A 72,089-nucleotide genomic window follows, 5' to 3' on the forward strand; every position below is an offset into this window, starting at 1 on the left:
ATCGACCAATGGGATCTGATTTTGCTAATTAGGTCTTTGCTTGCTCTATTTAAGTCCAATCTCGAGTCTACTCCATATTTTCTACCTTCCAAACTCTTTGGAACGTACCAGAGCCCTCTGCAAGTCATCTCCCTTGCATCCTTGGTGATTATCTTGACGGATCTTCGTCAAAACTCATGCTTTTACACAAAAAAGGTATGTGATCATCCTCTTCTATGTTTCATCTTTGATTCTTCGTTACTTTTCTTTCCTTTTCTGATTGAGGACAGTAGTAGTGATGTTGTATCTCTGTTGTAACTATCATTATACTCATTCCCTCTCTTTTCCTAAGGATCTAAAGCTTGGTGGATGATCTTCATCAAGATCATCACTCGCTTTTGAAGGAAAACATTTATTCATTCACTTTCCTTATTTAGATCATGTTCTTCAGTCTTAGATCTATTTTTCTTGAAGATCTATGCATGCTTTTCATGATTTCTTTATCACAATCAGTTATCCATCATCCTATTGTTCTTGTCCATGATTTTTACTATGAATTCTTCAAGAACCATGATTGATCTAATTATGGTAACTTTTGTTTCCTAATTTATAACTTGAAGACTTGATATGATGAGTGTTTTGAAGCCCTCTATATACTAGTATACTGCCATTGTAGTTTACCCATTGTTTAGATTATATTCTTAAATTCTGATTTTTGAAGGCCATTGTCTCTATTGGTCGACTCATTGGTTGACTAAGGCAGTAGACCAAATCAATCGACCAATGAGTACAGCAATCTCATATTTGGTCTGTTTTGGATGTTTTGATATCTTTCCTTCTAGGTATCTTTCCTAATATGTTGTATATACTTGTTTAGGACTTTCTTCCCAAGTTTAGTCAAGGTCTTACTTGATTTCCTAAGATTCTTTGTGAGTTATATCAGGTAAGGATGGTTATTTCCTTAACTACATGGATTGCATATCCTAGTTTCTATATTTGAATCTTGTTAGTTTATTTCCTTAATTAGATGTTTACATTGATATATATTACTGATGCAACTATCTTGATTACAGTAGCATTACTTGTTATTACTAAATTGATTCATGTATGATTTACTTACCAAATATATGCAAGTTGGATGTTATTATTGATTTCTTTCCATATAAGAAGTTACCATATATATGATGTTATGGATTTATGGTTGTGAATGATTAAGTATGGTTTGGAAAGGGGAGGTGTCCTTTTGACACTTATGTCCTTGGACAACTACGGGAATATTATGGGATGTTTCCGGAGATGCCCTTTGGACACCTTCCTAAATTGTTGGATGACATATTTAGGACTGTCTAGTAGTGTATGTCTAGGATGTCCCGTTATGTCAGACCGTCATCGGAGGGGTATTGAGACCGAACGACCCGTGGTAGCAATGGGGATTCATGGGCGCTCAAGACCGGTAGCCAACCCGTGAGAGGACAGGAATCACATTGTGGGGGCCATTTATCGGTAGGGTTGCATATATATAGACTTGGGCTCACGGGCGCTCAAGACCGGTAACCAACCCATGAGAGGACGTGAGAGCATCCCGTGTACCATATGTGGATGACCTATAGGGTTGATGAGTCCGTAGTCAGGGACTATGAGGACTCTAGTGTGAAGGATGCCAGAAAGGATCGCCAGGGGCGAGGAATGGACGTATCTGGATCTGACTTGATGTAACCAAGTAGGAGACTTGCATTTGGCTAGGCTTTGACCCTGACATGTGCTAGTACTTAGACCAATGGTGATGTGAGAGAGTGGTGACTTAACGCCCAGCCATGGAATGTCCCGAGGGATGCCGGACCCACTACCAAAAGGCGTTGTGTGATGAGACCTTCCTAAAGAAGTACGGTGCTATGACTTAAAGCATGTCTGCCAATAGAGACCAGCATCCATAGAGTTAGAATCATATTGCATCATGTGTTTCATATCATATAGCATTTTACTTTGCTTTGAAATCCTGCTATTTGTGTTGTTATGGATTAACTGCCTTACTGAGTTTCTTTGAAACTCATTCCTCTTGTGCAATGTATTGTTAGATTTCTTTACAGGTTCTGAGTATCATGACTGCTCGTATGAAGAAGCGCAAGGAGAAGAGGCATATCTCCAAGAAGGTGATTGTGGTTACGACAATTGTCACATCCTCCCAGCCGGTACCCTAACTGGCATACTCGAGAGTGTGATCCACAACCCTAAATATCAAGTTTAGGAACGATCATATCCATTTCGCACAATAACATAATCAAAAGCAAGAACAAATCATAATGTTCAAGTAATTTATAATAAAAGTCAAGAAAGGATCTCAGAAGGATCACTATAGAATATCAGAGTGCGGAATAACAAGATACCAAATCAAAAGACAACTGTAGAGTATAGCGGAAATATACCCTACAAACACATGCGGAAGGTAGATCGAAATCTAAATAAAGCTCTAAGCTAATACAAGTAAAGTAAAAGATAAGTCTAGAAGAAACAAAAAAAATCTAATCCACATCTTCAGTCAGCTCTTCTTGCTCTTCAGTCTTCATCTTCTTCACCTTGTGCTTCCTCATACATACCGTCAAAGAAATCCGAACCTGTAGAGAAGTCTAACAACAGATTGTACAAAAAGGAATGAGTTTCGAAAGAAACTCAGTAAGGCAAGTTAATCCGTAACAACATAAATAACATGGAAGCAAACCATAACAAGATGCAATGCAATATGAGACAAGTAATGTATGTATGCATCTAAACTCTATGTATGTTGGTCTCTATGGCAGACATGCTTTAAGTCATAGCACCGTACTTCTTTGGGTAGGTCACGCATACGGCTCCCGTTGGTAGTGGGTCCGGGCATCCCTCTCTGACAAACCATGGTAGGGGGTTAAGTCAACACACTCTCTCACAACCATTTGGCATAAGTACCGATGCATGTCAGGGAAAAGCCTAGCCCAATGCAAGTCATCAAGTCAGGTCCAGATACTTCCATTCCTCTCCTCTTGGGATCCTTTCCGGTATCCTTTCCACTAGAGTCAGCGTATCCGACTCTCTCAAATACGGACTCATCAACCCTATTGGTTATCCACATATGGTAAACGGGAAGCTCTCATGTCCTCTCACGGATATAACTCACCAGTCTCGAGCGCCCATGAGCCCAAGTCTAACCATATGCAACCCTCCAATAAATGGCCCCCACAATATGATTCCCATCCTCTCACGGATATAACTCACCAGTCTTGAGTGCCCGTGAATCCCCATTGCTGCCACGGGTCGTTCGGTCTCAATACCCTTCCGAATCGAGTATGATATAACAGGGGTACAACCTAACCAAACACTGCTAGACAGCCCTAGGTATGACAACCAATGATTCGGGAAAGCGTCGATGGGCAACCCTGGAAACATCCCATACTATTTCCAATAATGTCCAAGGACAGAAGTGTCAAAAGGACACCTCCCAATCCCAAACCAAACTTAATCAAACACATTCTCAAATCAGTCATGACATACAGAACCAGTAGTTCATCATATAAAAGAGAATGTAAAAGCAAAATCAGATTAAGCAGTAATAAGTAATTCATATAACATGAATAATGAAAAAGATGATATAAAGAAAATTGCTAGCCAATAAAACAAGAAAATATAGATGATCAAGGATAAGGAATTTAGATGATGATAGGTTACAATTTAGTAAAGAAAACACATTGATTGGCTATTAACAGGGTCAATAACATATATCCAAGAAGTTAGGGTTTCACCCTTTGTGGCTCGCAGGAAAAGGTTGAGATCACAGAATGTAAGGGAATTAATGATTGGCCAATTAAAACAAGAAAATCATAGAAGGTCAAATTTAGATTAACATAAATATGACCCATGAGGTTTCCCTCACATGGGAGGTTACAAAAGGTTTCTAGAAAGATCATACAAGGGTTAGGGTTTCAAGGAATTTATTTGGCTAGGGTTAAGATCATGATGATTATCATAGATCTCAAAGAACAAGATGAGATCATGGAATGGATGGTTGCAAGAGTGCATCATCTTCTTCCTGATCTCATCTAAGAACATAATTAAAGAAAGAAAATCAGAGATAGAAGAAAGAGTGAGTATACACATACCTTTGCTGTAGGAGGATGAAGATTTCTTCAAGTCTTGTGAGAGATCACCAAGGAATGCAAGGGAATTGATTAGATTAGGGTTCTAACTCATTCTAGAGGCTTAGGAGGCATAGGAGGCGAAGTAATCCCGAGATTTGGACTTAAATAGAGCAGCGACGACCTAATTAGCAAAAATAGAACTCATTGGTCGATTGGATTGGTCTACTGGTCCAGTCGACCAATGAGTCGACCAATTAGGATAGCAAGGTTCAAACAAGGATTCGGAGGGCTATACAGGGTCAAATTGAGTGAGGTTTTATTCTATGAGTCAATCAAGAAGTCTAGTTTCCAGAAATACTTTCATATCAAGCATGGGAGTTCATTAGGTCCACCAACTAGGCTCACCTTCTTTGATGCGCAAGCAGGATTTGCCAGACATAGTTCAGCAACTTCGGACAGTGATTTGGAAGGTTATATGGGTTCAAATTGAGTGGGGTTTTCTCCTACAAGTCCATCAGGAAGTCTAGTTTCGGGAAATATATTCAGATTGGGCATTCATTAGGTATTTCAACTAATTCACCCCTCTTCGGTGCGCAGATTCAAAACTAACACTGACAATGCTCTCAAGTGAGGGGCATCATCGACAATGTCCATGGGCTTGGGTTCCGACAACAAATCATCAACCAAAAGGGTCTACAAGCAACAAGCTAAGATCAAATCAAGGTCCAACTTTAAGGTGTAACATTTAAACTAACCCTTCTTTACCCAAAACAGATAAGGTGCCCTGGCTAGGTTTGGGCGGGATTTCACATTCTCCCCCCCTTAAAATAATTTCGTCCTCAAAATTGGGAGAGTACTTGGTTTCAAAAAGGCAGGGGTACTTTCCTATTATCTTGGCTTCCTTCTCCCAAAGTCCACGGAAAACAAATAACAATAAGTCTTATGTAAGGAAACAAGGAATAAATCTGACATGCTTTGAAATCAAATCGAAAGTATGATTATGGCTTCATGAAGATTTCACAAGGATCATGGCGAAGATTAATATGAAGATCATAAAACTTTAAGAATGAAAGGAGATTGTAGAAGAGATGGTTGCAAGGATCAATATGTTACAAGGATGCAACATCTACTTCATAATCTCAATCTCAAAGAATAAATCATAGCAAGAGTAGATCAATACAACACAAGAGAGATTACAATTCTTTGATTGAAGAATAGGAAATGAAAAGCTTGAAGTCTTGAAACAATTAGAAGGAATAACAAATCATGAAGATCACACTTGATTTCTCTTCGAAATCATCATGTGGAGAATTCACAAGGTTACAGAGTGTATGGATATCCACTCTAGAATAGCAGGGATAGAAGGATCAGCAATGGGAATGATTTAAGATCATCCTCCTATCAAAGGGAATGTAAGGCACAAGAAGAAATCATGGAGAGAATAGATCAGCTTTGGGGTAAACTTCTACCAAACGAAACTAGGCAATTCGTACAGTAGAGAATAAATCGAACAATGCATATGGTATATATGCATTTGGTACAATAGCAAGGTTAGGAATAGGTGGGATCTCACAACAATTACACTGAAGATTCCGCGGGTGGTTATGCTGCGTACGATGCTTAGTCCAACCATAGAGTGGAAGCGCCCTTGCACCATTTTTGAGATTTATACTTATAGAGATGTCGTCTATAAGATCGAGAACAATTTAGTTACTTATTGTACCTGCTATTGGGATTATTTTTCATTCCTTTTCCTTTTCTTTTAGTACTACTTTTCCGCTGGTTGTAGAGTGGGATTCCGCCTCACTTTACTTATTGATTTAGACATTCTGGTTGTCTTTCATACTCTGATGATATATGATTTAATCTTTCCTTATTTGGATCTTTTGTTTATCTTTTGCACATTGATTATTATTGTTTATGATTATGTTATTGTCTATGTGGGAGGTTGATTATCTCGATACTTGATCCTCGGGGCTGTGGATCACACACTCGGGTATGCCAGGTAGGGTACCGGTTGGGTGGATGTGACAATGTGAATCTTACATTGATGTTGACAAATTAGTAGGCTTAGCTTCTTTGTCATATTTGAACATCATATGACTGATGTTTGTACTTGAGACAGTAGTACCGTGTTTATATACTTATTGATTATCATGACTATTCATTCTTATCAATTACATGTATGATTGATCATGTGATGTTATGATTTACCTTTCAATATGATGAAGTATCATTTATGTATGATATGGTGAAATTGAGAATGTGACTGGATAAGTACGAATTGGGATTGGGGAATGTCCTATTGACATTTCTGTCCTTGGACATCGGAGGGAATAGTATGGGATGTTCTCCAAAGATGCCCGTCGATGCTTTCCCAGATTATTGGATGTCATGTATAGGACTTGTCTAGAGGTGTTGGCTAGGATGTCCTTGTTGTATTAGACCCGAATCGGAAGGGTATTGAGACCGAACGACCCGTGGTAGTAATGTGGTTTTATGGGCGCTCAAGACCGGTAACCAACCCGTGAGAGGAAATAGATCGCATTACGAATACTCGTTGAGGCCATTTATTGGTAGGGTTGCAAATAGCTAGACTTGGGCTCACAGGCGCTTAAGACCGGTAACCAACCCGTGAGAGGACGTGAGAGCTTCCCATCTACTATTTGTGGATGACCAATAGGGTTGATGAGTCTGTAGTCTGAGTTGGTTGTAGCCATAGGATATGTGACTCTAGTGTGAAGGATACCGAACCGAGTTGGTTGTAGCCATAGGGGAAGTATCCGGATCTGATATGATACGTGTCACGCCCTCCCAGCCGGTACCCTATCTGGCATACCCGAGAGTGTGATCCACAGCCCGAAGATCAGGTATCGAGTGATCAACCTCCCACATAAACAATAACATAATCATGAACAATCAAAACAAGAGTGCGGAAGATAAATCATAGATCCAATAAAGAAAGAATGAATCATAAATGAATCAGAATAATAGATATAATCAGAGTATCAAACAGATAAGTAAAGTGAGGCAAAAATCCCACTTTACAACCAGCGGAAAAGTAGCTCTAAAGAATAAACTAGACAAAATCTAATCCCAGTAGCAAGTACATTGGGTAACTACATTGTTCTCCACTTTATAGACAACATCCTTGTAAGTGTAAATCTCATAAATGGCACAAGGACGCTTCCACTCAATGGTCGGACTAAGCATCGTACGGAGCATAACCACTCGTGGGATCTTCAGAGTAATTGTGGTAACCGCAATCACCTTCCTGGAGATATGCCTCTTCGCCTTGCGCTTCTTCATAGGGACCGTCATAGTACTCGACACTGCAGGATAGTCTAACAACATTGTACAATAAAGGAATGAGTTTCAAAGAAACTCAAGAAGGCGATTAAAAATCCATAATAACATAAATGGCGAGGATTCCGAACAAACATAAATGCAATATGATATGAGACAAACAATGAATGAATGAATCTAACTCTATGTATGCTGGTCTCTATTGGCAGACATGCTTTAAGTCATAGCACCGTACTTCTTTAGGAAAGTCCACTCACATCCTCAACCATTTAAGATATCTTGGATTCTCTCACGGATCATTTCACCGGTCTTGAGCAGCCGATTGGTAATGGGTCCTTCATTCCTCGGGACAAACCTTGGCGGGGGGTTAAGTCAACACACTCTCTCACAACCATTTGGTATAAGTACTTGGCGCATGTCGGGGTAAAACCTAGCCAAATGCAAGTCTTCTACTTAGTTACATCAAGTCGGATCCAGATACGTCCATTCCTCGTCCCCGACGATCCTTTCCGGTATCCTTCACACTAGAGTCGGCGTATCCTATGGCACCGACCAACTCGGACTACGGACTCATCAACCCTATTGGTTATCCACATATGGTAAACGGGAAGCTCTCACGTCCTCTCACGGGTTGGTTACCGGTCTTAAGCGCCCGTGAGCCCAAGTCTAACCATATGCAACCCTACCAATAAATGGCCCCCACAATGTGATTCCCTGTCCTCTCACGGGTTGGTTACCGGTCTTGAGCGCCCATGAATCCCCATTGCTACCACGGGTCGTTCGGTCTCAATACCCCTCCGATTAGGGTCTGACATAACAGGACATCCTAGCCAAACACTACTAGACAATCCTAGATATGTCATCCAACAGTTTAGGAAGGTGTCCAGAGGGCATCTCCGGAAACATCCCATAATATTCCCGTAGTAGTCCAAGAACGAGAAGTGTCAAAAGGACACCTCTCCTTTCCAAACCATACTTAAGCATACACATGCATCAATTCATATCATCACATATATGGTAACTTCATATATGGAAAGAAATCAATAATTACAATCACTTGTATTTAATTGGTAAGTAAATCATACATGAATCAATTCGATATGAATAAGTAATGCTACTGTAATCAAAGTTATGCAACAGTAGTATATCATTGTAAGAATCTAATTTAGGAATCATATCTATGATATTCAAATATAGAAACTAGATTCATGCTATCTATGTAATTAAGGAAATAACCATCCTTACCTTTTATAACTCGCAAAGGAATCCTAAGAAATCAAGTAAGATCTTGGCAAACTTGAGAAGAAGGTCCTAAACAAGTATATACAACATATTAGGAAAGATCCCTAACAGAAAAGATACCAAAACATCCAACATAGACCAATTCTGGAGTTGCTGTACTCATTGGTCGAGTGAATTGGTCGAGTGGTCCAGTCGACCAATCAGTCGATCAATGCAGACAGTAGCCTAAAAAAAAACAGAGTTTTAAGATATGAAATCCGAATTTGGTGGTTCAAAAGGGTACTAATCAAGGGGTAGACTACATCAGTAGTATTCTAACATATAGGGGACCTCAAAACACTAATCCAATCAAGATATCAAGATCCAAATTAGGAAACAAAAAGTTACCATAATTAAATCAATCATGGATCTTGATGAATTTGAAATAGAAAACAAAGACAAGAACAATAGGAGGATGGATCATTGCTTTCGGTAATGGTATCATGAAAACATACATAGATCTTCATGGAATAAGGCTTAGAAGCATAAATCTAAATAAGGAAATAAAACCTACCATATATGTAACTACCATGCATCATGAAGAACACATAGTATGGTAGAAGAGAACAACTAGAAATCTATAGATTATGGATCATGGAAAGAAAACACAGTAATTAACTACTAACATGATCAACAAAGAAGATCCAAAGAGATCAGAATTCAGATTAGAAGTTTAATCAAAGATTAGATCATGGTTTGATCATGATTCCTTCAAAAGCTTGCAATGATCATGGTTAAGATCATTGTTCTAGCCTCAAATCCTTAGGATGATCATAAGAACATGTTTAGAGATGTTTGCAACAGAGAATGCAGCATCTCTTCTACTGTCTCAACTCAAAAAGGAAAGAAAAACAAAGATGGAGGAGAAGAAGAGAGAGTAGACATACCTTTTGATGCAAAAAGAAGAGTTTCGACGAAGATCCGTCAAGAAAACACCAAGGATGCAAGAGAGATGACTTGCAGAGGTCTTTGGTTCGTTCCAGAGGGTTTGGAGGCAGCAAATACGAAGTGGACTCGAGATTGGACTTAAATAGAGCAAGAACAACCCAATTGCCAAAGACAGCACTCATTGGTCGAGTGGATTGGTCGATCGGCCCGATCGACCAATCAATCGACCAATGCCGACAGCAAGACCAAAACAGGGAATTGAAGGTCCAGATCAAATCCAATCCTAAAGGGGTTTTGCACACAAGTCAAGTGACTTACTTAATAGGTAGAAATGCCTTCAAACCAAGATAGAGAGCACTCCAAGTCCATCAACTAATCAGATCTTCATCAGGATTCAGTTTCCATAAATAGAACCTCATCATCAACTTTCATGGATTCAAAGCCAGACACCAAGTCCTCTACTGGGATGGTCCAAAGCTGACTTCTTACTTTACTTCGGGTCATCGGACCTACAAATAACAAGGTTTCCGGGTCAAGGTTAGGGCTGGGTTTTACAATACGACTGAGTAGATGACTTGCATTGGGCTAGGCTTTACCTTGACATGCGCCAATACTTATACCAATGGTGATGTGAGAGAGTGGTGACTTAAACCCCAGCCATGGATTGTCCCGAGGGATGCAGGACCCAATTACCATCGGAGAACCCAAGATACCAGAATGGTTGAGGGAAGAGTGATTTGGAACCTACCCAAAGAAGTATGGTGTTATGACTTAAAGCATGTCTACTATAGAGACTAGCATATATAGAGTTAGAATCATATTTGCATCATCTGTTTCATATCATCTTGCATCATGTTATGTTTTGGATCATGTGATTTATGTTTTATGGAATAACTGCCTTGCTGAGTTCTTTCGAACTCATTCCTTTCTGTGCAAATGTTTTGTTAGATTATTCCACAGGTACTGAAGGATTTGATGGCACATACTCCGAGCCCCGGTGAGGCATACTACCCTTTGGGTACTGGCTACCACGAGGATTACTGTGAAGAACCCGAGGGTGTATGCTTCGTTCCAGGATTAGTTCGACCCTGGTGTGGGAGCAGTCGTGCTTAGTCTTTTATGTTTATACTTATGAAGACATTTTGTATAAGACTGAGGAAACAATTTTTTAGATATTTATCTCTTTATTTCTCTTTTCGAGACTTGGATTTGTAACCCTTAACTATGATTTGATCTACTTTCTCTGCTACTTGAGGGAGTGATTTCCGTTCACTCTCTTTCTTTTTGATTATATACATTGGTATCCTTTATTTCCGCACTCTGATTATATTGTTTCTTATCCTTATCGTGATTTCATTGTTTATATGCTATTGACTTTGATTGTATTATTGTTCATGATTGTGTTATCGCGTATGTGGGAGGCATGGTTGCTATATACTTGATCTTCAGGGCTGTGGATCACATACCTAGGTATGCCAGGTAGGGTACTGGCTGGGTGGATGTGACAACATATGCGATTGATCATGTTATTATGTATCTTTCTGTACGATGGAATATCTATTGTGTATGTTATGACTAAATTGAGAATGTGATTGATTAGGTATGATTTGGGATTGGGGAATGTCCTTTTGACATTTCTGTCCTTGGACATTAGTGGGAATAGTATGGGATATTTTTGATGGTGCTCTTCGATGCTTTCACAGATTATTGGTTGTCATACCTAGGGCTTGTCTAGCGGTGTTTGGCTAGGATGTTCCTGTTATATCAGACCCAATTCAGAAGGGTATTGAGACCGAGTAACCTGTGGTAGCAATAGGGATTTGTGGGCGCTCAAGATTGGTAACCAACCTATGAGAGGGCATGAATCACATTGTGGATACTCGTGAGAGACCATTCATTGGTAGGGTTGCAAATAGTAGACTTGGGCTCGTGGGCCCTCGAGACCAGTGATTTATATCCGTGAGAGGGCATGAGAGCTTCCTGTCTATTATTTGCGGATGACCAATAGGGTTAATGAGTCCGTAGTCCGAGTTGGTTGTAGCCATAGGATACGCTAACTCTAGTGTGAAGGATACCGGAAAGGATCGCCCGGGGTGATGAATGGACGTATCTGGATTTGAGTTGATATAACCAAGTAGATGACTTGCATTTGGTTAGGCTTTACCTTGACATGCGCCAAAACTTAAACCAAACGGTGATGTGAGATAGTGGTGACTTAAACCCCAGCCATGGATTGTCCGAGAGGGATGCAAGACCCATTACCAACCGATGCTGAGTGATTTGAGACCTTCCCAAAGAAGTATGGTGCTATGACTTAAAGCATGTCTGCCTATAGAGACCAGCATACATAGAGTTAGATTGATACATGCATTGTTTGTTTCATATCATATTGCATCTGCTATGTTTTGCTATCATGTTATTTATGTTGTTATGGAATAACTTGTCTTGCTGAGTTTTTTTGAACTCACTCCTTTTTGTGCAAATATCTTTGTTAGATTATCTTGTAGGTATGAAGAATATGAAGGCCAGTACTACAAGGCGCAAACCGATGAAGCACACTTCACTCAAGGTGCTAGCAATTACAAAGATTACATGAAGATCCCTCAAGTGATTATGCTACGTAACAAGATTAGCCCTACTTTGTAGTGGAAGTGACCATGCTTAGTTTCTTTTGTTTATGTTTATGAAGACATTATTTATAAGACGGAAGAGACATCACTTTAGTTGATTTACTTCTTTTCTTTCCTTTCTTTTGGAAATTGGTTGTAATCTTCCTTTTTGTTCGAGCTACATTTCCGTTGTAGTTATGGAGTGATTTTCCGCACACTCTACATTTGATTATTTATATATTGGTATCATTTCTTTCCACACTCTGATTATATTGTTTCTCTTCTTCTTATCTTGATCTCATTGCTTATGTAATATTACATTGGTTACATCTTATTCATGATTATGTTATTGTGTATGTGAGATGTTGGTTTTCTCGATATTTAATCTTTGGGGCTGTGGACCACACACTCGGGTATGCCAGGTAGGATATCGACTAGGTGGATGTGACTAGAAGGCTCTTAGTAACATTCCCGTATGGGTGTTTCGTCTTGGTCCTTGTTCGACTCCAATCTGATGGACCAAACCTCTCAACACCCCTTGCATCTCGAGCATTCCTTTCCAGATTTCATCTACATCTGCCGTAGTAGCATTGCCCTCCCCGTTAGGATTTTCAGGTATCAGATTATCCTTTAGAGGATCTTGCTCTACTCGGGTTGAGTCTCCGGCCCCATCATCTTGATGTGTTTGATCTTCTAAGTTTGGGTTACTGCCGACAGTTTCCTGCCGAGCGCGCCCGTTATTAGCTCTTAGTCTTGCCATGACTTAAAGATTGTTGTTCTCACAGATGGCTCCAAACTAATGCGTCACAATTATAATTCTGGTTCCGACTAAGCCCCTTCTCACTCTCGAGATGATGAGTCCTACAAAAAAGTTTAGAAACGAGCTGGCTCGTATGCTGGGCAGCCACCTTCGATGGCTAAGTCAGACAGTGAACAAATTAAGATCTTGTGCAAGACCCACACAGGGTTTTGTTCAGAATGTATTGGATGCTTATCGAAGGGGTTGAGTCCTTGCTTTTATACTGTATGTATTACCTTTTTGGTGCTGGGCGGGCTTTTCGTTGAGAGTTGATATCTCTCCTTGGATCATGCTTCCTTGTCGTTCGTCCTGCTCAATCATCTTTGTAGTTGACCTTCTATCTAGAGTGTTCTTGCCATGTTGGTCCAGTGTAAGTAACGCTCTCCCTTAGTTAGTCGGTAACAGTCTTGACTGAGTGCTTGGTTCATCCCTGGCCCAGGTCCAAAGATGGTTGGTTAAAAAACCTCCTGTATCACAATTTAAGAAATCCAGTTACTACTTTTGAAGCTGATAATTTTTTCCCCTTTGTTTATGTTATTCTTCACTTTCTATCTTTTTAATCAAGATCCAATATTAACATATGCTAAAATTACTATTATTAGAAATGTGTTACTTGCTTTATATATCTTACTCGCTATAGGTGCAAAACTTTCTAATGTACAATAAAGTATTCTATGCTTTGCAAGCACATCTTAGATTTCAGAGACAATTTTTTTCATATATTAAAAAGAACTTTGTTATAAACGAACACAAAAAAGAATAAATAAAAACATATCTAAAAGAATACATAAACATCAAAATTATGTAAATGATATTTGCTTTGTATGTCTTATTTGTTATTGGGTGTAAAGCTTTAAGATAAATCATTATATTTTGTAAGATTGTCTTATATATAAACAACAAAGCAACTAGAGCAAATAAACAAAATCATATCTAAAAGAACATCTAAGCATTAGAATAATATGAATAAGATAATAACTTTATTGTTTTTTAGGTTAAACAATACTATTAAAAATAGAATGTATAATGTTATAGACATCAATTAATTATTTCGAAATTCATATATAAACTAATATTTCTAAATTCATATATAAATTAATATTTAGTAAAATTGTCTTATATATATATGTATTTTTTTTAATACATAGTGATGTATTAAAGTTGGACTATTAGACTTTTAAATTTAAAATCAGAGTTATCGATTAGTTATTTTAAAATTCTAATAAAAAATAATTATTTTGAATGATTGAAGCCCAAATTCAGATTAAACAAACAATTTTTCTGATGGATCGAAACTCAGTGTAATCAAACAGTTTTTCAAATAAATTTAGATCACAGAGTCACACTAACTAAACAGTTTTTTTATTATGCCCGATTGTAAATAAAATTTGTAGGAGAGAAAACAGAATTCGTGAGAGAAGGATCTTTGATATGTTGTGGGCTGCACGAGAAGAAAGATTAACCAAGATGGAGAGTGTAAGCGAAGGGACAGAAGATGGTGTTGGTTGAATTGTCGCGGGAGTTGAAGACTGAGGAGCAGAGGAAAAGGAAAAAGCCAAGGTTCGGCCTTGGGAAACAGGACAGAAAAGCAATCGTGGTTAAAGCTTGAAATGCACATGTTCATTATCCATGGTACACATGGATTTTAGCGTGTCACAACCTGAGCGGATATAGTCCGTTCTTTACCCCTAATTCCCTGCCATTTACACCCACCGCTTCAGGATGACAGCCAGACTGTTGTTCAGTGGCGTGCTTCTTGATCTGACTAACAAACCTTCCCCATCAGCTTATCCGCTCTCATCGCGTCAGAATTGTCGTGCGAGCCGAGGAGATGTACTCAACCCCTACAGGATAGTCAGCAGCAGAAGTAGGTGCCCTGAAAACTTGGTAACGTTTACTGAAAGCAAGGGTGGAAGGTTTTCGATCATAACAACGGCGGTTCGTTCGTCTACGGTATTGTGTAAGGCCCAAAAAGTCACATCCTCCAAACAGCCCTCTGATGAAGGTTGGGATAGGAATGACATTCGAAGACAAACCCTGCAGCTACTCCTTTGGGTTGCTGAGGTTTTCTATGTCTTGTGGCTCTTTCTCCTTCCTTATGCCCCGGTATATTCCTCTCTCTCTCTCTCACACACATATACACACAAACGCACGTACCCGCATACACTCGGACGGTCTTTTTTTTTTCCAATATAATTTAGTTCATCAGAGCATCCATGTACTCAATTGCTAAATCGTCTACAATATGGTTTGCAATTTTTAATTGCTGCTGAACTCTGGTTCTGAGATGGGTTCTAGAGTATTTTAAGAGAGATGGCGTTGTACTTAAAAGTCCAAATTTTAGGTGAGGAGTGAGAAGGGTGACTCTTAAGATCAGTGAATTAGTTCAATCTATTGAACTGAACCGCTTGGGAAAATTAGTTTATCAGATAGAAGGGACAGGCGTCAGATCGATCATGAGTGGGCACCGTTTGGAAAATTTTAAACCCTTCAAATTGATTTCAGTCATTGTTGGGGTTTAACGAATTTGAGTCATCTTCTTCTGTATTGATTACGAGAAGTTTATTTTGTAGCTATTTCTGTTGATCAATGTCTGAAATATATTTAAGCCATAAATTTTGCTACTTTTTGCTGTAGTTGGGATTCTGTAGGTTATGAAACCACCGGGAATCTTTGGTCTTTGATTGCTTCACTTGTTACATCTGTTTTTATCTGATAAGTTGTCTATGGAGCTTGCTCACTTTTCTCATTTAAACTGCATAAAAATAGAATGTGCAGAAAATGGAAAGTAATATCCTACTTTAATAAATAGGAGGCTAAGGAAATAAAATTAATCTGGGCAGAATAACATCAAGTCTAACCCATTCTGTGATGGACCCCACATAATTTGGTTACCACTAAAGTGGTAAATCATGCATATCTTAACAGTATACATAGAGCAACCCTGTAGGACATGTGAAGAAAGGCCAAACAGACAAAGTATACAAGCTAAAGAAGGCATTGTAGGGTTAAAGCAAGCTCCAAGGGATTGGAACATAAGTATTGATGCCTATTTTCAGCATAATGGCTTCATAAAGAGTGCATATGAGCATACCTTATACACAAAGATAAATGGAGATAAGAGTTATCATGATCGTTTATCTCTACATGGATGACATGATTTTCATAGGAATAATCCAGGTATGTTCAAAAACTTTTAAGTAAGCCATGATTTGAGAATTTGAAATGACGATATTGGCTAAATATACTTCCTTGGAATAGAGGTTACCCAAACAGAAGAATGTATTTTCATCTTGGGCCCTACAGAACATAGAGCTAACTTGCCACACCCAATTGGTTTGTGTATTGAATTACAAATCGAGAGGAGGTGCAGGCATAGTATGAAAAAACCAGAGGCAGAGCTATTAAAAAAGGTTTTGTATTTCCTCTATTTTCCCCTTAATTTTCTCTTTTTGTGTGAAGAATAGTATTTGCCCCCCCCCCCTTCCCAAGAATCTTTAAACTTTCTCCTAAAATTTTGATTCCTTTAATAACAATTTTCATTCTTAAGTTTTATTAGTTGGACATTTAGAATTTTAGTCAATGATTTTGTTAGATATAATAATAACCATTGAATTTTTTTTACTTAATTTGTGGAAATTGACAGTTTCCCCATATTTAGTTTTTGGGTAATTTTCATCTGGACCCCCTGAGGTTTGGTCCAAGTCATTTTTAGTCCAGTTTAAGTTTCCTTTTGCATATGACTCCCTTGTGATTTCAAGAAACGACTAAATAAGGTGAGCTACAACCCAAGCTAGCAAGTGAACACAGAACCAATCACAACAAGTGATTATATGAAATGAGCACTTGCAGTTAAGCATTGTCCCTTCATTTCCAAGATTCAAAGAAAACCCAAAATCAGTTCAGAATTAAGTTAGATGTAAAATAAAATATGGGATCCCAATAAAACTCCACCTTCGATTCAACCACTTCAATTCTCTCATTCCATATAAATTTCCACGCTAATCTCTTCACGACCATACCCACCTCACCGTTCACCTTCATCCTCAACATTTCACCGTTACGTTCAATCCCAATTTGGTGTTTCGATCCAGAGATCTCAGTTGTGGTCATGAAAAGCCTGGCCCAAAGATACGTTCATGGCGGGATTGCCCAACTATGGATTTAAAGCAGACCATTTGTCTTCCTCCTTCGGTTGTGAAGTTGCAGAGCAAATGTTTTTTGTTTTCAAACTCCATTGTTTTTGCTAGGGAATTAGTTTGGTAAAGCTTTTCATTTATTTATTTTGATAGTGTCTATTTTAGTAAATTAAAATTAAAATAATAAAAAGAAGTCTAAAGGACACAAGGGTATTTTTGTCACAAAATTTATTAAATTAATGATTTTTGTTAAGCGTGTGCTTATTTAATCATTTCTTGAAACATAGGGGAGCAATATGCAAAAGAAAACTTAAATTGGACTAAAAGTGACCTGGACCAAACCTCAGGGGGTCCAGATGAAAATTACCCTTAGTTTTTTTTGGATTAAGAACTTCCTATAAACTGAGATGGGAATGAGAATATTAATGCTACCGAATGGGTGCGAACCCAAGACCTCCCCGTGGGAAGTTGGGCCTTTGACCACTTTACTAACCCACTATTGGCACGGTGGGCTTCCCGTGAAAATATTTAGTTGATAGACTTCAAACCTATGTTTTCTCCCACAATTTCTCTCGTACCTTCGTTCTTTCATAATTTTTATAAAAGTTTTAAATGGTAACAAATCTAATCGTACAATTTTAGCCCCATGCTTTATTTTAATATATTTTTAATAATTTACCTATAATTGTCTTTTCTATATTTTAATCCTCCTATTAATTTACCTTTATTTTTTTTGGGCCCCACGGTGGGCCTCACATCCAAATATGATAAAATAATTTAGAGGTGGGACCCATGGGCCCACCCAATCTTTTTGGGGAAAAGGCATTTGTGCTCGCCCAACGGGGAGGTGATCTAGACTCATTATTCAACCCCCCCAATGTTCAATCCTGGCTCTGCCCCTAAAATACACTAAATAACTCTCAAAATGGAAGTTGTGCTATAGATGTTGTATTCATGCCTAACAAAAGAAGAATCCAAATCAAATACTTAAGAAGTTCATGGATTGTTACAAGCCAGTAGAAATTCTAGTAGATGCTAGTGTGAATCTAAGGCATGATTCAGAGGAAGGGCCGGTTATCCAACCGATTACAGGAGTCTTGTAGGAAGCCTAAGGCACCTAACTTTCACAAGACCAGTCATCATGTACATGGTGTAGTTTGTAGATATATGGAGCAACTAAAGCAGAGTCACTTCATGGCAGCAAAGAGGATCCTAAGGTACATAAAAACCACTATTACTCAAGGTCTACTCAACACTTATACAAAGCGTGCAAGACTAGTTGGCTATACAGATGGCGATTATGGGCACGACTTGGACATTAGGAAAAGTACTTTTGGTGTGTGCATCATCCCCAGGAAGGATCAACTACAATATACATTAATAATATGACTGCTATTTTACTTGCAAAGAATCCGGTGTCTCACAGCCTGGGGTGGAGCCAGGATTGAACATTTGGGGGGCGAATAATGAGTCTGGATCACCTCTCCGTCAGGCGAGCGCTAATACCCATGTTTCCCACCTTTGAATTATTTTATCATAATCAGACGTAGGCCCCACAATAAAAATATAGGTAAATTAATAGGTGGATTAAAATATAGATAAAACAATTATAGGTAAATTATTAAAAATATATTAAAATATGGGTAATTTTCATCTGGACCCCCTGAGGTTTGGTCCAAGTCACTTTTAGTCTAGTTTATGTTTTCTTTTGCATATGGCTCCCCTGTGGTTTCAAAAATGATTAAATAAGGACAAACTTTCATAAACCGTTAGTTTAATAATTTTTGTGATGAAAATACCCTTTTTTTTTCTTTTCAATTTATTTGTTTTAGTTTTTTTCTTTTATTTAATCTATCAAAATAAAAAACAATTAAAAAAAAAAATCAAAAATCAACCCAAAAAATGAGATAAGATGAGAAAAACTCAGGTAACAAGAAATGCTCGAACAGCCAAGGATTTTCTCTTCAAATTCAAGGACAATGCCCAGATCCAAAACTCTGGTCCACATAAGCTTCATCACAACACAGTCATACCAAACAAGTAACTTCAAAAATAAACATAATGAGAACTTAGAACAATAAGGAAGGGAAGCCAAAAAAAACCAGACAGAGGTAATCTTAAAAAAAAATCTCAAACGATGAGAGAAAGAAAAATCCAAAAAAGGGGGAAAACATTCATCCCAACCGAAAGAAAACTTCTTCAAAATCAAAAGCTCTGTTAAGGATCATAGAGAATCGTTGAGCAGAAGAATGGTGAAGATGGAAGAGGAGAGAGATCAATCAACAGCAATTTGTTTCCGTTGTGAATCAACAACCTTTACCCTGTTTTCCTCTTCCTAAACTTGTCAATTGGTCCGTCTTCCTCCTCCTAAATTTGATATCCCAGGTTTTGTAGAACTTTGAATCGGTCCGTCTTCCTCTTCTTAAACCTAATCCTTTCCTCTTCTTAAACCTAATCCTTCAATGTCGCAAAACCTTTGCTAAAAATTTAGTCTCAATCAACAGCGATTTGTTTCCATCGTGAATCAACAGCCTTTACCCCGTTTTCCTCTTCCTAAACTTGCCAGTTCGTTTTCCTCTTCCTAAACTTGATATCCCAGGTTTTGCAGGACTTTGAATCGGTCTGTCTTCCTCTTCTTAAACCTAATCCTTCAATGTCACAAAACCTTTGTTAAAAATCTAGTCTTGAAATCTTAATAATGATTTAAGTCTCAAACATTTCTCAGAACAAGTTCTCTTTCATGGTGATCTGCCGCCATTGCTCCCAAATCAAAATGGAACAACGAATTTAGGAGGAGATTCAAACAAAACAAATAAATTGAAAAAAAAAAAAAACTAAATAAAGGAGAAACCATTTCTCAGAACAATTCTCTTTCATGGTGATCTGCCGCCATCTACCTGATCTGGGCATCGTCCTTGAATCTGAAGTGAAAATCCTTGGCTGTTCGAGCATTTCTTGTTACCCAAGTTTTTCTCATCTTATCTCATTTTTTAGGTTGATTTTCGATTTATTTGTTTTTGGAAATAAAAGAAAAAAAACTAAAGCAAATAAATTGAAAAAAAAACAAGGGTATTTTCGTCACAAAAATTATTAAACTAACAGTTTATGTTAAGTTTGTCCTTATTTAATCATTTTTTAAACCACAGGGGAGCCATATGCAAAAGAAAACATAAACTGGACTAAAAGTGACTTGGACCAAACCTCAGGGGGTCTAGATGAAAATTACCCTTAAAATAAAGCATAGGGCTAAATTTGTACGATTGGATTTATTACCATTTAAAACTTTTAAAAAATCATGAAAGAAAGAAGGTATGGGAGAAATTGTTAGAGAAGTTGTAGGAGAAAAGATAGGTTTGAAGTTTATTAACGAAATATGGGGAATAGTCAATTTCCACAAATTAAGTTAGAAAAATTTCAATGTTTATGATTAAAGGAATCGAAATTTTAGGAGAAAGTTTAGGGATTCTTTGGAGGGGCAGGAGAATACTACATTTCACACATAGAAAAAGAAAATTAAGGGAAATACGAAACCTTTTAAAAAAACGAGGCCCCCCTAGGGGCTCCTTAGTAGCTCCGCCTTTGGTTATAGCAAAAGCCATTTCATTGACACAAAGTATCACTTCATTCGACAACATGTGAAGGACAAGAATGATAAGCTCGTTTACTACCAAGTTGGAGACCAAGTACCTGATATTTTTACGATGTCACTCAAATTTCAAGAATTTAAGAGGTCGAGAGAAGAGCATGGCATTCCAAGTTGGGTTTGAGGGGGGCTGCTAAAAAATCGAACCTGATATTTGGGATGTATTTGGATTTTCCAGGATTAATCTAGATTTCTAAAGGTCTGTTAGTCTAGATTTTTTCTAAAGAGTCATTAGAGATAATTAATTTTGTATTGAAACGAGGAGATAAGGTTGAGAGAATATAGGAGATGAATTTGGAAAACTGAACGAACTTTGGAGATAAGATTGTTGAGATATCAAGAAAATTCTATAAAAATAAGGAAAGATCTAAGTGACGGTGGTAGTTCCCTATAAACAGGGGACTTGAGTTGTTGGCTGAAATTTAAGAGGAGGAAGTAAGAAAGAGAGTAAGAATCATTTAAGGGTGTTAAAACACCTATACATAGAAGTTATATTTGTTTAAAGAGATTTTTTTTTTTTTTTTGGGTTTAGAATTCTTTGTCTTAATCTTTGCTCTCAAACTTGTCTCCACTTCATTGTTTTTTTATTCTATCCCATTGTAACAACAAACCTAAAGTCACCTCCAGAGAACTTATTGATAGCTTTGGCTTCAACTCTTTCCATCCATTTCTTTAATTTTGAGCAATCATCATTGGAGGGGTTCATACTCGATTCCCTCTATTCCCTCTAGAAGTGATCCTATCTAGACACTGATGAAAGAAATCAATAGAATTTTCTCCAAAAGACATTGGTCTTCTGGTGGTGGGACAATCACTGATGTCGAAAAAACGAAGGCTAGATAATGTCTCTCCAACTAGCTCTATCCTAGTCACCGATGTTGAAATGATTTTGGGTAAGGTGGTGGTGGGAAAGGAAAGAACAAGAAGGAATACACAGCAGCACTACCTACAGCTGCTGCAGGGGATCCAAATGATGAGGGGACGGGTGGCAGCTTCCAAGTGGACAGCAACCACTAACCTGCTGAAAATCAGAAGAGCAGAAAGAATGTCCAGGTGGCAAAGGAAGATTGGTCGAATGTGCAAGAATTGGTTATTCGCAGAGTTTGTTAGAAGGAAATGTTTATAGAAGGAGGCAGAGAGGGAGAGAGAGGAAGAAGGAAAGAAGACACAAGCAAGAGCTTGGGGAGAGGGAAACCTCTGGGGAAGATTAGCTAGACTACGGCTGTTCTAGTTCATCTGAGTTATCCTTAATTTTATCTTATAGTTTCAACTATTTTCAGTAGTATAACTTGTCTATTTTCATTAGCTGTATCCATTCAAGAATGCTTTAATGAATTCGACTACTATCTGAAGATCATTCTACTGAAACTGTGTTGAGTTCATACCTACTGGTAACAAATCAATGGAGAATTATTGAGGTCTTATCACAATCTTTCACACCCTTTTTTAGTTGTATCCACGCATTGTGTTCCCGGAAAGCTCAATACGTCTTTTGATTAATTTCCCTTCTTGGTTTACCAGTTACTGTGTGTACCTATAACTGCCACTGGAATTGAATTATTCAGAATTTTTCTATCTTTCCCACTCGCTTGAGGCTATTGTTTGGAATCAATGCTGAGTTGGTCCCCCAAAAAAGAAGGAAGCTAGGGCATCCCTGGAGAAAGATATGAATAGTCAATTTCTTGATGAGTTCATGGAGGGAGAGCTGAAAGATGATGAGGCACTTGTCTACATGGCAGCACCAGGAGTGCCCTGGGTTGTATAGATGAGGGGCTCAATGGTCTAGTGTTCTCTGGGAGGCTTAGATTGAGGGTGCATCAGTGCTCCTTCAATAGTGAGTAATAACCAGAAAGTGCAAGTCAGAAAAGGGAAAATACCATTCATGCCTTCAAGTCCCCAAACCCCTGATTTTAAACAAGAAAGATAAGAGACAAGGAAGGAGAAAGGAGGACAGGGGCTCAGAGGGGAAAAGAGAGAGAAGGGAAAGGCTGCAAACCAACTCAATGGAGGAGTTGGAAGAAGGAGACACTGGGAGCACCCATAAACGGAAAATGGGGTACGTGTATTTCTCCCCTGAAGCTTGATGTTGTAGTCAGAAACATGAAAAATGGATCGGAGATCTGCCGGAAAGTGGAAGCATTAAGTTTTGGGATATACTCAACTTCGGTTCTAAGAGGGTTAGTAAGGGTAGTTAGGTCATTTCAATTAATATTAAGATGGGTAAATAATGGTATTCGGTCTTTGCAGTTTCAAACTTAATGGTTTTAACTTTCAGGGATGCGTTTGTAGTTGATTTTCTTTCAGTGGTGGATGCAGTGAACAAAACTCCAAGATACTGATGTAGCCTTAATTAAATGAGGCCAGTTCTTTCAAGATCTTTTAAGAGAACCAACTTGAATGGGACTAAGAATGCGATTTCTTGAAATTTCAGTTATGAGCATTGGGGGATGTTGTGACATGGGCTGTAATGGGATGGTTTTTATGAATATCAGTGGTGATGGTCAGTGTAGAATGGCTTAGTAATGACACATGGGATAGTTAGGTTTGGTTTTAGGGGGGAAAGAGTAAGGTTTCGAAGGGTATCAAGGAATACTTGGCCCATGGGGGACTTGGGATGAATTACTTGAGATGTTGAACTAGGGTATATTAGCGTCAGAATGGGCAGAAACTTGGAGTGAATGTAGATAATGATAGTGTATGATCCTCCAAGTTCGGGGCTGATCTAACTATTAGATGGGTGTAGATGTGACCTTAAATTTTGGGTGTATTGGGATGTCTGAAATTCTAGGAAAAAACAAAGTGATATTGAAGGGGAATTTAGTGTGGGCTGCCAATACGTTGATGGAGGGACTTGTGGATGCTTTGATCAAATGAAGATGAAGTTGTAGAAGGCTGTCTGATGCACAACCCAGGGTTTAGGATTGGATATCTAGGATCCTCATTAATAAGAACTAGCACTGATTAGGGCTTCTGGGCGTTTCGGTTAGGGTTTTAGGGGGTCTAGAAGGCTGCTCAAATGCTGAAACGGGTCTGAAAAGTTAAGAAAGCTCAAATTCAAATTTCAAAATTTGAATTCTAGGTCAAACTAGGGTTTGGTTGGGTTGATGGAGAACTAGGGTTGCTGATGTTATGATTCAGAATTGTTTCCCATTGTTGCTTCGACAACCAGAACTATATAGGAAGGTTAGGGTCCAAGAAAATTTCAGATTCTGCAAGTCTGGAATTTTCTGCATCTTCTCAAGGTTGAAGATGAAGTTCAAAAAATTTTAAGTGAAAGACAGCAGGTTTGCAGGAAATTCGATTAGGGCTTGACTTTATAGCTTCCTACAATTCTAAGGGAAGAAAAAGGAGTGTCAAAGGGGCTGGGATTCTAGGTTTCCTAGATGGGTAGGAAGGGGTTGCGCAGGAAGAAGAAGAAGAAGAGCCGGGGGGGGGGGCGGCCTTCGGTGGTTAGGATTTGGGATGGGGAGTGGCTGCAATTGTAGGGGATGGGATGGGGTGCTTAACTTACTTGAATGGTGGTGAGTTTGCTGGAAAATCTGCAGAGGGACTTGAAGATGAAGAAGAAATCTCAGAATTGTAGAAGATGAATTTTGTAACCCAGCCGCAGGGTCATAAGGGGACACCCACGACTTCCCAAGTCAAATTCTCAACTCAATCAATTCATTAAACATCTAATCTGCCAAATAATATGAAGGACTAGGCTATGTATAGCCTTTTACAATTGAATTGGGCTAAAAAAAGGATTCCCTTACCAATCTGGGATCTCTGCTAGTAGATTCAAGGGTAATAGTACAATCTTCTGACCTTTGTGCCTGAATTTACACTTGTTTTCCCTCCCCATGATGATTACAACTAGTGTCTCCCTAAGGTATGTCATTCAATCCCATGGGTACTACATCGCACCATATCTCCTCCGAGTAAGAATAGACTCTGATGGGAGCTAAACACCTATGAGTGACTTCTAATTCCTCACTATGTAAAAGGGTGACTCTATGGGGTTGGGGATGCCTCTTAATCTTAAAAATAGCTCTCTTTACAAATTCTTCAAACACCACATTAAAGCTTTGAGCTTTGAAGGGGTAACTCCTTCTCTAGTCTTCTTTTTGCTCTACTGAAAAGACTTTTAAGATGGCATTGATGGAGGGGCTACCATAGAAGCCTTCTGGGGTGCTGTCTCCTTCAGGTTCTTATAGGTCTGATACCATTGATGCAACCTATTATATCAAACCACATTTAAGATTTCAGGACCGGTATCAACCGTCTAGACCAGGGTCAACCAGGTTCGACTTAGTTGCCGAATTGGCACTTCTCGAAGACAAGCTATGGGGCCAGTCGCTTGATGACAAATTCCTTTAAGAGACTTCTCAACTACCTGTTGGTGGGATAGTCACTTGTCAACCTTCACTTCTTGGCATGACCATCGTCTGATACGAAGCAACCCTTATTCATCTGTACGAATGTTAGAGCATTAAATTCAGCATTTAATGCACCATACCTACACATTTAACGTACCTACACATTTAACGATCAACACTTATCAAAATATAAGTCCGCGGGCCAAAATCCCTTTATGGATCACTTCCAGCTGGTTTGTCGGAAGTTCAGAATAGACATGTCACTTCTGGTGCCAGCTTCCACAGAAATCCAGAGTAGGCTGTGTTTAGTACACCAAAAGCAACCTTTTGTATCGATTCCTTCAAGAAAGATCATTGGGAATCATATCTGGCCATCCAACGGCTAGCATCAATCACCTTCTGATTGTTCCTTGTTCTATAAGAACGGTCACTCAAACTTCTATCTGGTAAAGACAAGCTAAGCCGAGTGAACATGTTATTAACTTTTGCACCTACCCAAGAGAACTTCATCTCTTTGGGCATTTACTCCTCTCTTGAGGAATTGTGTTTTCCTGAATTTGACTTTGTCATCGGAGGCAGTTTCTCGTCCGCAGAGGCATCCCGCTTTTGTGAACAGGTCTTTGGTTTGACTCGCTTTTTGGCTGAACCGGAGCAGGTGGATTTTGGAGCAAGACTTGGCACTATTTGTGGGAACTTTTTTTTGGCATTCTATCGTGTGCTTTATACCACTGGGTAACGATGGCAGGAGAAAATTTAGACAATAATGGTTCAAAGTCCCAAGGACGTGGTTGCAGTGGTGGACAGAAGAAACCAAATGCTCGAAAGGATGGTCAGTCCGAAGATGCTCCTCCTTTACAATGTGTGGTCCCAGAGCAAGGAGCAACTTTGAACGTAAATCTTTCCCTGTAGGTAACAATTCCTGCATATGACTTCGTTTAGGCTCAAGCCTTAGAACGAAAGATAATGGAGATGATGAGCTCCTTCCAGACTATAGTGACCCAATGGAGTTAGCTTATCCCCCTTAAGGGTCCTATCGTAGCTCTTGCGAAGATAGTGAAACCCTCCCCTGTCAATTAAAAAAACGGGGCCTAGGGAATGGGAGTGGCTTTGTTCCCCACTGATTCTGCTAGAGTTCAAAAGGAAGAAGAGCGAAGGACAAAAGGAGACTGTTGCTCCGTATTTGATAAAATGGGAGCGCCACGTGTTAGGCACTCGTTCCTAGGAACTGTAACGAGAGGTCACCAACCTAAAAAAAGAAAAGAAAGTCTAGAGGGAGAACAATGCAGAGTCGAGTGCTTCGATGAACGTTTAAAAAACATCTTGTTGGAAGGGACGAGAACCTCTACCAGTAGATTAAAGCCATAAACGAGTGATTGTGCCAGCTAGATCAGAAGGTCCCTAACGAGATGTAGCAGGTGCTTACGCAGGATTCATCATCCCTGAAATCATGATGGCTCCTTTATCTTTGGGTTTTCGAACCCCTTCTTTCATATTGTATAATGGAACAATAGATCCCATGGCGCACATTAGTCATTTTAACTCTATTATGACTATGTGGTGGGGGAAATGCCATCAAGTGTGGATGCTTCTCGGCCTCTCTGACAAGCCTAGCAACCACCTAGTTCTTCGGTTCAAAAGTGGGATAAAAAAGGAAAAGATATAAGATAATCTCTTGGTGTTGAGGCAAGGGTGCTCTGAGTCTATCTAAGACTTAATAACATGCTTTAATGATATATCTATCTTGATAAAGGATCTGGATGACAAAGTATCCTTCACCGCCTTCAGGATAGTAGTGACCTGTGACAATTTGGTGGCCTCCATTGTACAGAAAATGCCCAAGACTCTAGCAGAGCTCCTTAACTTAAGCTATGAGATGGCCACCGTAGAAGAAGTCTTAAAAGCCAACAGAAGTGGCTACAAAAATTAGGGAAAATCTCACAGGCAGAGCGACAGAGGAAAGCTCTAACAAAAGGCCTCTTAAAAACAAACAGAGGAATAAGTAGGAGTGGAGAGGCCACAGAATAGATGATGAAGGCCTTCACCCCCTTAAATAGGTCCCGATCAGCTTAATGCAGATCCAAGACTTTGGCTTACTTAAAAAGCTTGAAAAGTTACAAGCCAAGCCAGAAAACCGGTTTGACATGTCAAAATAGTGCCTTTACCACAAAGACAAAGGACATCATACCAATAATTGCCTCATGCTCTCGAAAAGTTAATTGCTGGAGGCCATTTGAACTAGTTTGTCAAGTCTAGGCAACTCGGAGATAGATCCCCTTGGAGGCAAAGTGGGACCCCGCTAAAGGAAAGAGACGATGCTCGAGGAAAAGCCTCGATGACTTCGAAGGACGAGGATCTCCCTAAAGATAACACCATCTTCGGGACCACTCCTGAGTCACTACACAAGATTCGTAGGCTTTGTCGAGCCCTCGAAGAGTTCCCTATTCACGCATTGTGAGCCCATAACCTTTTCGAAAAGGAGCTTGTAGACGTGCACAACCTCATAATGACGCCATAGTCATTAAAGCCAAGTTGGAAAATCACATGATATATCAAGTGCTAGTGGACACAGGGCTCGTCAGCTGATATCCTCTCGTTGGAGGCATTCTGTCACTTTAAAATTGATGAAGAGTCCCTGACGCCAAATGGAACTCTCATTTATGGGTTTGTTAGAAGCTCCACCACCTTAGAAGGTAACATTCAACTTGATTTAACAATTGTCACTTATCCCCGGCCAGTGACTTTACCAACCACGTTTATGGTTGTTTAAAACATTTTGGCGCATAACATTATTTTAGGGAGACTAACTCTGAGTGCACTAGGGGCCATAGTTTCACCCCGACACATGATGATGAAGTTCCCTACCGCTAAGGGGGTAGGGATGTGCAAAACTGATCAAAGGCATTCTCAACTTCGTAAGAAGCAGCCTTCCACACCCAGTTGTGGGTTGACACTGATTGTAGAAGTTCAAGATGATCGAGACGAGGATCAAATGTAGAGAGGAGAACCTGTTGAGGAACTGTAATGAGTTCCTTTGAGTTAAGATAACCCTTCTCGAGGAACCATGATCGATTATGAACAAAATGAAGAGTTCAAGCACAAACTTGTGGCGTTCCTCAGACAGAACTTTGATGTCTTTGCTTGGTCAGCAGAGGACATGTTGAGAATTGACTGAAAAGTGGCCGAACACAGCTTATGGATTAACAAGGGTGCTAGACCAGTTATCCAAAAGAGAAGGAAATTTTTATTGAAAAACATCAAGCTATCCAAGCAAAGGTTGAGAAATTTGAGAAATCTGGTTTCATCCAGCCTATAGAGTGTCTGACATGGCTAGCCAATGTGATAATGAGGAAAAGGCCAACAGGAAGTGGATAATGTATACGGACTACATGGACTTAACAAGGCATGCCCCAAAGACTTTTATTTGCTCCCAAGGATTGATTTGGTGATTGATGCCATAGCCGGACACGAAGTACTAAGCTTCGTAAATGATTATTCAGGATACAACTAAATCTTAATGAAACCAGAAGAGAGGTGCAGACACAACTTTCAAAACCAACGGAGAAAGTTATTATTATACAGTCATACCTTTTGGTTTAAAGAATATTGGGGCTAAGGTTGCAATAGGTCCAAACTGGCCGGGCTTTTGCAATCCCAAGCCCAGCCCTATATATTCTAATCTAAGCCCATTATCGCCCTAACCCTAATTTAGGGCCAATGATTATTGTCTTTGACCTTAAGCCCTCCAAGGCCAAGCTAAGCCCATTCCCGCCCTGATTGGCCCTGTCCCTGGCCCTGATTGACCTTGTCCCTAGCCCTATCCTTGGCCTTAGCCCTGATTGGCCCTATACTTGGTCCTGTCCCTGGCCCAGATTGGCCTTGTCACTGGCCCTATCCCTAGCCGTGGCCTTAATTTGCCCTATCCTTGTCCCTGTTCCTAATTCATTAAGATCAAGCATTAGGAACAAAATTAGGGCCAGGATTAGAGCCAGAATCAGGGCCAAAATTTGAGCCAGGGTCAGGGCAAAAAATCAAGGACGGGTCGGGACAGGCCCGGCAAGCCAAAGAGTAATCCCAAGCCCGCCTTTAACCTTAGTCAGGGCCATAATATTTTGGCCCTAACCCGCCCTTATGGCCAAAATCTTGAGCCCAACCCCTATTCGGGCTTAGGGCAAGTCAGGGCCGTTAGAGCCAAACTTGCACCCTTAGCTGGGGCCACGTACCAAGGGCGGTCAACAAAATCTTCTGCAATCAAATTGGACATAACATGGAAGTATTTGTCAATGATATGTTGGTCAAGGGTATAAGTCAACGTGATCACATCAATGATTTGGCAGAGGTTTTCGGAGTGATCCAAGCACACAAGATGGCATCTTAATCCCGAGAAGTGTGCATTCAGAGTGTCTTCAGAAAAGTTCCTAGGCTTCATAGTATCGAAAAGAGGCATAGAGGCGAATCCCAAGAAGATTAAAGCCATCCTTGAGATGCGGCTGCCAAAGACGGTTAAAGAAGTCCAATGCTTCATTGGGAGAGCAGTAGCCCTCAATCAGTTCATCTCTCGCTCTGGGGATAAATGCTTGCCTTTTTTCAGGGCTTTGAAGTCTCTTGGCGCGGCGAAAAGATGTACTGTGGAATGAAGACTGCCAGAAAGCTTTTAATGAACTCTAAAGAAAAGTTAAGTAACTCACCAATACTAAGAACTCTTTTTGTACTTGGCTACTTCGCCCAATGTTGTAAGTTGAGTCTTAATAAAAAAAAGGGGGCCATCCAAAAAGCCCATTTATTATGTGAGTTATGTTTTGCTTGAAGCTGAAGTTATGTTTTGCTCAAAGTTGAAACTAGGTACCCTGTGATAAAGAAGTAAGCCTTAGCCTTAATGGTTTCTACAAGGAAGCTTTGACTGTATTTCCAAGCTCACCCTGTAACGGTTTTGACCAACACACCCTTGAAAAAAGTCCTACACTATCCAGACCTAGCAGGGAGGATGGTGTTTTGGACTGTTGAATTAAGTGAACAACAGGTCGACTTTAGGCCAAGGACTGTAATCAAAGGCCAAGCCTTGGCAGATTTCTTGGTGGAATCCTCTACGGGATGGACTTCAGAGCCATAGTAAGTTATGGAGGTTTGGACGCTATTTATTGATGGAGCAAGTAGCGCAGTTTGGAGTGGAGCAGGAGTCGTATTGCAAAGCCCTGATGGTTTCACCATTAACCATGCATTATGCTTCACGTTTCTAGCAACTATCAACATCGCCGAGTACAAAGCCTTGGTGGCAAGATTGCGTCTAGCCAAGTCTTGTGTTAAGCATATGAAAGTCTTTACTGATTCACAACTTGTGGTGAACTAGGTGGAAGGACATATGAAGCAAAGGAAGAAAGAATATCATAATACTTGGCCAAAGTTAATGAATTAAAGATCCAATTCCAAAGCCTCACCATCACTCAAATTCCAAGAGGGGATAATGAAAAAGTTAATATACTAGCCAAACTAGCTTCTGCGGGGTACGAAGACATTGAAGTTTCAGTGTATCGACAAACTCTCCACGAACTAAGCACTGATGAGTGACATTAACAAAGTGAAACCATTGTGGATGGATCCTCTAATTTCCTACCTCAAGAATGACCACCTTTCCGAAGATAGTGAACATTCAAGAACTATTAAACGAAGGGCAGCCAAATTTACTTTAGTGGATACATGAGATCCATCGAGGGACCTTTTTTAAAATGTGTGGGTCTTGCAGGTGCTCAGTACACTTTGGCTAAGGCACACGAGGGCATATGCAGGTGTCACATCGGAGTTAGGGCCTTGGGATACAAGATGTTGATGCAAGGGATCTATTGGCCAACCATGGTGAAAGATGCAAAGGATTATGTACAAAGTTTCGAGCAATGCCAGCTACACTTTCCAATCCAAAGAGCACCAGCTGTTCCTTTGACTTCTATTTTAAATCCTGTTCCTTTTGCCAGATGGGGAATGGACATTCTAGGTCCCTTTTCCTCAGCCTTAGTCGGAAGAAAATTCTCGATTGTAGCAATTGATTACTTCATCGAATGGGTGGAAGTAGAGCTAGTGGCATCCATCACGGAGAATCAGATGGAGAAGTTCACCCTAACAAAAATCATATACTGGTTTGGACTTCCCAAGATTCTCCTAACGGATAATGGCAAGCAATTTGACAACCCAACTTTCAAGAAGTTTTGCGGGAAGTACCACATTGACTTCTGCAATTCAGTAGTTGCGTACCCATAGTGTAATGGACAAGTTGAAGTCGCCAACAGGACTTTACTTGACGGAATTAGGCGATGACTGGATGAGTGGAATTGACAGTGGATCGAAGATCTGCCTTACATTTTGTGGGCATACAAACCATTGCAAGAACTCCAACTAGAGAGACACCCTTCAAGTTGTCTTATGGTACTGAAGCCTTGATACCTGTGGAAGTGTTAGCCGGTTCATTCAGATCTACACATTATAATCCGAAAACCAATGAAGAAGGCCTTAGGGCCAATTTGGAGTTCCTGGATGAAGTTCGAGAAGCAACACTCTACTAAAACATAGCCTGCCAAAAGAAAACTGTAGAGTACTACAACTCTAGGGTACAGAGCAGGATTTTTCGAGTAGGTGACTTAGTGCTCCGCCAAGATGATGTTTTTAACCCGAGGGACAGGAACAAGTTATTCCCTAAATGGGAAGGTACTTACCTAGTTGTTCGTGAATTACAACCTAGAACTTACAAGCTTATGAATGTAGAGACAGAAAGAGAACTAACGCATGCATAGAACTGTGTACACTTAAAGAAGTTCTATCAATGAAAGCAAGCCTCAGTACTTGCCGGAAATTACTAGTCTCTTTCGAAAAGTGACTACTCAACTGCCGGCTGGTACGTATACTTGGCAAATTTAATTCCAAAACTTTTCTTTGGCTCAGAGTGGGCAATGCTTTTCAATCAAAAGTACCATGCCTTAGGGGACTAGGAGGGAATAAGTCACAACAAGATACATGGTAAGTTATTACTTAAGTCATGGCACTTTAAGGAGAAAAGGTTAAGTGAATTGCATTAATTCAGTAAGATATACCCATAGTTGTTAAGGTGTCGCCTAATCGTCGCCTCGGCATCCAGGTGCCTTCGAAGTGCCTCAAATCAGCGTCGCCTTATTTTTAGGCATATAGCTTTTTTTTCTTTTTTAAATCACATGAAAGATGTCAAATTGAAGGCATATATTGAATTACTTATTAGATTCCGATTGTAAAGTATCTATTGTTTGAACCTATATGCATATTTATAATGACGCTACATAGGATCAAAATAAAAAAATAAAAACAAACATAATCGAAAAAGAATAAGTTCTTGACTCGAGTCTCACACTCTCACTCTAATCCTAATCTCTTTCTCTTTTCCTCTCTTCTTCTCTTCAATTCCCACGACGACACTCCGACAAGTAGTGGCTAGCGACAAGCGACTTCTTCTCTTGGTTTCTTCCCGCAACTTTTTATTTAGGACCTACTATGTGTGGTTTGTAGTATGTTGGATGACTTGAGGTAGGGTAATATTAATTTCTTTATTATATAAGATATGATAGATTTATAATGGATTAGAGTGAATGAGATGTACACTAAAAATTTCACTTAAAACGCCTCAACCGCCTTAAAAGTGCCTCGGAGGGTGCCTCGTCGACTCATTGCCTCAACCAGCCTAAACCGCCTCGTATCGCCTCATCGCCGTGACAACTATGGATATACCCAAAAAAAAAAAAAAAAAAAAAAAAAGGGAGAGAAGTACAATTGAAGTTCAAAACTTGTTGGCTATCTGATACATTTGAATATGGAGTAGACGGAGGCAATCCTCCAGGAAACAAAGCTGAAACATCTTCAGAAGCTATAGAAAGAACTTCCCTTGTTGATGGAGGAGCTCTAAGTCGAGTCACCCGCTCAAGAATTAGAAGACCAAGCCTCATGTAGGTGTTGGCATTAAGAGGAAAAGGGGAAAATTGCTTGAGTATATCCTGAGGAAGTTTTTTGATCAACTCTTTGCACGCTGAATCCAATCCTTGTTTGAAAGCTGGCAAGGGAGCTTGGATCACCTCATTCTTATGCTCCTCGGACGCCCTAAATTCTCCCAGTACCTTATCTTCAATGGTTGCAGCTTTCTCCTTGAGCACGGTGACTTGGTTATTCAACTTCGCAGTTCTTGTTCGATTGCGTTCTTGTCTGCCCCTAACTGAGCACATTGCTCAGTAAGCTTCGCATCCTATTCGATTAGTTGGGCATTTTGCTTTACCAATTGGGCCTTCTCAAGCTTGAGCTTCTCCACTTCTTGCTCACTCAATTTTAACTTCCCAATTGCCTCCATCTTCTCCGTCCGGGTAGTATCCCTTTCCTTGAGGGCTTCCTTCTCCCTTTCTTTTGCCATCTCTTTACAAACCTTGTGGTATTTCTCGTTCGTGGACTCACCATACTTCTTGAGCACCTCAAATTCTTTGGCTAACTGCTTGTGTTCCACGGTCAGATTGTTGAACTTCTGATTGGCTTCAAGCAGCTGCTTGCCAACTACACTGGCCTCCCCCCGTTATATCAGACTCCTTTGGAGTTCAGCCATCGTACTAGCAGTCTGATAAAGGTTACTACTGAAAACCCAAGTCAGTAGAACGAAAGAAAAGTTATAAATATTGAATATCGATACTTGAGCGTGACTTACAAAGCTCAAAGGGCTTCCACTTTGGGAGCCGCCATTTTCTGTAAAGTTTGTTGATCCGTGGGAGCTATGGTGTGGTCCAACCACTGCCCAGCCTTGAAAGAATCATTCCAAATGGATCAACCTTCAACCAGAGGCCACTTGGGAACCCATCTATTGGACCTTCTCTTAGGAGCTTGACTCTGGATTGGTGCTGCTGTTGGGGTTGGTGCAGGTGCCGGGGCCATAATTGGTGCTATTGCTGTTGTGGTTGCTGCTGCTTTTGTTTCTGTTGCTGATGCTTCTGCTGTTACTACGGTAGTGGTTGCTGCCAGGGTGCCCACCATAGATATTGCTGCCGCCATCTCAGCCCCCGCTGCAGCAGTTTCTCTGGGAAGTGGGTTCCCTTTGCTGTCAATTATGACATCCCTCATCAACGCGGAATACCCCAGAATTTCAACTTCATCATCTCGAGGTGGGGCTATCTTTGTAACCTTTGCAACCTTCTCTTTTCCCTTCTGTTAGGGCATCGGTCGTTTGCGGTCATCCCTGATGACGAAGCTAGGCTGGGGTGGGGGCCTAGATGAAAGAGTTGAAGGCTTAGGGGTGGCAGGCTTATTGGCACTTCCCTTCTTAGCCACCTCTGTTTGGGATTCCTTCTACTTTAGGGCCCCATCAAGTTCCTCTAAATTTCTCATCTCAGAATCAAGAGGAGTTTTAGCCAAGGGGTTAGGAAGCTTGTTCATATCAACTGAGTCATCCTTCCACTGCCCCTTTGTTTGGGAGGTATTCTCAAGTGCTGCTGCTTATGCAGCCAAATACTTGGCGAGAACTTCCTCATAGTTAGCCATCTGAGGAGTTGAAAGAAAGAGAAAACATCGGTATAAGTTTCAAAATTAAAGGAACTACTAAAATAAATTGAAGGCCAGGGGGCTCACCGTCCACAATCCCCCACTTGATGAGGGAAGCAGCATACTCCATTATTCTGCCGTTGACAGGAATCCCCTCACACTTGACGAATTGTCGGTAAACTTGCTCCTCTTGTGCTGACAACTGGGGCTTGGTGTTGATCCTTCCAGACCACCGGTTGAAAAATGTGGCCAATCCAATACTGCATAGTCACAAGGAGGATGGCAGGCCAAGTACCGGTCTCTTCGGCCTTTGTTATTGGAAGGGAGGGATTCCTTGATGAGCGCAACAAATTTGACAGTTTTTGTCCCTCTCCTATTGGAACTATACCAGCTCTCACGCTTATTGGTCTTAAGGTGAAAAACACATTGGAAGACATGTAGGTTGGGTTCAACTCCTAAATCATGGCAATAACTAATGAAGCCAACTAGGCTTCTCCACCCACTTGCAGCAAGCATCCCTGGGTTAAGGTTGTAATGGTAGAGATCACAAAGGCGTAGAAGGGGACCCTCATCCCTCTTAGTATGGTGTCAAAATACAGAGCAAACTCTCCCTCTCTGAGCAAATAGGCCCTCTTGTCTGCCTCGAGGATCAACAACAACAACAACAACAACAATGCTTGTCCCAATTAAATGGGGTCGGCTACATGGATTCTTGCCTTCCAATCAGTTCTATTTGAGGCCATGCTAGATACAAGGCTTAAACTATGCATATCTTTTCTCACCACTTCTCTTAAGGTTATCTTAGGTCTACCCTTAACTCTTCTAGTTACTTCAATTTGGATTATATCACTTCTCTGTACAGGGGCATTTATAGGTCTCTGTTGAACATGGTCATGCCACCTTAAACGACTTTCCAGAAGCTTGTCACTTATGTGAGCAACTCCCGAACCAACTCTAATATGATCAATCCTTTTCTTATCCTTCATAGTTTTGCCACTCATCCATCATAGCATCCTTATTTCTACTATATTGAGTTTATTTATATGGTTCTTTTTAACAGCTCAACACTCTGTACCGTACATTATAGCTGGTCGAACGATGGTCCTATAAAATTTTCCTTTAAGCTTTAATGGAATACGTCAATCACATAAGACCTTGGACGCACCTCTCCACTTCATCCACTTTATTTTAGTTATTTGGGAAACAACATCCTCTGTATCACCTCTTTTATTTATGATTGAACCTAGGTACCTAAAAGAATCACTCTGAGGAATCTCCTTATTGTCTAGCTTACCACCTTATTGTCTGCCCCGATTATGACTAAAGTTACAAACTAGATATTCTGTCTTTGTTCTACTTAATTTAAAGCCTCTTGACTCCAAAGCTGCTCTCCATGATTCTAACTTGGTATTAATCCCTACTTGAGTCTCATCTATCAACACAATATCATCAGCAAGAAGCATACACCAAGGGACCTCGTCTTGAATGTTTTTGGTTAATTCATCCATTACAAATGCAAATAAATATGGGCTTAAAATTGATCTTTGATAAAACCCAATTGTAATTGGGAATTCATTACTTTGTCCCCCCTTAAGGATCCTGACCTCAAAATCCGCTGAGATTTGGAATGTAGTCCTCATCAACTCTATGTGTTTTGGGAGAAGAAGACTAGGAAAGTACTGAGGACCAAAAATTGATTTGAAAATAGGATGCCTTCTATCTAGGGGAACTTATAACCTAATTAGAGATGGAAGGGTTCATCTCCTCAGTGTTAGTTGCCTCCGAAGAAATAGCTTCATGGGTAGGCTTTGATTGCACATTGCTAGAAGCTTAAGCATGACCAGGAGATTGGTCAGCAAGGGCACCTCCACAAGGATTGCCCCTAACTCCGTATTCTATCCATGGCTCACTAAGGCGATTGAGATTTGCCTAGGCATCGTATTTCTTAACTAGTCTTCTACCCATTTCCTTAAGAGAAAAGACGAAACTTATGGTAAGGACGAAGAAATCTGAAAACTTGGTGAAAAGAGAAAAGAACTTTAGGGCTTGCTGAGGATTTCTTATGCTTCAAAAGTTCAGGTCACAATAAAGAAGATGAAAGGAGTAAGATGAAGGCTTTATGGCTAAGTAACTTTTGAATAAATGGCCTAGATCATTTCAAATCAATGGATGTAGATGGCCGATGTTTCCGATTCTGAACCACATATTGATGGCAAGAAAACGTGGCACCGTTTGGAGTGCCTCAAGTGGTGGGCACATCTTTTCAAATTGCTGACAGATTGTCATTTTTAATAAGGAGCCGTTTCAAAAACCTCCCCAACTTGGGTTCTTGGCGAAATTAATCTATACAAGAGGCACTTGGAGAAGTCACTCTTTAGACCAGACACAAAGAATGTAGATCTGAAGACTAGGGGGCTTGTGTTATATCAAACTAAATTTGAGATATTTGAACCGGTATGAACTATCTGGACCAAGGCCAACCAGGTTCGATTTAGTTAGTTGCCGATTCGACACTTCTCGAAGACAAGCTATAGGGCCTGTTGGTTAACGAAAAATTCCTTGAAGAGACTTCTCGACTACCTGTTGACGGGATAGTCACTTGTCGACCTTAACTTCTCGGCATGGCCATCGTCTGATACGAAGCAACCCTGATTCATCTGCACACATGTTAGAGCATTAAATTCAGCATTTAATGATCAACACTTATCAAGAGATAAGCCCGCATGCCAAATTCCCTTTATGGATCACTTCCAGTTGGTTTGTCAGAAGTTCATAATAACGTGTCACTTCTGGTGTCTAACACGTCACATCTGGCTTAATTAGAGCTTGACTAAAATAAGACTACTACTTAAGACCCTATCCTTAACAAATCACACATACAATTACCAACCTAATTCAACTACTCAGACTCCAAATTAGGGAATAAAATAGAACTACCTTAAAATAAGGTTCTTAAAAAATTAAGGAATCCTATCCTAACAACTCAACACTAACTTAAATGGACTGTAACTCTTAAACCTACTGACTCAAACAGAAAAACAAAGACAGATCCTTGACCCTTGGATTGAGGGGGTTCTAACAGGACCCATATTTAGCCCTAAAAGGGAGCTTGGAAAATGACCAAAATACCCTTGGGGTATTTGGCCAGCTTTGAATGCCTTGTTGGGTCTCGTTTTTTGGGGAGCCCAACCCAGGATACATCACTATCCTTTCAGCCGCATTAGGTATTATCTCACCTTATAACCATAAGAGTTTCTTCAATCTTTGGCCTTCTTGACCAAATTGAACAAAACCAGTATTTGCAGCAGCAAACCCCATGATTGCACTCATGGCTTGAAAGAAAATTAGTTATAATCTGAAATGAAGTTTATTCGAATGAACAGGGACCTACTTATAGCCTTACATTCAGTAGTCTTGGTGAAGTTTGAACTTCAAAATTGACTTGAAGGAGGACAGCTGCTAACCTACTTCTAATTGGCTAAGCAAGCTTCATTGCGGCTGCCTTTACATGAATTAAAAGCTGGAAAATAAAATGATTTAAAGTAAAAACTATTAACTTAAACACTCATAAAGTTGGTCTGAATTACTAAACTGCCACTGGAATTACTAACATGAGGAAAAAAGAAACTAAGGAAAAATAATGATGACTTGAAGTGCTGCTGGGAAGGAAGTCTAGGGGCTCCAGCTGGGCTTCTAAAGGCAGGGGAGCGAGTCTGGGGGCCCTATTTAAGGGTTGGATCTGTATCAGCCTATCAGGTACTTGAAGTCATCCCCAGGATAACGGTTTCTTTTCTCTCCACCCAATCACCTACTGGAGGCTTTCACATATACTAATTAGGCAAAGCTCGCCAATTGATCACAGGTGTGCTGGCTAGTTTTCCTTTGTTGGAAGAAATGTTGTTACCTAGCATAGCAAGAAACAAGTGTGGTTGCTTGTTCAGTGTTGAGGCAGGATTAATTCCGTGCTATGGCACTTGGGATATGTCAGTTTTTATGGCTAGAGGGCCTCCAACAAGATTTTGGTGTTAGCTCTAACTCTCCATTGGCACTGGATTGTGATAGTAAGTCTGCTATTAATATTACCTACAACCCTGCCCAGCATATTAGGACAAACATGGTGGGAGATCTCGCGAGATATCTCGGTTTTTTCATAAACCGAGATGAGATCAAGGGCGAGATCTGCGAGATGGGATATCTCGCTCGAGATCTCGCCATATCTCGCTATATCTCGCCCTATCTCGCCATATCTCGCCCCAAATCTCGCCATATCTCGCTGGAACTCTCAATTTTTACCAATTTTTTTGTAGATTTCAGCCAAAGTTTCACTTGCAACTACTCTTAGCACATCTACAACATCAAAGAAAGCTCAATCATCCTCTACTTGTCTTATGAACTTATGCGTTAATGACTTATATAAAACTTCTAACGGTTGTATACTTTTATCATTCTATTCTTGAAAGTTAAGATTGTAATACTCATATGAATGTTATCTTGATGACATTTAAGTTATTTGATGTATTTGATACACATGATTTTCATTTATATGCCTTAAGGTTTTATATTACATGTTATATAACCTTGCATTCTCTAATCCTACAGCATTAATGGTTTTATATTATATGTTATATAACCTTGCATTCTCTAATCCTACAGCATTTCGGTTTCACAATATGGGTAGACTTAGAAATCATACTTAGGGCTGTTTTCTCACAAATCCAAGGCCACTAGTGTGTTCAAAAGGCATCAAATAGGCTAAAAACCAAGTTTTAGCCTAACTGGGACCTTAAAACCCACCGAGATGGGCTACCGAGTTGACGCCCAAAAAATGGCATATCTCGACCGAGATCTCGCCGAGATGGTCGAGATCTCGGTTTTTCATGGTAGCGAGAGCGAGATCTCCCACCATGAGGACAAAGATGTAGAAATAGATCGTCATGTCATCAAAGAAAAGCTTGACCAAGGACATCTCTGTTTCCCATTTGTCCAGTTAGGTGATCAGCTAATGTATTTGCCAGGGGAGTTGGTAATTAAGGCTTTCCTTTTATCTGTAAGTTTGGCATATGTGACATCTTTGCACTAACTTGAGGGGGACTGTTGAAATTTAAGCCTTAGAGAATTTTGGGTTTGTATTTAGTTCTGGTAAGTGTAGGCTCCTACTTGTGAATTCCATAACATCTCTTATTATAAATAGAACATGCCTGTGCTCATAAATGCACAAGTCATTATTTCCAAATCTCTGTTTGAGTTTCATAATCTAAGTTGTTGGGAAGTTTCTAAAATTACGATTTTACTCTGCTTGTTCCTATGTGTAACAGGGGGATCCAGTATGGGCAATCAGTTCAGATACTGTGAATTCTCTTGTGGGCCTGTCTCTCAACTTCTTTTTCATCTTGCCTTTAATGAACTATGGTATTTCAACATCCTTTTACTTTCTCTAGTATTGCCATTCAAATTTAATACTTAAATATAGTCTTTTGCTTTACAAGATAAAGTTTCAATGGTTGAATTCTACTTATATTTGATAAATGCGTTGCTTGGAAGTATGTGTTTATGCATGCATTAGAATGTCGTATCTTTTCTTTTAAACAGACTATGTCATATCAACTGACCATTACTCAATTATGGAGTTACTTGAGGGTTGATTCAGTGTTATCCCTGTAAGATGTGAATCAGATACTGAATGGGTCATTGGGGCTTAGTCTTGGTGACTTTCACTTACTCAACCAATTGACTTGTTCTCTACATACTTCCATTGTTAATCCATCCACAAGTAGATGTACCCTTTCTCATTGATCACATAGTTCTTCTTTTCCATCACTTGGCTACTTTCTGAAGAATAGTCTTAAGGTCTTACTATATTGGGTTTCAAATAAATAATCCGTTCCTACTGCATTTTTCATTTAAAATCACTTTATTAATCACTGAATTGATGATCTACTTGTTGCGTTATACACTCTACAAAGACCGCTAAATTGCGTCATTCTTCCTTTCTCTTGAGGAGTTTTATTCAGTGATCAGTTTTCAGTCATGGTTCAGCTACATGTTGTTTCAACTCTTTTTTTCTTTTCATTCCTTGTGATGTTTAATGAGAACATGTGGATCCAATACGAGCTGTAATGACTACCTAGGTTGTTTGTAATTTCATGTTGTTCCCTTGGTTGTAAGTACTTCTTGATTTGAAAGATCAAAGCCAAATAGTTTTCTTTTTTTCTCCTTTCTTTTTTCTTTTTTCGTCCGAGGTAGATTTTTTTCTTTTTCTGGGTAAGAGTATAAGACCAAGAGTAGATTGATAATTAGTAATTTACTGTGATTAGCAACTTTATTTCAAAAAAGTGGTTGGCATGTGTAGCTCAACGTATTTTTCATTTCCTATGAATCTGAACTTTTTCTAATGTTAGTCTTATTCAAAGAAAGTTGGCTTCAATAAGATGCACTTCGTAGTGTGTGGCTTCACCGAATTAAATGATGGTGACAGGTAGTTGACGGATGATATGATCTGAAGAAGCATTAATTTGTCTCTTCCTACAAACATTTGTATCAATCATCTGTAGATTGTGGTCTAAAATTATATTTTTCATGGTTCCTTGAGAATACTTGAATCTAAGTGCTTTTTTCGTCTTGCTTCTTGATTGTGACATATGAAATCATTTTCTGGCAGAGTAGTTGGAATTCATCTGATTGAAGCACCGGTACTTCACCCTGTAAGAACTTCTCTTCACGATTGATGAAGCACCAGTACTTCACTTGGTACATCAATTTTTTTGATTGGTTGATTGATTCTTACAGCTGATTTTGTACCACCTTTCTTCCACCAGATGTCCGAAGGATTATTTAATTTTGTGATTGGTTGGACATTCTTGTTTGCACCTTTGCTTTTCACGGATTGCAAGCAGAACAGATACAAGGGATCTCTAGACATATTATGGGGCCTCCAGATGTTCCTCACAAATAGTATGCTTGACCCCCAAACTCTTCTCTTTGAATGGTAAAATGCTAAAGTAAGTACATAATTTTAAAAATTGAGGGTAGCACAAGCTTGATATATGAAGTAGACCCTATTGATTCTTTGCCTTTGTGCTATAGTAGTACATTGTATATTCACAGAGGAGCTAGAACAACATTTGATGTGTCTTGCCGTTGCATTTTTCTGCTAAATATCATGATTTCATTTGATCAAAAAATCTTGACTGCTAGAGTTAGCTTATAAAATATCCGTTGCATCAGGTTTTACCATCATAGTGTTACTCCCTTCCATCATTGCTGTTGAAGAAAATTAACACCTGGATATTCTCAGAGCTGATAGCCTCCTTGTTTTAAGCCTTTCTTTCTTTTTCATATTATAAATTGTATTAAGTTGCTCAAATAATTCCATTTTACTGATGAACTAGAGGTTCAAAATTCATGTTGTGCTGCCAGCCTTTTTAATACCTTACATGGCGATCCGGCTCAACGAAGCTGATGCTGAATATGCTCCTGGGAAACCTTCCCAATTGGGTTCCGCACTGACAAATGGTTCAACTGTTGTCGGACTTGTTGGGAGCGCTGTTTGTTTGGTGTCCATATTATGGAGCTTATATGGAAGAATGGATGCTGGTTATGGGAATGTGACACAAAGGTTGGACTTCTTAATAAGCTATCTGGGATCAGAGAGGCTTGCTTATGCATTCATATGGGACATCTGTCTGTATACCATATTTCAACCTTGGTTGATCGGTGACAACATACAAAACGTGCAATCAAGCAAGGCTCCAATAGTGAATACACTCAGATTTTTGCCCGTGGTAGGGTTGGTTGTGTACCTTACAAGTTTGGAGATTGATGAGGAGGTTTAGCTAAATGTAAATTGAGTTGGATCATGCATTATATATGATGATTGAACTGCCACTTTTAAGCAGATTCACTTTATTTATAGGCGGAAAGTAAATTATTGTTTCTGATACTGAACAGAATCTCATGGTGGCAGGCGGGTATATACATCTCTGTCCTCGACCAGTTGCTAACTTGTCTCTTATCGAACTGAAAAAATAACCAATGATTCGATGGTTGATATGATTCAGCCATGGAAGTGTATACACAAGCAGGTCATTGCGACACATCTGCAAGACTCTCATTCATTTTCCAAGTATAATTGTGATACGGAGAAAATATGATCGAATTTGGTTCATACTCGGTTTGACCCTCGACCCCGGGCGAGACGGAGGGAATCGACTCGCTTCTGAGCGAGCCGGTTCCAGAAGATAGCTTGCTGAGGAAGAAAACTAAATCAGATACAGGCACGCCCTAATCCGACTTATGGATTAGGTTATTTACCCTAGCGGTGGCATGCATAACTTGGCGGCTGTCATTTATCGTCATTAAAGGGATAATCATCGAATAACTTTGAGGTTATCTCAGGAGTCCTCTACTAGTTCAAATTAGTAGAAGTCTATCGCTCAACGGATCTAACTGTTAAGATCCAACGACTACCCGAAGAAGGCTCGAGTGAATCCAACGAAGGAGATTCGAAGGTACACTCTATATAAACCTTACTTGCCTACGAGGTAAGGAGGACTCAGATCCACATACACACTGGTAGACGTAAACTATTAGAGGCTTACGATCTAGATCACTTTCCCAGTTTCTTATTCCTCAACTCTGTGCTTCTAGCAGAGCCGTTTGTGATTAAGTTCATCAACTGACTTAGCCTTCGGAGGTGGACTCCCGACCCCAGCGGTCGGGCCACATCTGACGCTTTCGTTTTGCAGGTCATCACAAGGAGATCTAAGGGTTGAGCAGATTTTGGACGCATCATTTGGCGCCGTCTGTGGGAAAGACTTGTAAAGCCATGGTGACTAGATCGGCAGCCGCCGCTGCACAACGTGATACCGGTGTTCAAATTCCTGGAGAGAATAACCCAGATATTCCCCAGAGGAGTCTACAACCTCTTGGGGTAGATGGTGGTCAGGGAGGACATGATCCTCCAGAGATATTCCAAGATCAACTGAATCAGGTAAAGATTCAACTCTTGGAGGTGAGTCAGGCACTTCGTGTGCTAACCAGACGAGTGGTATTACCACAAGAACCTGATCATCGCGATTCAAGGAAGCGTGTATTGCTACGTGATCAAAGATTGACTGAAGATCGTAATATCGGTCAGAACTTCCGTGAAGGTGACCGAGGGCCTAGGAGAATTGACGATCAACCTAGGCGGGACGATCGGTTCGACAGACCACAGGAAAGTACGACCGATTCAAATACAAGGTTGATACAGGAGTGAGGACTCACTCACCAACTGTTAGACGAACAGTTTGTGATGATCGAGCAATTCGCGATGAGCGGAATGTTCGTGACGGACGGGCCTTTCGTGATGATCGGATAGCTCGTGAAGATCGTGTTGTTTGAGGTCGTGATCGTAATGCAGAAGATCACTCGACTCATATTGGTTAGGAATTGGCCAACATCAATCAAAAATTAGGGCAGATGGCTAGGGGAAGGATAACCGAGGATATTTATTCAATTATTCGGAAGACGCCCTTTGCCGAGCCAATTGCGGGATATCAGTTTCCCCACAACTTCCGTTTGCCTACCTTTTCTACATTCGATGGTTCCGGAGATCCTACAGCCCACATCGGCTATTATCAACAGACCATGGCAGTGACAGGTAATTCTGATGAAATTCTCTGCAGGGTTTTTTGTTCAACTTTAACTGGAGCAGCACAAAAGTGGTTTTCAAACCTCCCATCTAGAAGGATCGTAAACTTTGATGAGTTGGCGTGCAAATTCATAGGGCGATTCCAGAGTGGAATCCAGATCAAGAAGACAAAAGAAACCTTATTTACCATCAGACAAGGAAAGAGCAAATCAATCAGAGAGTATCTGAAAAGATTCAACAAAGTAATGATGGAGATAGAGAATTTGGATGAGCAAGTAGCTAAAACTGCTCTATTCACTGGACTCACTAACCGAAGACTCCTGGAGTTATTACTACAGGATATGCCTGCAACTTATGCTGAGCTAGTACAGAGATGCCAAAAGCATGCTGAAGTCATGGAGATCTTAGATGTGCGCTAGGGAGACAACAAAGCCTCCACTAAGGAACAGAAGGCTCCTGAGCAAAAGTAGAAGCCAAAGAAGAATGTTTGCGATCGGGTTGGAAAACCTCAGGCCTGGGCGAGAGATCTCCCGATAAAAGTGAGTATATTCCATTGAATGCTCCTCGAGCTGATGTTTTGAATATCATCAAAAGGCGAAATATTTTGAAGTGGCCACCCAAAATTACTTTGAATCCTGGAGAGCAGCAGGACCGAGAAAAGTAATGCTGATTCCACAAGGATCATAGTCATTATACTAATGACTATCGTCACTTAAAAGCAGATATTGAGAGATTAATATCTCAGGGACATTTGTCCAATTTTTATAGTAGAAGAAGGGAAGAGCCACGTGAGCCACGCGAGGCTGCCCCTAAAAGGGATCGTTCGGTTAGTTCAGAACGATCGAAGGAGGCTCCGAAGTGTAAGTAAGGCAAGGAGGTGATTGATGCTATTCGATCACCGATCCTTATAATTTTCGGAGGTCCAGAACCCGAATCACTCCGGAGGTTAAAGACAAAATCTAAATTTGTCGGAACCAGAGAGACACAGAAGCGGAAGAGGCCAAATGGTGAGGATTCTATCACCTTTGGCGAGGAGGATGAAAGAGGCGTTTGTCTACCTAACGATGATGCCATAGTCATCAAGGTAGAGATTGCACGCTGAGAAGTGCATAGAGTTTTAGTTGATACAGGGTCTGCAGCTGACCTAATTTCTTATGAAGTTGATGGAGGACTTGATGGTGGATGAGGACTTGATGGAGCCATCATCCACGCATTTATATGGTTTTGCAGGATCATCTGCAGTAGCGGAAGGATCTGTCCAGTTGGACTTATCTATTGGAAGTTTTCCCAAGGAAGCGACCGTCCGAATAAATTTTTTGGTGGTTCGGGAACTTCCAGCTTATAATGTTATCCTCGGACGACCATCTTTGTCCAAGATAGGTGCTATTGTCTCGACAAAACACCTAAAGATAAAATTCCCGACTGACATGGGAATTGGCCAAGTTTCCTATGACCAGAGGATCTCTTGGGAATGTTATGTTGCTTATTTAAAAGACAAGGAAGGCCCAAGGAAGGTGACTGCCCTACCTATAGAAGTTCTAGATGATCGGGAAGAAGCAGAAATGCAAAGGCCCAAGCCAGTGGAAAAGCTGGAGCAAATCCAACTGTGTACCGAGGATGAGGAAAATATTACTTATATCGGGTCGAGCCAGCTGGAGGAATTCAAAGATGAGTTGAAGTTTTTTCTTCAACAAAATAGTGATGTATTCGCATGGTCTGCCGAAGACATGCCAGGAATTGACCGAGCCGTCGCAGAACATAAGCTTTGGATAGATCCTAAAGTGAAACCAGTTATCCAGAAAAGGAGAAATTTCTCCATTGAAAAGTACGAGGCCGTTCGGGGCGAAGTTGAAAAACTGAAGAATTCTGGTTTCATAGAACCAATTGAATGCCCAACTTGGTTAGCCAACGTGGTAATGGTCAAGAAGGCAAATGGGAAGTGGAGGATGTGTACAGACTACACAAACCTCAACAAGGCTTGCCCTAAAGATTGCTACCCGTTGCCCCGGATTGATCTCTTGATAGATGCGACTGCAGGATATGAAACTCTAAGTTTCATGGATGCCTACTCAGGGTATAATCAGATCCTTATGAATAAGGAAGATGAGAAGTTCACGGCTTTCATGACTGATCGTGAAAGCTACTATTACAAAGTCATGCCATTTGGCTTGAAAAATGCAGGAGCTACATTAGAGGGCCGTCAACAAGATTTTCAAGGATTTAATCGGGAAGAATGTTGAAGCTTATGTTGACGACATGCTAGTAAAGAGCTTTACAAGAGCAAATCATATTGCAGATTTAACTGAGGTATTTTCAGTACTGCGAAAGTATCAAATGAAGCTGAATCCAAAAAAGTGCGCATTTGGAGTTTCTTTAGGCAAATTTTTGGGCGTCATGGTGTCACAGAGGGGTATTGAGGCTAATCCTGCCAAAATACAAGCTCTAATTGACATGGAAGCTCCCAAAACTGTTCATGATGTGCAGTGTTTAATAGGGAGAATTGCCGCTTTGAATCGTTTCATCTCCAAGTCTGGAGAGAAATGTTTACCTTTCTTCAAGGCACTCAAAGATTTGAGGGGCAGCTGTCACGTCCCGCCCAAATACACCCAGCCTATACCCTATCTGGGTTACCCGGGGGAGTGATCCACAGCCCAAAAGATCAAGTTTATGAACGATCATATCCATTTAGCACAATAACATAATCAAAAGCAAGAACAAATTATTGTATTCTAATAAGTTAATAGTAAAAGTCAAGAAAGGATCACAGAAGGATCACTAAAGAATATCAGAGTGCGGAATAACAAGATACCAAATCAAAAGACAATTGTAGAGTATAGCGGAAATATACCCCACAACATATGCAAAAGGTAGATCGAAATCTAAAGCAAGCTCTAAGCTAATACAAATAAAATAAATGTCTAGAAGAAACAAGAGAATCTAATCCACATCTTCAGTCGACTCTTCTTCTTCTTCAGTCTTCATCTTCTACACTTTAGGTTCATGCTCTTGAAGCTTCAGATCAGCATCTAGCGCACGATCCCATCGGCGAATAAGATGATGCCGGTTGCCATCAATAGGAGCCATCAATGCAGCCCAAATCCGAGTGTTGGTTGCCTCGCTGTTCATCACCTTGTCCAAGGACATCCGAAGCTGTACCATATAAGGAAAGGTTCTCCGTGCTGGTGCACGGGTTCTCTTTTGTACCTGCAATGTCATCTAAAAACAAGTCCCCCGAAGGGTAAGCTCAAAAGAACTTAGCAAGTAATCCAAACACAATAAGCATCTTCACATGCATTCACAAGCAAACATATATGCAATGATATGAAATTATATATGCAAATATGCTTCTAACTCTATATGTGTATGCTGGTCTCTATTGGCAGACATGCTTTAAGTCATAGCACCATACTTCTTTGGGTATGTCTCATCTCACAACGCCGGTTGGCAAAGGGTCCTTCATCCATCTTGGACAATCCATGGTTGGGGGTTAAGTCACTGCTCTCTCACATAACTGTTTGGTCTAAGTATTGGCGCATGTCAAGGTAAAGCCTAGCCCAATGCAAGTCTTCTACTTAGTCATATCAACTCAGATCCAGATACGTCCATTCCTTGCCCCTGGCGATCCTTTCCGGTATCCTTCACACTAGAGTCAGCATAGTCCCAGACTACGGACTCATCAACCCTATAGGTCATCCACATATAGTAAACGGGAAGCTCTCATGTCCTCTCACGGGTTGGTTACCGGTCTTAAGCGCCCATGAGCCCAAGTCTATCCATATGCAACCCTACCCATAAATGGCCCCCACAATGTGATTCATGTCCCCTCACGGATATAACTCACCGGTCTTAAGCACCCATGAATCCCCATTGCTACCACGGGTCGTTCGGTCTCAATACCCTTCTGAATCGAGTCTGATATAACAGGGGTATAACCTAGCCAAACATTGCTAGACAAGTCCTAGGTATGACAACAAATAATCCGGGAAAGTGTCAAAGGGCAACATTGGAAATATCCCATACTACTCCCAATGAGGTCCAAGGACAGAAATGTCAAAAGGACATTCCCCAATCCCAAATCATACCTAAACAATCACAATCATAATTCAGTCATATCATCCACGACAGATATCTCATCAATAGAAGAGTATAATAAGACAAGATTAAATGAATAAGAAACATACATGAATGAGTATTCATTCATGATCAAGTACATAAAGTAAATAAGGAAATAAGATCCTACTGTACTTACAGCATTCATATCATAATGGAAACTAACATAACAGTAGCTAAATCATGCATTCATGTCATAATACCATAAGACATGTAAATAGGCATATTGTGAGTTGGAATACTCACCTCGTAATCCGAACTTATAGTCTTCAAATAAGAAATCAGAGAACATATCCAAAATCACCTAAACAAGCTTGACAAAACATGCATAGGTCATAAGAAGTGATTCCAAAAGATTGGAGTCGAAACGGATGAAAAACAGAGTTACTGTTCTTGCGGGTTGATTGGCTGGGTTGAGTGCTCCGATTGACCGGGCAATCTGCCCAAGAGCAAATCCGGAAATAAAAAGAGAATCTTGATCCGAAACCTATGCTACACAAACCGGAATGCGACGAAACTTGGAGGGATTGTCTAACACAGTAGTCTAAGACTAAAAAGCATAATTTAGACATCAAACACCATTAAAACCATTACTTACTAATTTAGAATCATACTTTCTATTTTGGAAAACAAGACTTTCTAATTTGGAAAACAACATGGTTTTCATTGAAAACAAGCTATGAATGAAAGAGATGAACTAGAGATGATGAGACCTCATTCTAGTACATGAACACAGTAAATCAAGAGTAAGAATGATCATAGAGATGCATCTAATATGCTAGAAGAAATCAAAATAAGAACATGATCATAGTTTAAGAAGAAATCATGAAAATCATGTAAAGAATGAATATGAAATCATAGCTTATAGAAAGAGTAGAGATTGTAGAAGATATGATTGCAGAGATGCAATATCTTCCTCATAATCTCAGATCAGAGAAGAGAATGATCCTAGTAAGAATGAATCAATAGCATAATAGATTGAATACTAACCTTTGATTGAAGAACAAGAGAGAGAAAGCTTGAGAGTTGAATGTAGATCTTCTTCTGCACCAAAGGAGGCTTGGAGATGAGTTTCCTTCGTTCTCTAGGTGTTTTGGAGGCTAGGGATACTAAAAACACGAAGTTATGAGGTATATATAGCAATAAGGACCTAAACAGAAGATTCTGCTCGGATTCTGTTTACTTGGGTCGAGTGGGTGGGTAGCATGGCCCAGTCGACCCAGGCACTCGACCCAGGCTGACAGCATAGCCTAAAACAGGGATTTGAGGGCCTTTCTCTTATCGGAATCAAACGAAATTTTCTACACAACAACTATAACTTACCTAGCATAGGAAAATGACTTTAAATCATATCTAACTATGCTCTAAGGTCATCAACCAATCTTCTCTTCATCAAGGTGCATTCTCTTTTCTAAATCAACCAAGCTCTTCAAGTAGGGAATTCCATCATCAATTTTCTATGGGTTTTCAAATCTACACTAAGGGAGAGGTCCGACTTGACTTCCTAGGACCTTCTAAACATGTCAACACCATACTCAAGGTCCAACTTCAAGGTCAAACATCAAACAAGTTCTTCTTCATCCAAAACAAATATGGTGTCTAATTTAGGTTTTGGGCTGGATTTCACAGCAGCAATGGAGCAAAGTGGTGGACAAGAGTGCCAGAAAGCTTTCGAGGAGTTAAAAGAGGCACTGGGACAACCACCACTTTTGTCCCGACCAGAGAAGGGGGAAATCTTACTACTATATCTAGCGGCGTCCCTTTCAGCGGTCAGTGCAGTACTTGTTCGTGAGAAAGATAAGAAACAGTGACCAATTTACTATGTGAGTCACGTATTACTTGATGCGGAGACACGATATTCGCAGATTGAGAAGTAGGCTTTGGCTCTCATGATAGCCGCCAGAAAGCTAAGGCCATACTTTCAGGCTCATCCAATAGAGGTATTTACGACTTTCCCTCTTAGTAAAGTTCTTAATAAACCTGATTTGTCTAGAAGGATGGTGGCCTGGTCAGTCGAACTCAGTGAGTTCCAAGTGAGCTTTAAGCCCAGAACGACAATCAAAGCTCAGGCGTTAGTTGATTTTGTAGTAGAGACTACTGCATCGGTGGAGACCACTATTGAAGATCCCATTATACCAACCATTTGGGAAGTATATGTGGATGGCTCGAGTAATAAGGATGGAGCAGGAGCTGGATTTCTATTAAAAAGTCCAGCAGGATTTATCATTCGATATGCTTTGAGATTTGCATTCAAAGCTAGTAATAACGAAGCAGAATATGAAGCCCTGATAGCTGGACTTCGGTTATCAAAAGCATTGTCCATTGCAGATGTTACTATTTATAGTGACTCTCAACTTATAGTCAACCAAGTCCAGGGGGAGTATGATATTAAAGAACCTCGCTTGCAGAAATATCAAAAGATTGTGCAGGCATTTCAAAAGCAATTTCAGAATTTGAAAATATCTTAGATTCCGAGGACTGAAAATACAGTGGCAGATGAGCTATCCCGATTAGCCAATGCCAAAGAAAAAAATCTAGACCCTTCGGTCTACATTGAAGAGATAACATTTTCAAGTTATCATGAGAAAGAAATTTCCTATATTGAAGCAGAGCATTGCTGGATGGATCCGATAGTCGAATATCTGAGAGATGACAAACTACCTAAGGATCCGAAAGAGGCAAGATTGATCAAGATACGATCAGCAAGATTTGTCATTCAGAATGGGAGACTATACAGAAGATCTTATTCTGGACCCCTTCTGAGATGTTTAGGTCCCGAAGGAGCAAACTCAGCTTTGGCTGAAGTTCATGAGGGAATTTGTGGAGCTCACATGGGTGGACGAGCCTTGGCACACAAAATTCTAAGACTTGGTTTATATTGGCCTAAGATCCAAGACGCTGCTATGGAGTATGTTCGTCGATGTAGCAATTGTCAAATTCATGCTACAGTGTCGAAGCGCCCAGTGGAAACCATGACTTCAATTCTAGATCCCATCCCCTTTGCGATGTGGGGAATTGATATCATGGGCAAGTTCACCAAGGCATCAGGCGGACGGGAATATCTAATAGTAGCAATTGATTACTTCACAAAATGAGTTGAAGCCAGTGCCCTGGCAACAATCACTGAGAAAAAAGTGAAGAAATTCGTGCTTGAGTCAATCATATATCGCTTTGGTATTCCAAAGATTATCGTCACTGACCATGGCACCCAGTTCGACTGTCCACAATTGGAGCAATTTTGTGGAACTTACATGATCGAGCATCGTATGTCCTCAGTGGCATACCCCAAGAGCAATGGATAGGTAGAAGTTACTAACCGAACGCTGCTTGAAGAGATAAAAAGAAGACTTGAAGCTGATATGGCCTTATGGGTCGAAGAACTTCATAATGTACTGTGGGCTTATCGAACTACGGTTCGAACACCTACAGGAGAAACTCCATTCAGGTTAGCATATGGGTTCGAAGCGTTGGCACCTGTGGAGATAATGGCAGGGACATTACGGGACAGAGAGTTCGAGGAAAAAGCGAACGAGCAAGGACTGCTTGATAGTCTTGATTTGTTGGACGAAGTTCGGGCAAAGGCAATAGCACGAACTCAACATTATCAAAGAAGGATAGCGTCACATTATAATACCCGAGTAAAGAATCGTCGGTACTTAGCAGGAGATTTGGTGTTGAGAAACACCTTAGCTTCAGACCCACGCCACCAAAGAAAATTGGATACTTCCTGGGAAGGACCTTATATGGTTGTAAAACCAGTCGGTTCAGGAGCTTACAAGCTGAAGAACGTCGACACCCAGAAAGAGTTGGATCATTCGTGGAATGCTAGGCATCTCAAAATTTTTTATCCTTGATGATGATTTTAATTTTGTTCGTGATGTAACCATTTTCAACTCAATCAATGCAATTATTGGCTTTCAACAAATTATCTTTTGATTGGGGGGCATCATACACCACATTCAAGAACAAGATCCAACTATAAGGCATCGGATGAAAATCCGTGTGGGTCCTTCAACACTTATGGAATTTTTTCGGAATTTCTTAAGTCAAGGCATCAGATGAAAATTCGAGTGAGTTCCTTCCGCAAGGCGTCGGTTTAAAACCAGAGTAAGTTCCTTCAAGACTTATTGAATTTTCGAAATATCTTTAAGTAAAGGCATCGGTTTAAAACCCGAGTGAGTTCCTTCTACAAGGCATCGGTTTAAAACCCGAGTGAGTTCCTTCTCAGACTTATTGTATTTCTCCGGAAATCCTTAAGTAAAGGCATCGGTTTAAAACCTGAGTGAGTTCCTTCAAAGACTTATTGAATTTCTCCGAAAATCTTTAAGAAAAGGCATTGTTCTAAACAACTAAGACCTAGTGCAACAGCGATTCAAGTGACTAGCAAAGTTCAGGATGAAGTTAATTTCTTATTTATTCAAAAGATCGAAAGAGGCCAACCTTTACATCAAACATAAGATTACAAGAGTTGGAGACAATCTTCGGTCAAAAAAGAAAGTCATCATCGGTGATTATTAAGAATTCATACAAGATCAGCACAGCTTTGCTAGAACAAACACATGAGTCAAGCAGTGATATGGATTCAAGAAAAAGAAGAGGAGAAATGAGGATTACAAAAAGCATTTCAGTATGTATAAAATTTTCTGCAATTTCATACTCTTTGTCCAGCTTGTCCAGAAGAAGTATGGTCCTCGACCAAACTTGCATTCAAGGCGAGCTCTTCATAATTGAATCCTTCTAGGGGAGAATAAACAGGAGAATCTTCCAGGTAATGCATAATATCTAGATCCGAAGGCAGAGGATCAGTCTTATTTTTGGTCCAATCAGGAAAAGGAAGACCCAGGTTGGTAAACACTTAAGGATGGCAAACAACACTGTAGGGAGTCGTATCAAAATGAGGATCTTTCCTTAGTATCGATTCCCATACTTCGTTCTCACCATCCCGGTACGCCTGCAAGTTATAAGCATTCAGCATATCAACAAAGGGCTTACTGTGTAAATACTTGAAGATGCAAGCTCTACGAACGTCAGCTGAAAGGGATTCGGGCAAAGGAATGACAGCTTGCCTTTGAGGTAACGCTTCAGATCCTTTGGCTCCTGACTTTCCAACTTCTCGCTCCAGTTTCCGGATCTTCTCCCTGGCATCATCCAAGTCTGACCGAAGACGCTCGATCACCGAATTCTTTTCTCCTGCAACCTCCCAGGCTAGCTTACTAAGGCGAGCAATTTCAGCATCCTTGGCTTTGGAGTCTTCCCGAAGCCTGGAAACCTCATTCCTCAGTCTACTGAGCCTAGAGGCTGCTTCCACTTGGTTGTGGAAGTTACCTGTAAGACTCCTGCAAACAACTTATGAGTTAAATGGGAGCAGAAGAGTAACCTTCATAATCAAAAGATAATGAAAAAGACTTACATCACCATTGACTTCATAAAGTCCTCGTCTGGAAGTTTGGAAAGAACTGCACTCTCAGAAGTCATTCGAGCGGCAGTACACCATTCCAACGCTTTGTCAAACTCGTTTGACACTAATTCGGGCGAAGGATGAGCTACATCAAGAGAAGGATGAGCTGCATCACTTGCCAACCGACGACGCTTCCTAGTGGCAAAATCCTCCGGCTCCAGAGAAGGAGAGGCAGAGGATGCCAAACAAGCTCTAGAGTTGGAAATAGAAGCAGCACCCTCTGGGACCGCACCTTCATCAGACGCCAACATAGTTGCCTCAGATGTCCGAAGGGTCTCCTTCGGGGATGCATGAACGGTCTCAACAGCAAGAGCATCAACAACGGAGTGATCAAGATCTTCCTGAGAAGAATGAGCGATCACTTCAGGCAGAAGAGGTGTAGGGGTGGCATCAGTAGAAACTGTGGGAATTTGACTTGAAGATTCACCAACAGCAGTCGCCTTACGCTCAGAGGATTTACCAGACGAAACCACCTCACTGGCCCCAACCACCGCCGACACTGGAACGATTTTCTTACAGGATTTCGCCCTAATAAAGTTCGGATCGATTCTGGGAGCCACTGTGTACACAGAAAAAGCCGTATCAGTACAAAAAACCAAACAACACAAGAAACAAAGGAAAACCCTAGTTCTCTGTCAGATATGAACTACTCCGAATACCCAATAAATAAACCCCAAATATTACTACTGTGAAGTTTACTCAGGGGGAGGGAGAGGAGAATGGTGATAGCAAAAAGCTCACTTGTTCAGAGGCTGATAGAGTTATTGATTGGAGTACGAGGAATACGGAAACAGAGTAGGAGGACGGAATGTCGCTTTTGCAAATCTAACTTGCAGATAGCAAGATAGATGGAGAGTACTCTCGAATGCTTTAAATAGCCTCAGGTATTAAGATGACGGTTGAGAGCCAAAGGCAACCAAAGGCCCAGATCGAAAAAACGTTCAAAATCCTCAACAAGCAAGATCAATGGTCAAAAGGAGGCCATATGGAAATAGGCACCTGATACGAGAATACCTCAAACCATCGCACTACCATTTAGAAAATGGATGTATTACCAATTCATTGAAAACAGTGAAGGGTATACCAAGGCAAGAAAACGTTTTGACTTCACAGATAGCAGAAGGGAAACGTGTGGACTTTGCAATAAGTGAAGGAGTAAGGAAGAAAAAAGGCTAAGGCATCTTTTCAAAACATTTCTTCATGATATCTTTACAAGATTATCATTCGTCGAGGAATGCGAAGTTGAGTGATAAGTTTTATCATTTATATTTTTGATATTCAAGACAAGATTTCGATAGGAGACGAGGAAATATTAAGGCAAACATGGAAGAAGTATCTATTCATTAACAAGGAGGATCAATCTTTACAAAAAAATTCGGAGGGTAACTCCCTAAGCCTCTTCCTCATTGTTGCTCGAGGAGTCCTGCACAGGAGAACCTTTCTCAGGATCCTGAGAAGAGCCTTCCTCAGGATTGTCGTTGTCAAAGTCCTCTTCAACAGCAGCCTGTGATTTTTCCTCTTGGAGTGGTGGTTCATTAGCAAGATATTCCTCGTATTCTGGGTCAGCTGGAAAACGATCATCCTCTTCTCGAGCCCAGTCCGGGAGATCCATGTGTAACTTCCCGAAGACCTCTGACACACCTCACGAAAGGGAGTTGTATCGAAGGAAGGGATAGATTCAAGGATTTTTTTTCCCAGACATCATTTTGCCCCAAGTAGTAAGCTTGGATGTTGAAGGCACCCAGCAGTTTGGAGAAGGGTACACTATTTAGGTACTTCAGAACACAATCCTTTCGAAGCTCCGGCTTGATATGCTCGGGTTTGCTAGGAACCACCAGCTTCAAGTATTCTTCATTCTCTGCGCACTTAAACTCAAGTCTGTCACCAAACAATGTGGCAGCTGCTTTCTGCTTCTTAGCCTCGTGCTTGGCAGCAACAGCGTGAGCCGTCGAAGAGTCGAGGGCCTTCTTTAGGGAGTTCATCTCCTCGTCATGTTTTCTCTGCAGTTCCTTAGCAGCTGCCGACAGCCGGTCTATCTCAGAGTTGGCCTTAGCCAAATTCTCTTCATAGGTCTGCAGTAAGGAGCTATTGCGGCCAACCCGGCTCAATGCTTCCATGTGCTGATAAAAACTCAACACGGCATTCCTGGAGAAGAGGAGATTATCAGAAGAAGTCATAAAAGATTATGAAAAAATGAAGAATCAGGAAGACCGGTACCTTGTGGACTGACTAACGAGGGCATCATCGTTCAGGGCTTCAAAATCCCGACGATCAGAGGGCATAAGACTGAGGGAGCTCCATTCTGCAGCTTTCTCAGGGTCTCATGTCACCCTATCAGTCTGCTTTAAGGTCCACTGAGGTGTGAAGACCTCCTCACAATCTTCAGAATTTTTGGATTTTTTGTGGGAGGAAGCATCAACTATATCGTGCTTCCTTTTAGTTCGAGCGGAGGAGGAGACATTTGACCTCTCCACCATCGGTTTTTTCTCTTTACCCGAAGCGTCAGCCACGGGCATGATGTTCCTAATACCCTTGTAAGAAGGGTCAGGAGAGGGAACAGAAGCTTCTTGATCAATAGTTAAGGCTCTGGGGGACCGTTGCTCAGCTGTCACAACGGCCCTAGCGGCCTTCGCCTGCAGATTCTCAGGGTTCATTCTTGGAGGCACTGCCTAGAAGAACAAGAATCAGAATTACGAAAAGACATATCACTTTAATAAATTTGAAGGATGATGGTTAGAAGCTCACAATGAGCCAGGCCCCAATACTGAAGGATGGAGTTATACTCCACCTCAAATCCATGTATCTCCTGATACCATGGAATTGATTTGATCTTCCTGATGGCCTCCTCGTCTTCTTTGGATAAGGGAAGGCCCCGGTTACTTTTAGAATAGGAAGTACACTGTTTCCAGACGGTCGGGAAGTTGAGATCTGATTGAGGCGCTCGATAGAAAAAGTATCGTTTGCGCCATCTTTTGTGGTTGGAAGGGCAAGTTCCTTTGGCAAGAATGTTGCCCCTCCAATCAAGTTCAGCTTTATTGCGTTTGGACAAAAAAACCCAGCCGGGAGGATGGGAGATAGAAATAAGATGAAAGTGCACAAAAAGAGAAAGAGATGGCGTAACGCCAAGTTCAAAACACAAACCCAAGAAGTCGACGATTGGGAAGGAGCATTCCAGGGCAAATGTCCCAGTGATTCAAAATGGCTGAGAACAAAGGACTGAAAAAAGGAAAGCGAACCCTGCTTTCCAGTGCATCTATGTACAGGGAAAACTCGCCCGGAAGGGTCGAATCAACCCTCTCATCAAAATGAGGAGCCCTAATATGATAAGAAGAAGGAAAATCAAAACCCTGGATTGTCGAAAGAAGGGTTTCCTCCTTGTAAGAGGAGGGAACAGAACCAGGTCCGCCATTAGACCTGGAAGTTTGTTTTGGCTGCCTAGAAGACTTGGCAGTCACCCTAGGAGTCTTGGAAGACCCAGACTCAGAAAGGGCGGAGAAAGTTTCGGCTTTTCTCCCTAAACTTTTTGGGAAACTTCAGCAAATTCGCGCCAGAGGACAGTTAGGGTTTTGTTATCACTATTCGACTGCTCGGAAGGAAGGGAAGCAAAAGCTTCGTTACCACTACTATTACTGACACTGGGTACCAGGGAAGAAGAAACCTTATTATCCTCCATTACTAGTTTCAGTAAGGTTAAAAAAAAAAAAAAAAAAGATCAGTAAACTTACTGATTCAGTGAAACAAAGGCTTGAGAGCGAGAAGGCGCGAAACAAACGACGAAGGTTCAAATTCCAGACAAGAAGAATGAAACCTACGAAGACAACAAACCGCTTTTAAGCACCCGCACGAGTGTTCGGGGATCTGAACAATCGAGATTGATTCAGCATCAACGGTCGAGATTTGAAGACGTTTTGAAAGTTTGAACTCACGAATCCAAAACAGGCGTTCGGAAACCGTCGCTTGGGTTACGTGAGCCACGATAGATTGACTGCAAAGAGACGCGTGGCATTGCCCTCACAACGCTCGAGGAAAAGTGACCACCGCATTAAATGTGATATGACATTTATTGGAATACGCAGAGACTATTGCCTGACGAAGAACCCAGTTAAAAACCAAGCCCTCGGGATCGACCAAACGCTTGGTCTAGGGGGCTCGTGATACGGAGAAAATATGATCGAACCTGGTTCATAATCGGTTTGACCCTCGACCCCGGTCGAGATGGAGGGAATCCACTCGCTTCTGAGTGAGCCGGGTCCAGAAGATAGCTTGCTGAGGAAGAAAACTAAATCAGCTACAGGCACGCCCTAATCCGACTTATGGATTAGGTTATTTACCCTAGCGGCGGCATGCATAACTTGGCGGCTGTCACTTATCGTCATTAAAGGGATAATCATCGAATAACCTTGAGGTTATCTAAGGAGTCCTCTACTAGTTCAAACTAGTAGAAGTTTATCGCTCAACGGATCTAACTGTTAAGATCCAACGACTACCCAAAGAAGGCTCGAGTGAATCCAACGAAGGAGATCCGAAGGTACACTCTATATAAACCTTACTTGCCTACGAGGTAAGGAGCACTCAGATCCACATACACACTGGTAGACGTAAACTATCAGAGGCTTACGATCTAGATCACTTTCCCAGTTTCTTATTCCTCAGCTCTGTGCTTCTAGCAGAGCTGTTTGTGATTAAGTTCATCAACTGACTTAGCCTTCGGAGGTGGACTCCCAACCCCAACGGTCGGGCCACATCTGACGCTTTCGTTTTGTAGGTCATCACAAGGAGATCTAAGGGTTGAGCAGATTTTGGATGCATCAAATTGTAATTATATCAGCACTATGCATCAAGTCTCATCTGAAGTCTGAAGTGAAGTGTGCTTGGGCAATAGTACGAGGATGGATGAGTTCCTGCGAAGTTCCCTCACCCGAAGGAAAAGAAGAGAAAAATGTGTACATCAGCTTACCAGATGGCATATGCAATACAAGGCAAAGTTTATCTACTTTACCCAAGCTCACGCTTTATAAGAATTTGATTATAGCCAGAATAAGCATCCATAAAACTTAACATTTGCTGACCTGATGTGGCATCAATCAACTGATCAATGCATGGCAGAGGATAACAATCCTTAGGACAAGCCTTGTTCAGATCAGTATAATCCACACACATTCTCCACTTGCCATTATGCTTCTTCACCATTACGACATTTGCCAACCATTTGGGACATTCAATTTGCTCAATAAATTTTGACTTTCTAAGCTTTTCCACTCCGACTTTGATTGCATCATGTTTTTCTGATGAGAAATTTCTCCGTCTTTGTTTTACCGGTTTAGCAGTATTGTCTATCCAGAGACAAGTGTTTTGCTACCCCCTGCTCAAACCTGGCATGTCTTGTGCTGACCAGGCAAAGACATCTGCATTTATTCGAAGAAATTCTTTCAACAGGTCCTTGTCTTGATTAGTCTGATCAGCCCCAATCATGGTTCCCCTGTCTGGATTTTCAAGATCAAAATAAATTTTTTCTAACTTCTCCACTGGTTCTACTCTCTGAATTTTTTCTTCGTCCCTATTATCCATAACTTCAACAGTAAGGGCAAGAGCTTTACCTTGTGACTTGGAATCTTTCAAGAAAGTTGTATAACTCTGCCTCGAGATTCTCTGATCAGACCTGCATTCTCCAATGCCTCCTTCAGTTGGAAACTTTACTTTCAAATGCCTCGTTGAAACCACAGCTCCAATAGAATTCAGAGTTGGCCTTCCCAGAATTATATTATACGCCGATAGATTTTTTATCAACAAAAATTTAGTAACTGTTGTTACTGTTTGTGGATATGTTCCCAATGTAATTGTCAACTCCACAGTTCCTTCCATCGAAGTAGATTCTCTAGAAAATCCAAATAACCTTGTTCCACAAGGTTTTATCTTAACAGTATCCATCTTCAACCGTTGAAAGACTTCGTAAGACATAATGTCTACAGAAGACCCCGTATCAATTATAACCCTATGAATATCTCTGTTTGGCACCTCATGACTACAACGATGGCATCATCATGTGGCTCTTGAATTCCATCCATCTCCTCCTCCGTGAAGACTATTTCCTTCATCTTCTTAATTCTTTTAGGAATAACATGAGATTCAACAGCATTGACATACCTGGCATGAGCTTTAGACTTTGAAATTTAGTGTAAATCTAAACTCCCCAAGATGATCATGACAGGAGACTACTTCTGTTGAACTCGCTGGTTTTCCTGATGTTTAGCATTTTCATATGGAGAACTAGATTGAAAATCTCTCTTTGCCTGGTCCTCCTTCACTGGTGTCTGGTTATTCCATCTTCTTGGCTGATCAGCAATATTTCTCTAGTGACCTCCATTTCTCCTTTGGACATACCGATCTAGCCTCCCTTGACTGATCAATTGTTCAATTTCATTCTTCAGAATTCTTCAATCATCAGTATCATGACCATGATCTTTGTGATACCTGCAAAATCTGTTTGGATTCCGCTCATCTGCCTTTGCTATCATCGGTGCTGGCCATTTTACAAATCCTTGATGTTGAATTCGCATCAGAAATTCTGATCTTCTAGTATTAAGAGGAGTATAATTTTCTAGGAATGGTCTTGGAATATCTCTTCTAATTTGACGATCAGGACCATTCCTTGGATAATTTATGTTGTTTCTTCGATCTCTCTGATCAGACCACATGACTCCATCTTCCCTCTTTTTGCTCCCATCACCATCAGTCTCCTTCCTAGCCTGAAGGATATCTTTCATGTTAGCATATTGATTACATCGTGTTGTCAATTCTGCAATGTTCGCCGGTTTGTTCATGATAAAAAATTCTAACAAATGATCGTTCGTCAAACCTCTGAACATAGTATCATAAGCTACTGCTTCATTCAAGTTCTTTATCTGAATTGATTCTTGATTGAATCTCTTCACATAATTTCGAACTGACTCTCCTGACTTCTGGTGAATTGCAGCCAAATTATCCATTGTTTTGCTACTTTTCATGCTGCTTTGGAATCTTGATAAGAATATTTTTGTCAAATCTCTAAAATCTCTAATGGAATCCGGTAACAGACTGAAGAACCAAGTTGTTGCAGGACCTTTCAATGAAGATGGAAAGGATCGACACTTTAAAACATCAGAGTTACTTGCCAACATCATAACAGAATTGAATTGAGCCAAGTGTTCCAATGAATCTAAGCTTCCATCATACATTGTGAACACCGGAAGTTTAAAATTATGTGGCAATGGTGCTGACATGATGTCTTTAGAAAATGGATTTTGATTCATTGCTTCTTCCACTTTTTCTCCATCGTCTTTGTTCGTCAATCGTTGAATTTGATCGTCCAAGATACGAAATCTTTTACTGACTTTAGATCCATGAACTTCAGATCTGCTACCTTCCGATCTCCTTGCTTCTCTCTTATCTCTCCGATTTCCAAGAGTTTTACTCTTTTTACTTTGAATGTGGCTTAATCGATTGTCCTTAGATGATCCTTGATCTTCCGATTCCAGAGGAATGTAATTTGGATCCGCACTTTCTTTAAACGGGGCCATTCCAATAGTAGACTAATAACTATTATTATAAGCAAACTCCACCAAAGCTAGGTGGTCATCCCAGTTACCACTCATATCTATGACGCAAGCTCTAAGCATATCTTCCAAAATTTGTATGGTCCTTTCCGATTGGCCATCGGTCTGAGGATGGTGAGCAGTACTCAAATTCAGCTGAGTACCCAGAGCTTTCTGCAGACTATTCCAGAAACGCGAAGTAAACCTCGGGTCTCTATCTGACACAATGCTAACAGGAACACCATGCAGTCTCACCACATTATCAACATAGAGTCGGGCCAACTTATCCATAGTATAGGTGATCTTCATCGAAATGAAGTGTGCCGATTTGGTTAAACGGTCCACTACCACCCACACGGAGTCATTCCCTTTGCTAGTTCGGGGTAGACCTGTGAAACCTGGCCCTAACCTTAACCCGGATACTCTTTGATTGTAGATCCGAAGTAGAAGTGAAAGTCAACTATGGGCCATATTGGTAGAAGATATAGTGTTCGCTCCGAACCTATGGAGATTGAAGATGATGCCCCATACTTGAAGACAGTGTTGGATATAGAGAAGAGACTGCACCTTGATGAATAGAAGATTAGTTGATGATCTTAGACTTGGTGGGATATGATTTAAAGCCATTTTTCCATGCTAGGTATGTTATAGAATATGTGTTTAAAGTTTCGTTTGATTCCGAGTAGTGGAAGACCCTCAAATCCTTATTTTTGGCTTTGCTGTCAGTCTGGGTCGAGTGCTTGGGTCGACTGGGCCATGCTACCCAGCCAATCGACCTAGAGTTGCTGAACTCGAACAGAATCTTCTGTTTTGAGAATCTTGCTATATATATCCCATGACTTCGTGATTTTAGTATCCCTAGCCTCCATAACACTTAGAGCACGAAGGGAAACCATCTCCAAGCCTCCAAGAGTGAAGAAGAAGATCTAATCTTGCAATCTTGCAAACTCTCTCTCTTGTTCTTCAATTAAAGGTTAGTAATCTATCTTTTATGTTAATGATTTATTCTTTCTATGATCACTCTCATCTCTGAACTGAGATTTTGATGAAGATGCTGCAACCTTGTAGTCATATCTTTACAATCTCTTTTCATTCTCTTGTACTATGATCATCTCATTCATTCTTGACATGATTCTTATGATTTCTTCTTAAACTATGATAATATTCCTATTTTGATTTATTCTAGCATTATAGATGCTTCTCTATGATTATCCATACCTCTGATCTATTGTGTTCTTGTACTAGAATGAGATCTAATCATTTCTAGTTCATCTCTTTCATTCATAGCATGTTTCCAATAAAAACTATGATTTATACCAAAATAGAAACTATGATTCTAATTTAGTAAGTAATGTTTTAATGGTGGTTTAATGTCTAAATTATGCTTTTTAGTCTTAGACTACTGTGTTAAACAATCCCTCCAAGTTTCGTCGCATTCCGGTTTGTGTAGCATAGGTTTCGGATCAAGATTCTCTTTTTATTTTCGGATTTGCTCTTAGGCAGATTGCCTGGGTCGACTAGAGCACTCAACCCAGCCAATCAACCCACAAGAACAGAATCTGTTTTCTTCGTCCGGTTCGATTCGATTCATGCTTATTCTTTTAGGACTACTTCCTAATGATTGTGTGATGCTATTCTAGGGTTTATTTGCTAACTTTGGATTCATCCTCTTGTCCGTCCGGAATACATTCGAATCTATTTAAGGTAAGGAAAGTTGTTACCATATTAACATAGATTTGCATAGATTTAGTTTCTAATTTGGGAACTACTTAGATTTGCTACTGTTATGTTAGTTTCTATTATGATATGAATGCTGCAAGTACATTAGGATTTTATTTCCTTATTTACTTTATGTACTTGATTATGTATGAATACTTACTCATGTATGTTTTCTTATTTATTTAATCTTGTCTTATTATACTCTTTCATATGATGAGATACCTGTCGTGGATGATATGACTGAATTATGATTGTGATTGCTTAGGTATGATTTGGGATTGGGGAATGTCCTTTTGACATTTCTGTCCTTGGACCTCATTGGGAGTAGTATGGGATATTTCCAATGTTGCCCTTTGACACCTTCCCGGATTATTGGTTTTCATACCTAGGACTTGTCTAGCAGTGTTTGGCTAGGTTATACCCTTGTTATATCAGACCCGATTCGGAAGGGTATTGAGACCGAACGACCCGTGGTAGCAATGGGGATTCATGGGTGCTCAAGACCGGTGAGTTATATCCGTGAGGGGACATGAATCACATTGTGGGGGCCATTTATGGGTAGAGTTGCATATGGATAGACTTGGGCTCATGGGCGTTCAAGACCGGTAACCAACCCGTGAGAAGACATGAGAGCTTCCCGTTTACTATATGTGGATGACCTATAGGGTTGATGAGTTCGTAGTCCGAGTTGGTTGTAGCCATATGATACGTTGACTCTAGTGTGAAGGATACCGGAAAGGATCGCCAGGGGCGAGGAATGGACGTATCTGGATCTGAGTTGATATGACCAAGTAGAAGACTTGCATTGGGCTAGGCTTTACCTTGACATGCGCCAATACTTAGACCAAACAGTGATGTGAGAGAGAGGTGACTTAACCCCTAACCATGGATTGTCCAAGATGGATGAAGGACCCTTTGCCAACCGGCGTTGTGAGATGAGACCTACCCAAAGAAGTATGGTGCTATGACTTAAAGCATGTCTGCCTATAGAGACCAGCATACATAGAGTTAGACTCATACATGCATTGTTGTCTCATATCATATCACTTTATGTATTGTTGTTAATGTGGGAGGATGATTTCACTAACTACTGGATCTTGTGGACTGTGGATCACACACTCGGGTATGCCAGATAGGGTACTGGCTGGGTGGATGTGACAAGACCTGTGACAAAGTCCATAGCAATGTCTTCCCACTTCCAACTAGGTACTGGAAGAGGTTGCAGAAGGCCAGACGAAGGCTGCCGGACAGCTTTCACACGTTGACAAGTTCCACACTTAGCAATGAAGTCTTCTACATCATTCTTCATGCCAGACCACCAAAAATACCCTTTCATATCATGGTACATCTTTACACTTTCGAGATGAGTAGTAAAGATGGACTGATGAGCATTAGTCAAGATTTCCTTTCTGAGGTCTTCAACAGCAGGAACACAAATTCTTTCTCTAAAAACAAGAGCACCATCAAAGGCTAGGGAGAAATCTTCCACATCCTTAGTCTTCGAAACGATCAGGTCAATCTTCTTCTTCAATTCCGGATTGGTTGACTGTAGAGCAACAATTCGGTCCCTCAAACTCGGTCGAACTGCCACAGCTACCAAAATAGCACTGGGAACCTTCGACAAAATCTCAAGTCCAAATCTAACAATGGAGAACAACCAGGGCTTACTGAGAGATGTCAGATCTACACTTCCTCGATTACTCTTTCTACTCAAAGCATCAGCAACCACATTAGCTTTTCTTGGATGATACTGAATATCACAATCATAGTCCTTCACCAGTTCTAGCCATCTTCGTTGTCTCATATTCAACTCCTTTTGAATAAAGAAATACTTGAGACTCTTGTGGTCAGTGAAAATCGATATCTTTTCACCATAAAGATAGTGACGCCAGATCTTCAGACAAAAACCACAGCTGCCAATTCCAAATCATGAGTAGGATAGTTATGCTCCTAGTTCTTCAACAGCCTAGAAGCATAAGCTACAACCTTCCCATGCTGCATCAAAACGCAACCCAAACCAACTTTAGAGGCATCGGTATACACTTTCAAACCTCCAAAGTCATCTGGTATCGTCAACACCGGAGAATTAGTCAACCTTTTCTTGAGTTCTTGGAAACTCTTTTCACAGGCTTCATTCCACTCAAACTTGATCCCTTTTTCTGGTAAGCTTTGTCATAGGAGCTAAGAGTCTAGAGAAATTCTCAATGAAGCACCTATAATAACCCGCCATACCAAGAAAACTTCGAATCTCAGTGACTGACTTAGGTCGGTCCCAATCGGCAACAGCTTGAACCTTTGCAGGATCAACCTTAATACCATCAGCAAAAACAATGTGACCTAAGAACAAAACTTTAGGTAACCAAAAGTCATATTTACTGAACTTGGCAAACAACTTCTTCTCTCTCAAACTCTGCAAAGCAAAACTCAAGTGCACAACATGTTCTTCTTTGCTCTTCGAATAAATTAGAATGTCATCGATAAATACAATGATAAACTTATCCAAGACATCCTGAAATACTCGGTTCATCAGATCCATGAATGCTGCCGGTGCATTAGTAAGACCAAAAGGCATAACTCGAAATTCATAATGCCCATATCTAGTCCTAAATGCAGTCCTGCAGACATCACTAGACTTTACTCTTAACTGATGATACCCAGATCTCAGATCAATCTTTGAGAACACAGAGGCACCTTTCAACTGATCAAACAAGTCATCGATCCTATAAAGAGGATATTTATTTTTAATCGTCAACTTGTTCAATTCCCGATAGGCTATGCACACGCGCATACTACCGTCCTTCTTCTTCACGAACAACACCGGGGTGCCCCAAGGCAAAACACTAGGTTGGATAAACCCTTTGCTTGTCAAATCATTTAATTGTGTCTGAAGTTCCTTCAACTCAGTCGGAGCCATCCGATACGGAGCTTTTGACACAGGAGCTGCTCCAGGAATTAGATCAATTGAAAACTCTAACTCCCTCTCTAGAGGCAAACCAGACAAATCATCAGGGAAAACATCAGGAAAATCCCTGACAGCTTCAATATCAGACAATTGTTTCACACCTTTCGAGACATCCACAGAAGAGGAACGAAGTCCAACATCTTTGGTCCACTGCCTGACTTTCACAGTCGCAGCCACTATCTTCTTGCTCAACTTCCCTTGACTACCTTGATACTCAAATGGACTACCATCCTTAGGATGAAACAATACCTTCCTTTCAGAACAAAGGATAACTGCGTCATACTTAGATAACCAATCCATTCCAAGTATCACATCAAAATCAGACATATCCAACTTGATCAAACGGGCTTCTAGGGTTCTACCAACAATATCAACTTAACATGACTCAACCACTTCATCTAATCTAACAACAGATTTGGGAGGAGTACTAATAACTAGTCCTCTTTCCAACTTTGCAAGTGTAACAGGAATATGACTCACAAAAGAAGATGCTATAAATGAATGAGATGCACCAGTATCAAATAGTACGAAAGCAGAGGTAGATGATACTGGAATAATACCTATCACAACATCGTGATCTATCTCAGATTCTGAACCAACAACACTAAACACTTTCCCGGAGGGAACATTCGAGGCAAGCTTCGAGGCTGACACCTGAGGATTCTGCTTCTGAGTGCAGTTACGGGAATAATGACCCAGCTTTCCACAATTAAAGCAGATCAAGTCCCTACTACCCACAGGAGATGCTAAAGAAGGATATGCAAGTCTCTGTTTATTAACCATTGGACGGGGGTTAGCATAGATCAGTCCAGTACCCTGACTACCTGCAACAGGACACACCGGTGCACTGCTAGAACCATAGCTCGAGGCAGAGCTAAAACTAGGACTAGCTCCTCTAGGCTGAAACGAAGGGGCAGAATAAGGAGCAAGCCTAGAGAATCTCCGATTACGGTCCACCAAATGATTCATCTTCAAAACAGAACGCTGGAGCTGATAAGTTTCCCTTTCATTATCTTCTATCTTCTTCACATTCTGTACCATCTCAGCATAGTCCACAATCGGATGAATCGCCAGATAAGTCTTCAGTGACGGCCTCAAACCTTTGAAGAATTTCTTTGCCTTTTCACGACACCCTTGAATGCAGCAGGGGCAAAGTAAAACAATTCTTCAAAATTCTTCTGGTACTCCAGAACAGTAGTAGGTCCTTGTGTGAGTGCCATAAACTCAGCTTCTTTAGCATCTCTCACAAACTCAGGAAAATAATTCTTGCAAAATGCATCCTTGAAAATTTCCCAAGTAAGAACCGGGTGCGAAGCTTCCAGAATAGGTCTGGTAGCATTCCACCACACATTAGCTTCATGTTACACTCTCTGTTCTGCACACAAAATATTCTGAGCTTCATTGCAACGGAGGTTGCGAAAAGCTTTTTCCATCTCTCGGATCCACTTGTTAGGGAACAATGTATCCGATGAAATACTAGTAAAAGTAGGGATCTGAAGCTTCAAGAAATGCTCCGTCAATCTTGCATGAGTTCCAGGGGCAAAATCGTCCACAAAAGTACCAATTGCAGAAGTACCAACTCCATTAGGATTAAGAGCTGCTTGGGCATTCTGCTAAATAGTCGCAAAACCTTACATCATAGTGGTAAACTAATTCTGCTGCTGATGCAACATGTTTCCTAGAATGTTCATCACATCCTGAATAGAGACTACTTGCGGTGCATTTGGAGGATTTTCGCCAGGAAGAGGAATTTCAACTCTCGGAGGCTCAGTTCCAGTGTTTCCGACAGGTATCTCAACACGGTTTTGATCTTCTCAACCTTCTTCACCTTCTTGACCATTAAGTATAGCACGATTCCTTAGTTGAACCATTCTGCGAAAAGAACTCCAGAAATTAGTAACACTATATGATCAATTCCGGAAAAATATTCTTCAAACGAAACAAACACCACAACATGGTCAACATTCACAAACAGAAGCAACAATAAACACAAAGTCCAAAAAGAATCAAAACAGAGCCAAAATCCAAAAATCTGGGCAACAACAACTGGGCCGGTCGCTTAAGTCAATCGACCACCAGTAGCGACCGCCCCAAAATTCGCGCGACAGAAACGCTACAAATTCGGTTTTGGGTCTCATTTCACTTCTACACTTCTCAAATCAAACTTTGGGCTTTGGGGATTTCATGCTTAGGCCTATGAAAGTATTTTGGAGACTCCGTTGGCTTCGGATCTACTTCCCACGCAACTTCTTCACACTACACAGGTAATCTTCTCACAAAATCCTTCATTTCCATGGTTTGCATGTAAGAAACTACAATGTGCAACTATTTCTAGGTTTTCTTTGATGCAAAATGTTTCTTTTACTTCCCAAAACATGTCTAGGCGTAGATCTACAATTCACTATGCATTTTTACACTAACAGGTAATTACTGGACATGTCATAACTCTCATTTTGCATCTTTTTCTCCTAAAAATAGATTTTTCACACTAGATGGCTGCCCGCGGAGGTAGGAGAGTATCGATTCGCGGCCGAGGTTGTGGTCCAGGTAGAGGTGACTCACATGACTCAGTCCATCTAGACTACTTCAGATCACCGGAGGCACAGGAGCTGTACTTCGGCCACTTTAGTCAGCGCCCTATCTAGTATGGTCGACCGGTAGTGACTTCAGAGGTAGAGCAGTTCCAGATTGAGAGTAGGTTTGCGGTTGTGGGCTGGAGAGGTACCTTGTTCTTGAATGAGGATGCCTATCCAAAGCTAGTCAGGTTATTCTACAACAACCTGACCTTCCACAAAGAGAGGGTGGGAGAGTATGACTCCAGGCTAGTGATAGAGAGTTGGGTGAAGACTACAGACATATACTTCACCACAGAGGAGCTGGCTCACATCCTTGACATGCCATACATCCACAGTGACAGGAGATGGTTCAAGCCGAGGGCAAAGTCAGATGATGTCATCCACTGGGAGGAGAGGGCTCTCATCTACTCGGGCATTTGCATGCATGAGTGCAGCGGGGTAGAGTCAGTGGTCGAGCTACTTCCCTCATGCCGGATCATCTCACGGATCCATGATAGACTTGGCATACATAATCCAGAATGCCATGATCTATCGAGTGACATATCCGAGGGGAGTGAACCTTGGATACGGGCGACTTCTGACACGGATCTTCGAGCACTTCGGGGTCGACTTCTAGGGAGAGGAGGATATTCTGGTCGGACATGGTGGCACGATAGGTCACAGATTGGTCGCTCAGATGCACTTACTAGGCGGACCAAACTCACGAGAGATGCCAGCCGAGCTGGAGGACATGGATGTAGAGGCTGATGATGTTGATCATGCAAACTCACCACCACCTTCTCAGTTCGAGACAAGGGGCACATCCAGGGTTCAGGACACTTCGGAGGTCGCACCACCTTGGGCTAGAGGTCTGTTCACTCGAATGGACCAGTTCGAGCAGGGGTAGGTAGAGATGAGGGGCCAGATAGCAGAGTGCCTCGACATACTCCGCCAGATGAGACTAGCACCACCACCACCACCACAGCAGTAGTAGACTTAGGCTTTTATCCTTTTTGATTCAGTATAGACTGACTTTAGGATTTAGATATGTTTATTGTAGTTTATTCAGAACATGCTCATTCCCTATCATTTTGTAAAGCGTAGAGTATGCTCCAACTTATGTAAAGCATTATCTTATTAATCAAGTACAGTTATGTTTGTTGCATTTATATTATTGTCTCTTATGCACTTACTTGATAATTAAAATGTGAGAATGGATTTCACTTGATTTATAGTAAGTTATGCAAAAGAAAGATTCACTTACTTCTTAGTTTGTTTCTAACGAAAGATGTTCTATTATTCACTCTAGTTCCTTTGAGTCACTTCTGGATCTATGACTTGGATTGCTCATCTAACACTTGTATTAAGTATTATTGACTTCGTAAAACTGCTGCTCTGATACCACTCTGTCACACCCCACCCGCCGGTCTCGGTTATCCGCCCGACAACCCGTGGGAGTGATCCGTCAAAGGATCCACGGTTTTAGTCTATCAACAATAATAAATACAAAAGACAATCAAGAGCAATAATAATTCAATTAATGAATTAAAGGATTATAGGAGTCCAAATACTCCAATAAAATAATCAATGAAAGAATAATAAATCAAAAGAATACGAGTTCAACGGAAGCAATCAAAAGAGTTAAATTATTTTCTTTCCAATTTCCTTTTCTAAGGCTAAGTAATGTTTTTCATGAATCTCTAGAAAAGGGGTCCTCCATTCGTTGAGCAAACGGCTTGGCAACTTGTCATCTCTCTCCATCAATGGGTGCGATAAGCGCATTCCATGCACTCGCAGAAGCTCCCACACAGGCTATCTTCATTTCCCACTGTCGGTACCACATCTTCTTCATATGGGAAGGTTCCTTCATAGGAAACCAATCCATCTTCCGACACATTTCCTCCATCTGCGCAGACTAATAAAACATATACAAATAAAGGAGTGAGTTCTGGAGAACTCAGTAAGAACAATTACAATTCCCATCCATATTTCCAACAAATCAGAAATGCATAAATGATATGTATGAGTGCAAAGTATGAATGCTGCTAGATCTAACTATGCAAGTCTCTAACAGTTGACATGCTTTAAGATATACACCAGCCCTCCTCTGGGTAGGTCTAGTCACTCTGATCCGGCAAGGACTAGTTACCTCTGTAGGGATCCTGGGTAAAATGGAAAGTCCACACCTGGCTCTCAAACCATGGCTAGGGTTAAGTCAACACTCTCTCACCACGACCGTTGGCAATGAGTACTGGCGAATGTCGGGGTTTCTAATCCAATGCAAAGTCATACAGGTAACACACTACATGAAGGCCAAATACATCCCCTATGGCACCAACCAACTCGGTTCAGTATCCTTCGCAACCTAGGAATGAGAATCCTCACGGACTGGCTACCGCTATTGGACTTCATTCCATAACCCTATGGTCATCCACATATTGTTGGGGCGGAATGCTCTCATGACTCCTCACAACACCCGGTCCGTTCCTTTGACGTCCATGAACCCAACCCTACCATTTATATGACAACAGTGGACCAACGTCACATCACTGTCATCACGGGTCATCCAGCTTCAATTCCCCTACCGAAAGGGTAGTAGCATGTGGGGTACCTAGCCATGCAACTCTAGACTCTACCAGAACCACATACTAACCATCATCAGTATATCACATTCACAACCATCATAGTACATCACATTCATAACCATTATAGTATAAGTAAAGACAGTGTAAACAGCAGTCATATAACAAGATCAGCATATGAAACATGATTATAGCAATATATAGAACAAAAGAATAGTGAAAGAAGACACTGAACTAGCATGTTCAAGCCAATTTATAAAGATAGGATTGTATGCCCTTACCTTCATATAATTAATTCTTCGGTAAAAAGAAATCCGTAAACAATTATAAAACTTTCTCTTCAAATAGAGAACACCTATACACAGGGTTACAATAATGTATAAGTCAATTGAATCAAATCGGATCAAAACCAAAAGCCAATTGGTCACTGTGTACCAGCCGGTCGCTCCTGCTGGTCGCTTAGCTTGAGCGACCTCCACTAGTGACTACCCCAAAAACAGAGAGTTTCAATCCGAAACTCAGGCTTCTGATCATCTGTAAAACCCAGCCCTAACCTTGACCCGGAAACCTTGTTATTTGTAGGTCCGATGACCCGAAGTAAAGTAAGAAGTCAGCTTTGGGCCATCCCAGTAGAGGACTTGGTGTCTGGCTTTGAATCCATGAAAGTTGATGATGAGGTTCTATTTATGGAAACTGAATCCTGATGAAGATCTGATTAGTTGATGGACTTGGAGTGCTCTCTATCTTGGTTTGAAGGCATTTCTACCTATTAGGTAAGTCACTTGACTTGTGTGCAAAACCCCTTTAGGATTGGATTTGATCTGGACCTTCAATTCCCTGTTTTGGTCTTCTTTGTCAAGCATTGGTCGATCGA

At 40.7% G+C, this 72,089-nt stretch overlaps 1 protein-coding gene across 1 annotated transcript; it reads left to right on the plus strand.

Annotated features, from left to right (window-relative positions):
* Positions 1-14,331: 14,331 nt before the first annotated feature.
* Positions 14,332-42,556, plus strand: LOC149029056 (uncharacterized). Its single transcript, XM_089140305.1, has 5 exons — positions 14,332-15,074; positions 39,943-40,036; positions 41,291-41,328; positions 41,443-41,578; positions 42,044-42,556. Exons 1-5 carry the CDS (start codon positions 14,691-14,693, stop codon positions 42,457-42,459), a joined length of 1,068 nt encoding a protein of 355 aa, XP_088996431.1. The 5' UTR covers positions 14,332-14,690; the 3' UTR covers positions 42,460-42,556.
* Positions 42,557-72,089: the final 29,533 nt, after the last annotated feature.

Source organism: Hakea prostrata, chromosome 1, assembly GCF_041222555.1.
Source record: "Hakea prostrata isolate BN-2017 chromosome 1, UWA_Hpros_2, whole genome shotgun sequence".
In the NCBI taxonomy this organism is placed as follows: domain Eukaryota; kingdom Viridiplantae; phylum Streptophyta; class Magnoliopsida; order Proteales; family Proteaceae; genus Hakea; species Hakea prostrata.

Excerpts from the sequence above, each read along its gene's own strand:
- LOC149029056 (XM_089140305.1), top strand. The coding sequence starts at position 14,691 with ATGACAGCCAGACTGTTGTTCAGTGGCGTGCTTCTTGATCTGACTAAC. Across the intron at positions 40,037-41,290 it reads CTTGCCTTTAATGAACTATG|TTGGAATTCATCTGATTGAA; the intron begins GTATTTCAACAT and ends CTGGCAGAGTAG. Across the intron at positions 41,329-41,442 it reads AAGCACCGGTACTTCACCCT|ATGTCCGAAGGATTATTTAA; the intron begins GTAAGAACTTCT and ends TTCTTCCACCAG.